The following is a 71,396-nucleotide window of genomic DNA, read 5'->3' as shown; positions in this document are numbered from 1 at the left end:
GCAGTGGTTAATACACCAATATGTAGAAGCTCTTTAACCCCAAATTATATTTTTAATGCTAAAATATAATTATTATTGTTATCCATGAATTTTCAAATTTACTGATTTACAAAAAAAAAAAAAACCTAAAAAAATAGTAAAGCACATTATTATTTCTTGATTAAAATGTCAAATTATAGTTATTTACTTGCATTCCTGAACAGAAAAATGAGTTTTAGTGGTTGAATGTTATGCTTGATTAATTTCTGACTTCTCGGAGAAGCCCAGTGAGCCGGCTGGAATTTGGGTATAAAAAGGTGAATTCAGTTTGAAATTCCTCATTCCTGTTCAAAATGATAAAACATGGAGAGCTCACTGAAAATGAAAGAGTCCACATTAAAGCATTTCATGATGCTGGATGGTCTCTGAGACAAATACGACAGATGGTCTACTAAATGTGGTAAGCACTGTATCTATTAGAAACTTTTTCTGCTAACCCCAAATTTTTAGCAATGAGTATGTTATGTTAACTAAATGGCAACATGGTGTATTAAGTTAGGTCCTTCAACTAAAAAAGCTGTGAAACTTGTTAGTTACCTATTTTATGTTGGGCCTTGTTATTACGTTTTACCATGTAGCTCACATGTAGCCATGTACCTCTTGACTTACTGCTTGAGGTACTATTCAAAATTCCAAAAGAAAAAAAAAATGCTCTGACAGTATACTTTTTAGGCTACTGTAAAACTTGCTGAAATAAAAGTTTGCATAGCCTTCATATTCAGAAAGCTGGTACAGCTGTGTAATCATTTGGAATTAAAAAATACACAGTAAACAATTCAGTTGGGTCTACACATTTTTAATCACAAAATACAAATTTGTCTCATAATTCTGTCATACCTTACACAATTTGCAGTTCTTTTCAGTCACGCAGTTGGAGGACAGGTTGAAAATAAATCAAACACAAAGAAACAAAACTTAAGCAAAAACTGATGCACTGTACCTGAGCTCGTAGTTCTACATTAAAGGAACAACTCGTAATTTCAAGTTGAAAACTGCAAAACTGGATTAGATTTAAGCAAAATATTACATTACTTCAACAAACAATCAAATTCATATATTAGAGTGCAGCCTCTGCTCATGGAGCTCAGACACAGTCACTCAGCTCCTGGTGCCCCAGAGTTAAGTATAATTATTTTAAAACAGACACATATACTGTTTCTATGGGAACTGGTAAAGGACTACAATACATTTCAGTTGCTCTGAAGTTTGGCCAAAGTTGAATTCCATATTGTAAAAGTTTTGACTAATTATTGACAAAGATGCGTAACCAGGTCATCAGTGACCTTAAGTCTGCCCTGAGAAAGAGACACATCGTGGCTGTGCATGTGATGACAATGAAAGAAGTAGGTCAGGCCAAAATGTTTACATTTGGCGCTGTCTTTTAAAGAATTCTACAACTTTATAACTTCCTTTGACTCCTCCTTTTTTGGACTGCTTATCGTCTTGTTCACGTGTTTGTTTGCCTTTAGTCGTCTTGACACTGATCACACCTCTTGTTGTTGAGATCAAGTGGCTAAAATCACAGTTCATTTTTGTTATTTAAAATCTGAATTTAAGTTACTATGTCTTCAAGGAAAGGAGCTGTTGGGCTTGATAATCTTGCGTTTGATGTAAGTATAATGATTTATTTTTGTCAGAAAATATTTAGGAAATTTTAAGTTTACAATCTGAAAACTGATAATTCAGAAAACCGATGCTTTTGATGATGTTTCTTATTAAATAGTGAGGAGTGCATTACACTCATTTTTGATTATTCTTCACATGGTGAGCAAGGTTATGGACAAGAAGCAGTATCTAAGGTTAGAGGTTATGTAACGTTGGTTAAAATTCTCTCAAAGATCACATAGTCTTTTCACAGAGCCCACACAATAATACCGTTTTATTTAGATTCACAAACACATTCGTTTTCAACCCACTTGGTTCACTACTCTACAAACATGCCGGTAACTCTTGTCATTTATGTTGTCCACCTACATGCCGAGTCTCTGTTTCAGTACCTTTGAAAAAAATGTTTAAAAGCATTAGTGTTGAGTATACATCAACTGAGCACATGTAAAGAAATCTCACGTGAACAGGGCTGGTTTTAGTAGCCAGAGACTAATATGTGGCCCTTCTCTATTTTGCTCAAAAGTATTTTGAAGCATTTCTTTTGAATTCCAGGCATAATTAGTGAAAAACTTCTATCCAGGTATACCCAAATTTAATTGAAAGCTGTGTTAAAACCATTTGGATTACAAGCACAAACAAGTAGTTTTTAGAAAGGTAACACTCCCCAAACTGTCAGACTCACTGTATCTAGTACTGGTGTTGAGTTATACATAAAATAGATGACTGTAGCTGGGAGGTATTTGCTGGAAAACTCAGTTGGGTTAAAGCATGAAGCCTTTACTAGTTCAGGTTCAAGATGATAATAATGGAGCAGAAAATGAGTATTTTACACCTTTTTTCAGAGGGAAGGTCAGGTGTTTTCAAACTGGAGACCCCAAATGATCAAAGTTGGAAGACAGTTTTCTATTCTACATTGATGATAATTGCCTGAAAAAACCCTTTAATCCAAGCAAATACAGTGGACTATTAGGAACAACAACCACAAATTTAAAATAAAAAAAAAACAGTTCCGTGGATCTTTAGAGATCATGTTTTTGGACAAAATATTTGACTGGATTTAGATTGTGGCATTCTTTCTGTTTTTGATGTACTCTTGAGATCATGAGAGTTCAGGAGAGCTTCTAATGGTGAGCTGTGTCGCTTCTATTATTGTTTGTCTGTATTCTGACAAATGCATTAATTGTTTCTGCTGTGGTGGTTCATCCTGAAATGGTTTACATGGTCAGAATCCTGAGAATCACAGCTTTGCACATTATGATCAATATCAGTTTTTCTTTAACAAATCATATTTTTAAGAACAATTTTGATGGCATTTTTATGACACAATTTTCTGCTATTTTATGGATTTGACATTTCAGAGTAGTCCTACTTTTCAGTAATTTGCTTGTTATGAAAACATGTGGGACTTTTGAGGGGCTTGAAATCAGTGGAGGGTCCAGAGGCCATTCTAAGTACATTGCTGGGCAATCACACTTTACTTTGATGCTTTTTAAAGCACTCTGGGACCTATATTTACATTCTTAGTATTCATTTCTGATGAATATTTTTATGGCATTGCAGATTGAGGAACAAGTCAATGATCAGCTGAAACAAAAGGAGGAAAAGATGCATGGCAGCAGCTGTGGAGCAGAGGAAAACAGAGATAAACCTATCTATTGTGTCACTGATGTTCCCCCTTGGCACCTCTGTATTCTTCTGGCCATTCAGGTGGGTGTGCTCCTACCTGTGTTGTATAATCCTTGGAATTTCCTTATTGCTGTTGCTGATTAATTTTTATTTTAACTGGAGCAATAAAGTTGATCTGGACTTTCATTTAGCTCCCTTATCATTGCAGCAATGCAGGGAGAGAAAATACTGTTTTGTGTTATAATCTTGCTTCATTGATGTAGTCATGATATTAATGCCATCACTGTTGCTCTCCAATGCAGCATTACCTGACAGCTTTTGGTGGGATCATCTCTATTCCTCTCATACTGTCGGAGGGATTGTGTCTGCAGCACGACAGCCTGACACAGAGTCGCCTCATTAACACCATTTTCTTCGTGTCTGGCCTGTGCACCCTGCTGCAGGTCACCTTCGGTGTTAGGTCAGATTGATGGTGCTGGTCCAGTACACCCCTCAACATCCTGCAAGGATAGAGTGAGAAGTAGTTGAGATACGTATGCATAAGTCAAATATTAAAAGCTGTAATTGTTTTATGTTTCACATGTAGGCTTCCCATCCTCCAGGGTGGTACATTTGCTTTGCTAACACCTGCAGTAGCCATGTTGTCCATGCCTGAGTGGAAGTGTCCTGCATGGACCCAGAATGCCACTCTGGTTAACACCTCCTCTCCTGCCTTCATAGAAGAGTGGCAGAGCCGCATGAGAACAGTGAGCCATCACAAACACGTGACATTTAAAGCTTCTGATTAAAGTATGTCAATTCACCGTGGTCACATGGCTGCCATTGTCCTCTGACATAACACCCAGGGTTGCAAAATGTTGTACCTCTTATTTCTTATTTTTTCAGGTAATTTAATCCTAAAAACAAACGAACAAATTGTTTTAACAAATTAAAAAGATAGGCCTTATTTCACAGTAGCTTATCAGCAGCTAACATATATTAGACCTGCTGTTTGATACTGTAGAACAAAAATGAGAGAAAAGTTTAAATCTGAGAGTAAAATATCTTAAGCATATCACATTGGCCCTTACGGGGTTGCAGGGCTTGTCTGCACTGAGGCTGTCAAAATTAGATTTGGATATATTAACTAAAATCATGATAAAGCACTGACTGAATTGTTTATACAAAGGTTAGAACAAGTGTGTTGGGACAATCTGTTTGGATTCTATCAATGAGAACAAATAACATTGATGTTAATTTTTGACAGCCATGCATCTCTGTTTTTTGCAAGGGTCATGAAGGGGCTCAGCTTTTCTTAGACAAACAGAAAAAAAGGTTGGGGAACTCTTGGTCTATCAGTCAGGCAGAAGAAAATTATTGGCATGAATGCTCTGCTGATGTGTCTCTCTCCACAGCTTCAGGGCTCCATCATGGTGGCCTCTCTCCTCCAGATCCTGGTGGGTTTCTCTGGTCTTATCGGCTTCCTCATGCGCTTCATTGGTCCCTTAACCATCGCCCCCACAGTCTCTCTCATAGGACTGTCTCTATACGACTCAGCTGGAAGCAAGCTCGGCAGCCACTGGGGCATCTCTGCTATGTACGTAACGTGACCCAGATCGTCCTACTTGAAGTGATGACTGCTGGCATGTTTCATGTATCTTATATATGTAGGTATAAGCCTCTTGTTTCACTTGATCATGCTAATGTTTTTCCCACACATACAGGACAACAGCACTGATCATCCTGTTTTCCCAGTACCTCCGTCGTGTACCCATTCCTGTTCCTGCATACAGCAAAACCAAGAAACTGCACACCTCTAAGTTCTACATCTTCCAGTCGATGCCTGTATGTTCTCTGTGATAGTTAACAGTAATGTTTTTTAGTGTCAGCAAGGAAGTGGATGTATGCTATCACAACATACTGTAGCTGTCACTGACTAAATGTATGAGAACTTCAAAACTGTAGAATCATATAAACAGCTACCTCACAATGGCTAACACCTAAGGGATGTACTACCATCTACCTTGCCTTTTAAGAACTACTAAAGGTAATGTTAGCTTAAGAGTGCCTGAATGCTAACAGGAGTCATCTTATTGTGGTGGCTGAGTGATTTGACCACTTATGTCAGCGGTGTCAAACTCAATCACAGCAGGGGCCGGATTCGGGATTAAGGTCTAACCTGAGGGCCTAACAGGGTCAACATTTAACCATAACTGTCAACCTCATTTTCACCAGCAATAAAATATGAAAAAAAAAAAAAAAAACAGCACTGATGATAAATCATTTGGAAATTCAAAAAAGTTAAAATGATAAGTTTAAAGGCTCAAATCTGAGATAAAAACTCCAATTTATTAGTCCAAAAGATCAGAACACGATATTAAAAACAGAAAAAAATGTTTTAAAGAGCAAATATATGAGGAGAAAGTTGAAATCACAAGCTTGAAAGGTGAAAATATGAGATCAATTTTGAAATCGTGAGTTTAAGAGTCAAATTATGACTTAAAATTTTAAATGGTGAGTCTGATAGTTCCAAATTTCAGATTAAAAAGCCAAAACTTAGGAGTTGAAAATGTCAAAATATGGGCTAGAGTTCAAAATGATGACTTAAAAAGTTAAAAATATGACTTAAATTCAAAATTGGGTGTGTATAAGGTCAAAATATGATATAAAAAGTAATAAATAGTCATTTAAAATGTCAAAATATGGGAAAAAAATTAGAATCATGTTTGTAAAAGTCAAAATATGGAATTTAAAAGCCAATGTAAGGAGTTGATAATGTCAAAATATGACTTAAAATTTGAAATTGGGAATCTAAACGATAAAAATGTGACAAAGTCCCAATTCTGAGTTGAAAAGGTCAAAGCATGAAATGAAAAGTCAAAATCACAAGACGCAATCTTGAGATGCAAAATTGAAAATATGAAACAAAAACACAAATTAATTTCTTTTCCCACATTATGGCTTAACAAGGATATTTTAAATAATCTGAAGTTTACATTATTATACTGGAGGAAATCTGTAGACCTCATACTGGAGGGCCAGTTATAGTACATGGTCCTTGAGTTTGACACCTGTGACTTATGTAATCAAGAACATCCACATTCTGATGCCAGCTCAGACTACGAGTGAGTCACAAATTGAATACTTGTGTATTTTTTAAAATAGTTGTTGTGTCGCATTTAACGACTAGTGGCCCTTGTACTAATATCCGATATTTACTAGATTCTGCTGGGCATTTTGGTGTCATGGTTGGTCTGCTACCTCCTCACCATCTATGATGTCCTACCATCTGATCCAGCCCAGTATGGCCACCTGGCCCGTACTGATGTGAAGGGGGATGTGGTGAACGAGGCTTCCTGGTTTAAAGTCCCTTATCCTGGTAAGTTCATGCTCCACATTACCTTTAACTGTTTTCTTTAATTCTTTTTGATACTGGTCCATATTGATGCAAACAACAGCAGATTTTTTCTATCTAAAAAACGAAAAAAAAAAAAAAAAGAAAATTTTGAGTTTATTGAGTTGTGAAGTTGCAGGAACCGAACTCAGAAGTTGTGATTAAAATGTTTTTACATTTATGTGAAAATACATGCAAATTTACACCCTGAATTTTGACTATGTAAACGCGGAATAATTTATTGTGATAAATTTAGGACATTACAAAGTGGTAAATTTATAAGTAATCACACTGAAAACAGTGCTTGGATCATTTACCTCCCAGATGCTGTCAGTGTGTTGTTTTATTCTGATGTGATTTTCTTTGAAAGAAAAGGTCAATTTTGACTTTACAATCCTAAAAAGTCAAAATTTTGATTCTTGTCAACTTCAGGAGTTTTTAATTCAAACTTTTGGATGTTTTTTCAACAGAATTAACTGATCTACTTAATCTTATAATTCTAAAGAGTTTTTTTATGGAGGTGTTCACAGTGGCTCAGTAGTAGAAGCAGTCATCTTTCATTGAAAGGTTTGGGGTCATTCCCCAGCCCCTGCAGTAATATGCCATTGTGCCATTGGGCAAGAAACTTAACTGGAAAGTGCTGCCTCTATTGCACCACTTGTGGTGAATTGGATTAATTCATACTGATTGACATTAGACTGAGTTTTATAAAAGCCCAAGTCCATTTATCATTCATCAATCATTAGGCTTCATTTCTGGACGAAAGGTTAGTTAAAGTAAATTTTGTTGGGTCAAATACCAGTAACCGTCGTTTTGACTTCTTACCTAGGTCAGTGGGGCCTTCCCACTGTGAGCCTTGCAGGTGTGATGGGCATTATGGCTGGAATAATATGCTCAATGGCAGAATCTGTGGGCGACTACCACACATGTGCCAAGCTATCAGGGGCCCCTCCTCCACCCAAACATGCCATCAACCGGGGCATTGGTGTTGAAGGGCTCGGCTGTTTGTTGGCGGGGGCGTTCGGGACAGGCAATGGTACCACTTCCTTCAGTGAGAATGTGGCTGCCCTGGGTATCACCAAGGTGGGACCATTGCTATTTTTCAACTTCCCATAGTTTGACAACCATGTTGCTTTGCTTTAAAAAGAGGTTATGCACACCTGCAAAACTTTTCTGATTTTGAACTGTTTGTGTGTCAGGTTGGTAGCCGGACGGTGATTTTTCTGAGTGGAGTGTTTCTGATTCTGATGGGGTTGCTGGGTAAAATTGGAGCCATCTTCACAACCATTCCTACGCCAGTGCTTGGAGGGATGTTCTTGATTATGTTTGGAGTCATTTCTGCAGCAGGAATTTCAAATCTGCAGGTAAGAAACAGCATAATACGAGGTGCCATCAAACAAAGACAGACGTAGGCTATAAATTATCATAATATGACAGACATGTCCACATTCATCCCTTCTTTTCAGTATCTTGAGAACTTGCTTTTAATTTTTGGTAAATTTAACAGTTGTGTAAGTACATGCATGCTGACTCAGCAACAAAATCAAACACTGACTTCCTTCCCCTTGAGCATAATATTTTTGCCCTCTGGAAGTAGAGCTATTTTAGTATGAGAATTCAGTGTTCAGTCCTAGTGTTGAGTAAAATTATCTTTCTTCAATCCTCATATAGGAACAAAATTAAGGTTAACCTCAAAGCATGCAGGTAAATCTTTGTGAAACATGCCCATTGTGTGATGCCTGCTATTCAGGATTTTGCTGACGTCATTCATGTTTCAGTCCACAGACATGAACTCCTCCAGGAACATATTTATTTTTGGTTTTTCTATCTTCACTGCACTTGTTCTTCCAAACTGGATAATGAAGAATCCTGACTTCTTTCAAACAGGTTTGTTTTATGATATTACTGTTCACTCTGTCTTGTAACTGGATTTGAAGCTGTTTACCAATTTAGGATATCTGTCTAAATATTTTCCCTCTTTGTTACCCCTACTTTGTTATTCAGGTGTAAACGAGTTAGACCAAGTGATCCACATATTATTGTCCACACATATGTTTGTTGGAGGGTTTCTTGGCTTCTTCCTAGATAACACAGTTCCAGGTAAGCTGAAGTGGGAGCTCACTAGTGAGTCATTTAAGCTGTGTGCATATTTGCAATGCATATTAATATATCAAAAAGCTTGGCATGCTGCTCTCTTTTGATTGTTTTTTAACACTGCTGTCATAGGAACCAAACGTGAGCGTGGTCTCTTAGCCTTGGATGAATGTCATCTTGAGGACTCGAGCGACGCTTCAGAAAGTGAAGATGTGTACGACCTCCCCTTAGGAATAACATCCTGCCTCTCATCTCAGTCTTGGGTTCGATACATCCCGTTCTGCCCGAGGAAGGGCAAAAGGACTCAGAACAAGTCTGCAGACAATCAGACCTCACAAAGTGAGCAGATACCAAATGGCACAGGGGTCACTGAGGAATTTGCTTTTTAGCATCTGAAATAAAGTTGGTATAATAAAATAAAAAGTAAGAATTGTATGGGCCTCTTTTTTGGGTCAGGCTGCTGTTTCTTATTAAAGGGGGTCAGACTAATATTGTCAGGTCTCTCAGCCATCTATACAGTTTTTGCTCACCGGTTATTCACTGTATATATTTTCTTCATATGAATTTATTAGATCAGACATGATAAAACAGCAGCATGTTGGACCAATCAGACTAAATAACACTTAAATTCCTCCAGTATGATACTTAAAACGTCATGCTGTTTATGCAGACACACAAAAGATTCAGCCATTTGTCAATTTAAGATAAACTTTTTATTAGCAACAAAAATAATAATAATGATAATAAGAATAGTAATATTACAATCTTCCGTAAGTTAAAGATCGGATGCAAGCAAATTTAGATAATTTGCTTTACAGATTTATTGAAGGAGCTGCAGGCTGTTGACACTTCGGCACTTCATGTCCCAAATTTGGCTCTTTTGAATAAAGTGCCCTTTATTGATGTTATTCCTCGTAATATAAAACTCCAGCAAGTTGATTTATACATACTTCATGTCCCACATATAAATATGTGTAAAAGACAACTTGGAAAAGCTATTTACAATCCAGAAATTGAACCAGAACCACAACAATACTAACTGCCAATTTTAACACTAAACTAAAAGTCAGCGTTCAAAAAGGAGTAGGATGAAGTTTGCACTTGTTCATTCCTACAGCTTGTTTGTTATTTTCTCTTTACAACTCAAAGATTCATCCTGATCCATCCTGCCTGTGTGAATCATAGATTCAGCTTCCTGTTCTTAGCTGACAGATGTGGTCGTCTGCTGCCGTAGTCCATCTGCTTCAAGGTTTGACATGTTGGGCGTTCACAGATGGTGTTCTGCATACCTTGGTTTTAATGAGTGGTTATTTGAGTTAATGTTGTCTTCGTAATATCTCAGACATATACTGTAAAAGAATTAGACAAAGTCTGTGTGACATCAGCCGTTTTATTACATTAGGTGGGCTCGATTAGCTTTTGAAGCCAATCCATGGCAGCTTCCATATTGAAATTGCTGTCTCAACCAAACATTGGATCAACCTAATGACAGACATGAGCCCGCCCACTGAGCTCAACTTCCTATCAGCTAGCGCTAAAACCAGCCTTCTGGGTGACAGATAGCTAGTGTCTACCTGTCAAGCTATCTCTCAATCAAATGAGACGTTCCTAAATACATTCGTAATGATTGTGGTGCAAAAAATATTCATCCCCTGCACAGTGTGTGCTCGTGAAGATATTAGCTAATGAGACACGTGACTTTTTTAACGTGTTGTGTACTTGACTTCTGGTGTTTCTGCAGCTAGCCTCAAGTGGACACTCACTGTATTGCAATTTTTTTTAACTTCCGCATTGGCTCCATTTTTCAGGACCAGAGGTTACAACTTGATCTTGAACCAGTCTGCCCTTTCTCCTCTGACCTCTCACGTCAACAAGACATGTTCATCCACACAACTTCCCTTTTTCCACCCATTCTCTGTAAACCCTATGGTTGTGCGTGAAAATCCCAGCAGATCAGCAGTTTCTGAATTACTCAGACCAGCCCATGCCTAAATGCACTGAGTTGCTCCCATGTGATTGGCCAATCAGCTATCTGTGTTAACAAGCAATTGAGCAGGTGTACCTAATAAAGTGGCCAGTGAGTGTATGTCATAAATTTTCCTCTTATTTATACTGGATTGGCGTCAGGTAAATCTCACAGGCACAGATGGCCTGGTAGTTAGATTAAGCCCCATGTACCAAGGCGGCCTCCTTACCACCATGTCTCTTCTCCACTCTCTCTTCCCTGCTTGTGACTCTATCTAATTGTCCTCCTCTGTCAATAAGGCATAAAAAGCCCAAAAATATATCTCAGAAAAAATAAAAATACAACATACTTTATGATTGGATGCATCCTTAATGATGTTCCTGGGATCATTTAGGGTTTAAATGTGACAAGTCCAAGGATGATGCCAAGCTCACTCTGGTGCAAGCTTCTGTTAACAACAGAAGGAAAAAATGTTCAGATCAGAAGCCCTCTCTGCTTCATGCATACTTGAACTCTCTCACCACATACTGATTAGTCCCTCTACCTTACAGGTTTGCATATGCACATTCATTACTTTGCATACTTACTCAATAACCAGCAATGAAAATCCACAATAACATGACAATGACACAAGTTTCCCTGACAAATTTGAACAAAAATACAACAAGTGCAAATGAATATATGTATGCCTGTTAAAGATTTTCCCCTCTGCTCTTTAAAATAATGAACTACGGAAAAAAAAACATCTCCTTAAATAATTAAAATAAGAGAAAACTCAGCTTTAAAGTTTGTTACTTACTTGTTAACATGCTCAGCTCATGAACCATTTTAAATTACTCTGAAAACACTTAAAATATTTAACCATTTTTAATACGGGTAATCCTTTGAACTTGTCTTTTGAAGACTTTTAAATCACTCAGAAATAATTATATGAAGTAAACATTTGACATAAGTGTTTTCAATAAAAGCTCAATAATTTGAACAATCTTCTGTTTTTATCAGTTTACAGAGCAATAAAAAGCATACAAATATTACAATGAGTAAGCTCTTATTTTGAAAAGCCAAACCCTTTCCTTTGAGTGTGCTCTGGGTAATTAACTTAAGTGACATTTCCAAGACAAGATAGTGAGTTAGTGAGCAAAACTGAGTTTATTCATTCAACTAACTTCATAGCTGGTGCCACAAAAGACTGGATTGGACTTTGGCAAGCAGGAATGCTAGTTTCTGGTAAAGCCAAGCTATGCTCATACAGTAGTTATCTTTAAGGTCTCTACACACTGTAAATACAGGCTGAAACCTTTAATAAGCTTCACTATTACTATTTAACTCTTTCATTATGATACAAGAATTATGTTCATGGTCAGCCTACCTGTTAACAACAGAAGAAAATACAGTTCAGATCAGAAGCACTCACATGGTCCACTGTAAAGCAATAACCAGATTTCATAATTAACCTGAATAATAACCACTCTTATTAAAGAAACAAAAAAGTAATGCCGTTTGTTTGCAGTAGTACAAATATAGCCTTTTTCAAAACATAAACCTGTTTGCTAAAACAGAGTTACCTTTGTGTGGTAATGTGACTATATTGTGGATGGGCACATTGAACTAAGCTATTTGGAAAGTCATGCCAGACTTCGTAGCTAAGTCATAATGTGCACCAAAGTCAGAATATCAGAACATAAAGTAGAAGAAACTGAAATAACTAAGGGATACAAACAAATCATCTCACAATAAAGGCAAAAACTGGCAAAAATGTGTTAGAAGTGGCAAACATTGTTGCCAACAAGAGGTGAAAAGTGGTTAAAGAGGGGAATTTTTTTTGAGATTCTAAAATGGGATAAGAGCTGCAAATATGGGTTAAGAAAAGCAAAAAGGGTATAAAAAATGTGGAAAGCGGTTAAAATGGGTTATCAATGGCAAAAATTTACAAAAAAAAAGGGGTAAAAGTGGATTAAGAGTGGCAGAAATGTTAAAAAAAAGCAAAGTGGGCTAAAAGTGGCCATTATAGGTTAAGAAAGGCAGAAATGGGTAAAAAAAAATGTGAAAATGGTTTAAAAAAGGGGGGTTGTACATTCTGGAAATTGGCTAAAAGTGGCACACATAGTTCAAAAGTGGCGAAAACGTAAAATAACCTGTCAAAAGTGGTGATAATGGGCAAACAGTGTTAAAAAAATGTGTTAAAAAGGAAAAAAATGTTTTTAAAGTGGAAAAATTTTTGAAAAACGGGCAAAACAGTAATGAAAATGAGTTAAACAGTGGTATGAATAAATAGGTTGAAAATATTATAGCTTGGCACACTTTTCAATCCAAAATGAAGTAACCATGAGCCAGAACTTGAGCCCCAACGCTACTTATCCAACACACATGCATATATCATCAATAAATCCCAACTGGGAGAGCCCATTCAGTGGGTTTTTCAGAGTCCTAGCCAGTTCTGTGGGCAGGTCTGTTTATCCATACACATTCACACACCACTGTGGGAGCAACACTGGGAGCCATCTGGGGTTAATTGTCTTGCTTAAGGACATGCTGACATGTGACTACAGGAGCTGGGTATTGGTCTCTCTGGTCTAGAAAAGACTGACTCTACCTACTGAGCCATGGATGCCCTTCAGCATCAGACCTCCCAGGCTAGGTGACCCAGCTGGGGCAGATCAAGTCCTGGCTTTCATTGCAGCACCAAGCTATGGATCTCCCCTCTTAATCTAAAGCCACCTTGTGGCTTTTTCTGTGGCTAAGGTGATGGAACGTATGGCTTCCTATTTAGCTGCTCCAGTCAACCCAGCACTGTTGGAGCCTTTCAGAGTTAGCAACCTCAAAAGCCTCAACAATCTAGTTCAAATTAAGAAATAAAAATACACACAAATCCTCTTTCTATGGCAATAACAAGTGGTAAATGTGGCAACAGCTGCTCTGGGGTTTTGCCAGAGGGGAATTCCATACTGCAAAAGTAGTGAGTAATAATTGACATGCATATGTAACCAGGTCAAAAGTGACTATAACTGTACTGAGAAAACATTCTGTCCATATGATGACAGTGAATAAGGTAGGTTATGTCACGGCGTTGTCCCTATACTTCTAAGACTTTATAACTTTTACAAAACCTCCTCCTCCTTCACTTATCTCCTAGTTCACGTGTTTTTCTTCAGTGGTCTTGACTCTGAACACACCTGTTGTTCAACAGATCCAGCAGCTAAAGTCACAAAAAGTTTTATTTTCATTATTTTTAGTCTGAACTTGAGCTACTATGGCTTCAAGGAAAAGAGCTGTTGAAATTGATAATCTTGCATTTGATGTAAGTATGGTGATTTATTCTTGTCAAATAATTATTGAATGATATTTTAAGTTTATGATCTGAAATGTTATGATTATGAGCAATGGTTTGGATTGTGTGTCTGTCTTAAACAGTAAGGCGTGCATTGCACCAATTTCTGATTATTCTTTACATAATGTGTAAGGTTTTGGACATGAAGAGGAAAATTGAATCAAAGTTTGATTAATGAGTATAATTTGGGCTAAAGTTCCCTTAAGGATCACATGGTCTTTTCACAGAGTGCATTGCTACTTTTTGTAGATTCATAAGTGTGTTATTTTCCTATCTACTTAGTTCATTACTTTCCCCATTCCAATGACACTTAAACACAACAACAGATATTTCTATCGGTCTTTTATGATATCTACCTTTGCATTCACGATTTTATGGCGTTTCAGATTGGGGAAGAAGTCAATGATCAGCCCAGACAAAAGGAGGGAAAAACATATGGCAGCAGCAGTGCAGAAGAGGAAAACAGAAATAAACCCACCTATTGTGTTACTGATGTTCCCCCCTGGCACCTCTGTATTCTTCTGGCCATTCAGGTGGGTGTGCTCCTCCTACCTGTGTTGTTTAGTCTTTTAAATGTCTTTATTGCTGTTGATTGACGAATAATTAAAAACTTAATCGTAGCAATAAAATTTGTCAGTTGGAACAGCTTTGCTATCTCTTTTGATATTGAAGCAGTAAAGAGAGAAAACGAGAACTTTGTTAAATACATTTGGTTGGCATGTCATTGGTTAATCACCCTCTTCAATACTGTTCTCCAATACAGCATTACCTGATAGCTTTTGGTGGGATCCTCTCTGTCCCTCTCATTCTGTCAGAGGGATTGTGTCTGCAACACGACAGCCTGACACAGAGTCGCCTCATTAACACCATTTTCTTCGTGTCTGGTCTGTGCACCCTGCTGCAGGTCACCTTTGGTGTCAGGTCAGATTGATACTGCTTGTTCAGTACATCACTCAACAGCCTGCAAGGACAGCTTGACAAAAGCAGTAGTTGAGTTAAATACACACAAGTAAGAAATTAAACACTAAAAAGTGGTCATATTATAAGCAATATTCAAAATGCTGTTGTTAATGATGATCTCATTTATTAGGGAAAAAAAACAATCCACACCTACTTATGTGAAAAGGTAACTGCCCCTTAAATCTCATAAATGATTGTCCCGCCCTTTGTGGTAACAACTGCAAGCAAGTGTTTGCAATAACTGACAATAAGTCTTTCACATTACTGTGGAGGAATGTTTTTGTGCATGAACACCCTGTTTAAAGTCATACCACAGCATCCCACTCAGATTTAAGTCCAGATTTGGAAAAGGCCACTCCAAAAAAAAAACAGTAATTATTTTTGAGCCATTCAGAGGTGGACTTGCTGTTGTGTTTGGGACCATTGTCCTGCTACATAACACAAGTGCACTTGAGCTTGAGGTCACAAACTGATGGCTGGACATTCTCCTTAAGGATTTTCTAGTAGAGTGCAAAAGTGGTCGTGGTCCAGGTCCAGGTAGTGGACCACACTTTCACCACCATGTTTGACTGTTGGCATGATGTTCTTTTGATGAAATGTGGAGTTTTACTCCAGATTTGACAGGGGTTTGGTTTGTTTTTTCCCTTTAATAAATTAAATCGTAATCTAAAAATTGCATTTTTAGGTTATCTTTGTCTAATATTAACATTTGTTTTGATGATCTGAAACATTTAAGTGTGACTTATGTGCAAAAAAAATATGTGAAATCAGTACAGGGATAAATACTTTTTTCACTCTGAAGTTCAAATACTGATGTGCTTGTAATGAAACAATGTTCTATTTGTCACCTTGTGTATATAAAAACATATCTACATTTTTGACCTTGACTTATTTGAATACTAACTTTAAACATTTTTTCTGTCCAGTCTTTCATGAAATGATTCATCTCATTCTGTTGTTGTGTTGATATCTCACATGTAGGCTTCCCATCCTCCAGGGTGGTACATTTGCTTTGCTAACACCTGCAGTAGCCATGTTGTCCATGCCTGAGTGGAAGTGTCCTGCATGGACCCAGAATGCCACTCTGGTTAACACCTCCTCTCCTGCCTTCATAGAAGAGTGGCAGAGCCGCATGAGAACAGTGAGCCTTGATAAAAGCCACACTCGCCATGGTCATATGGTGGCCATTTCCTATTACACTCTCAGTGACAACTTCAAATTTTGTTTAAACATCAAACCTCTCTTGTTGTGTCTCTCTCCACAGCTTCAGGGCTCCATCATGGTGGCCTCTCTCCTCCAGATCCTGGTGGGTTTCTCTGGTCTCATCGGCCTCCTCATGCGCTTCATTGGTCCTTTAACCATCGCCCCCACTATTTCTCTCATAGGACTGTCTCTGTACGACTCAGCTGGAAGCAAGCTCGGCAGCCACTGGGGCATCTCTGCTATGTACGTAACGTGACCCAGATTTCCATAGCCTCAAATGATGGCAATGCTGACATGCTTCATGTATTTTACATCTATATAAGCCTCTTATTTCACTCGATCATGCTAATGACAGGTTTTCTCACACATACAGGACAACAGCACTGATCATCCTGTTTTCTCAGTACCTCTGCCGTGTACCCATCCCCATTCCTGCATACAGCAAAGCCAAGAAACTGCACATCTCTAAGTTCTACATCTTCCAGTCGATGCCTGTATGTTTCTTTACAACTGTGATAGTTAATGGTAATTTAAGGATTTGGTTGTATTCTGACTTTAAGAGCAACTTGAGGTTTGAGATTCTGGTGAATCAATTTCTGTAAAAATGAATAGAAAGAATATTATCAACAAAATGTATGTATTAGGATATTCAGTTAAAAGTCCATATTAGGACTAAAAACTATTGATAGTGACTGAGATTGATGGTGTGTCCTAAAGGGACTGCACGTCAGTCTCATACAGTCCTGAACTCCATTTTATTATATGGTTGTAGAAGTTTAGTGCCTCCCTGTTGTTTAAGTTGCTATGTTGAAACCCCCCAAATCCCTCTAGGTCGATTCATAATAAAAGTCTTTTGACAAAATAACAAATGGGGACTTAACTGTGAAGAATTTCTATGACATAAAATGTCTCTATCATGTAATTGGCTATAATAAGTCTTTAACTAGCAGCGTTCATTGATAACATGGGGAGTTACAGTATTTATAGCTGCTCCTTTGACTACGAGTCACAGCTACAGCATACTTCTGAGCAGAGCTGCCAGCTTACATTAGATGTTATGCCTCTAAATGTGTGCCTTTCTTCACCAGCCATCATCTTACGAGGGTTAGAATCAATTTCAAAAATCCTCCTACAAGTTTCTCTTTAAGATGTCACAAATTAGCCTTCAGTGGTTAAACTTATCAAAAGTACATATTTGTAGTCTATTTTACACAGCAAAGCCCCAACACCTAACATTAGCATTCAAGCATTTTCATAGCTCGTGTAACTCTTAGCTTGCAAACCTGAGAAATTACTCCTTCTGACATCTCTTTTAAAACGATTAAAGGTGATGCTAGCTTGAGGGTGGTTGAATGTTAACATTAAATGTTCTCCTTCTGCAGCTGCTGTTTTTTTATCACTTCATGTAAAAAAACACATTGACATACCCAGCTAATATATACTCAGATATTCTGTGATACCAGTGGTTAAATGCTGTATCTTTTGAAAATGTTTTGTATTTTATGGCTGTTGACCATTGTAATAATATCAGATATTTACTAGATTCTCCTGGGCATTTTGGTGTCGTGGTTGGTCTGCTACCTCCTTACCATCTATGATGTCCTACCGTCTGATCCAGCCCAATATGGCCACCTGGCCCGTACTGATGTGAAGGGGAATGTGGTGAACGAGGCTTCCTGGTTCACAGCTCCTTATCCTGGTAAGTTCATGAATGTAAAATCTACACACCTTCACTGTTTGCTGTAGTGAAGATCATTTGGTGGCAATAGCTCATTTTGGGGGCAGCAGCGGGTTTTGAAGCGATATAGTTCACTCTGTTGGCTTGTGGTCTGGAGCCAGAGGATCACCAGTTAACATTGCTGTCCTTACAAACTGAGTGACTGTTAGAGATTGGAGGGACACTGCATACAACAATTGTTGCACGGGTTATTCACCAGTCAAAGCTTTATGAGAGAGAGGCAAAGAGAAAACCACCGTTGAGGAAAACTCTGATCAGATCTCGACTAGAGTTAACCAAAAGCAATGTGGGAGACTCCATGGTCAAGTATACAGTTCTTAGGTATGATGAGACCAAAACTGTGCTTTTTGGCCATCAGACAAGACACTACACTCCCCTCCAAAAGTACTGAAACAGTGAGCCCAACTCCTTTATTTTTGCTGTAGACTGAATATGTTTGAGTTCGACATCAAAAGATGAAAATGAGACAGGAGATCAACATTTCACCTTTTTTCAGGTTGGAAGAAAGCACTAACTTAGAAGAAAACATTATTTGTAATGGAACAACAAATTTTTAGGTGAGCAAAAGTATTGGAATATATAGACTTAAAAGAGATTAAACTAAATAAGACTTAATATTTAGTTGCAGATCTTTTGCTTGTAACAACTGCATCAAGCCTGTGACCCACTGACATCACAAAACTTTTGCATCCTTGTTTTGTGATGCTTTTCCAGGCCAGTCTGTTGTTTTGGCTGTGTGTTTTTGGTCATTATCTCACAGCATGATGAAGGATCTTCCAATCAGTTTGGGTGCTGCTGCCACTATATAAATGCAGTCTGCACAGGCAAAACCCAGTTCGGAAACTGAGAGCACACATGGAAAATGGGTGGCATCAAACAAAAGGTGCTATCTTCTAAGTTGTGTATCAGATCCAGATGTAAATACCTGGAAATAAAATAAAAGCTGAAATATTGATTTCTTGTCTTATATACATCTTTTTTATGTCAAACCAAAATGTTTTCAGTCTACAGCAAAAAAAAATGAGGGAGTGTATGTTTGGCAGACACCAAACACTGCACATCCCTGCAAACACACTGCCCCCATTGTGAAGCAGTAGGGGCAGCATCATGATCTAGGGATGCTTCTCAGCAGTGGGCCTTGGAAGGCTTGTAAAGGTAGAGGGTAAAATGAATGCAGCAAAATGTAAGATAATTTTGGTGGACAATCTTATTCAGTCTGCAAGAGAACAACAGCTTGGGAGAATATTAATTCTCTAGCAAGACAATGACTGAAGCATACAGTAAGAGCTACACAGAAATGATTTAAAGACATCAGGGTGAATGTTTGGAGTTACCTGGGGGCGTTATTCATTTTAGTTTGTTCCTTCCTTTTTTGGCCGAATAAAAACCTTCAACTTTTATAAAAGTCATACAACTATAATATCAGCCGGCAGGATAACACATAATGTACTTATCAGTCTTTTCTTGACTAAAGCTGCAATTTTTTTGCATCAACATTCTGCTTCCTGCTCTTTGAGACTGCAAATTTTCTTGCCTGACAATCAAAACTAAAGACTTTTTTCTGCATTAGTTTGTCACCAATCACAACACAGTATACTACTGTTAAACTCAGTGATAGAAAACATGACAGCTGCAGAAATATGTAGACAAAATATCTCATTAGCCTTGTGGTTGGCTGCAGTATATGTGATAGAGATGGTTCTCACACGTTATAAGTATAAACATTTAAACATGTTTTTGAAAGTCTGACAAGGAAGAAGTAGGCTACAAATGTAGCTGATGACCTGGGGGAAATGTGTAGTTGTTTTGTTGTGGGGTCAGATACTAGTAACCGTCATTTTGACTTCTCACCTAGGTCAGTGGGGCCTTCCCACTGTGAGCCTTGCAGGTGTGATGGGCCTTATGGCTGGTATAATATGCTCCACGGCAGAATCTGTGGGCAACTACTATGCATGTGCCAAGCTATCAGGCGCCCCTCCTCCACCCAAGCATGCCATCAACCGGGCCATCGGCATTGAAGGGTTCGGCTGTTTGTTGGCGGGGGCATTCGGGACAGGCAATGGTACCACTTCCTTCAGTGAGAATGTGGCTGCCCTGGGTATCACCAAGGTGGGACTATTACTATAATTCGACTTTTAATTGTTTGACAATCATGTTGCATTATTTAGAGAAGAGGTTATGCAAATCTGCGAAAGCTTTCTGATTCTGAAGTGTTTGTCTCAGGTTGGTAGCAGGATGGTCATTTGTCTGAGTGGAGTTTTTATGGTTTTGATGGGGATGCTGGGTAAAATTGGAGCCATCTTCACAACCATCCCCACCCCTGTTATTGGGGGCATGTTCCTGATTATGTTTGGAGTCATCTCTGCAGCAGGAATCTCTAATCTACAGGTAAGGGGGCAACTTCACAAAGATTAACATATTAAGATGCAAATTACTGCCACATTTATGGTGATGTCTACATGAATCAATTTGCTGAAGCTGGCTAGTTCTTGGTTCTCTTAATGGCAACTTGTTTTCCCTGGATTGAAAGTGATTTTGGCTTTTTAAAAGAACAATGCATGGCTGAGCAGGCAGCATTATCAAATGTTCAAGCACCTTCCCTTTGACAGAAAAATATGTGCTTTTTGGATGTAGTTCTTTACAGGGGATTTCAGTGTTCTGTCTCCAATGTTTTGAGTTATTTTTCTTGCACATTAATCTAAAGCCCAGTTCAGAACAAATATTCATGGCAAAATGAGTTCAAACATGCAACCACTTGCAACAGGCTGCTCTGCAACCTGTCAGTTCACACTGCTGCTACTGGGAGTTTTCATAGCAATGACTCTGTACTTTAGGTTCCACTTCTACTTTTTATGCCTGTCTATTGCTGCAGCTTATAGAGTATGATATGAGTTAGGGCAATAGTAGCACTATGGTTATTCCGGCAGTGCACATGATGCCTATATACCAATTTATGATGTTAGCTTGGTGCTGGAGATACCACTTTTTTTGTCAAATTCTCCCAGTTCTAGCAGTTGTTTTTTTTTGTTTTGTTTTGTTTTGTTTTGTTTTTAAAAAGACAAAGCAACCACTAACTACTGAGACCAGCTGACTTCCTCTCTGGGCTACCAGGTGCTGACTGGCTATAGAAACTCATACATTGCATTTTAAAACCAGCTGTTGCCAACCTGACAAAGTGAAACACATGCAACATTGTCAACTAGAAAAGCACTCAGAGAGCGCAGACCTCCGCCATGAGCCATATCTCCCAATAGTGAAGAATCCTTTAAAAATATTCCTGGATCCAGACGGTGATCCGGATCACTCCCAAAATCTAAATCGCCGATTACTCCCTCCCCAGTGGGGTGGAGACACGGTGAGGCAAAGCATTGGCTTCGCTACATGTGGAAGTCATGGCAGAGAGTGAATATTCCTCTATTCCTCCCAGCATTGTGACTTTTCTCGCTATAATTCACTGTCCTTTTCTCTGTTATGCTCCGACTCATCTCCTCAACTGGGCGTGTGTCTTTCAAACTCTATAAACTCCAAAACTTTGAATAAGCTGAACCAGTTGGGGTTTAATAGCACAGACCCATACGCTGGGGCTTTGCCCCAGCGTACGGGGCTATGCTAATGTGTCATAAACACAACGTTGTAGTCATGCTAACAACAGCTAGGTCATGCTAACAACAGCTAACACGCTGCACGCCTTAGCGTAGGCTTGGGCAATGACGTCACGCCCCAACGAAGAGGTTTCGCCTCAGCGTAGAGGTTTCGCCCCAGCGTAGAGGTCTCCAACCGAACGCCCCAGCGTAGAGTTTTGCTCGAGGGCTGCAGCCAGACCCTCTTGGAAAATTTCATGAAAATCCGTCCATGACTTTTTGAGTTATGTTGCTAACAAACAAACAAACAAACAAATAAACAAACAAACCCACCCAATCACATAACTTCCTTGGCGGAGGTAACAAGCCTAATCTGAGCTGCAACGGTTCAATTCACACAGCTGAAACTATTCCCTGCAACTTTTTAAGATGTTCTAGTTGAATCCTTGATCTGAACTGGACTCTAGAGCAGTGGTTCTCAACTGGTGGGTTGGGACCCAAAGGTGGGTCACGGAGCAGTTTTCAGTGGGTTGTGACTAGGCATCTGAAAAAAATATGATGGCAAAAGTCCTGAAGTCCGTATTGGACATTCATCCATACCTTTAATTTTATCCGTTTTACTGTGAAATTTGGTAAATTTAAATGTTTGATTAATATTCCAACTTATTTATTTCCTCTTCTTGCAATAAAAATGAGTATGACAATGAAGTAATTTCACAAGTCCTCCAGAAAATTGGCAAAAATTGACACATAATGATGGGGAAAGCGGATATAAAATTTGTACGTTTTGTCCCTTTTCTTTTTTTATTTCAGGTGTTTTGGTCCAATCATGCTCCAAACTGCAACATATTCAATTAACTAAACATGTGTTGTTGAAAATTCTTTGGAAACTTGGGGCGTGATCTGTCATAAGACAGACTGGTGGGTCCTGAGGCTGGACCACTTAAGAACCACTGCTCTAGAGTAACAATCCAGATTTTGCTGACATGATTCATGTTTCAGTCCACAGACATGAACTCCTCCAGGAACATATTTATTTTTGGGTTTTCCATCTTCACTGCACTTGTTCTTCCAAACTGGATAATGAAGAATCCTGACTTCTTTAAAACAGGTTTGTTGACCTATATTACTCTTCAGTCTGTCTTTTAACTGGATTTGAAGCTATGTTTACTAGTTTTAGGATACACTGTATGGACAAGAGTATTTGGTCTCCCCCTGGTAATTATTGAATTCAGGTGTTAGAAACTGACCATGCAGTCTCCATTTGTAAAGATTTTTGATATACACTGGGTCCTAAGCAAGGTTATAGTAGTTTTGGAATGTTCTTTAGTTTTAACTTTTATTTAGTTTTTACCTTTTATCCTAAATTTCAGTTTAGTTTTGATTAGTTTTTACTGCTGTGTCTAGTTTTTATTTTGCAAAAATGTGTCATTTTAGTTTAGTTTCTATTAGTTTTAGTTTTGACAGCAATGTGGAATAGCTGCCAGGGACAAGACACAAAAGGGCTCTTCACTTTTCACTGTAATTATTCAATTTTGATGTTTGTATACAACTCAAGACCTAAAATTACCATTGTGTAAAATTGTCTCCAATCAAATCAGGCAGTTTTACTCTCCCCAGGCTTGGGTGTTCATCTCAGTCAGTATGCTAGTGTTAAAGACTAAAACTAAGGAGATTTTGATCCTAATTCTATTTCATTTTAGTTTGTTCTGCAAGCACACAACACAGTTAGTTTAGTTTTCGATTGTTTGTAAAGCTTAGTTTTTATTTAGTTTCAGTTAACTAAATGATTTTTACATTTTAGTTTTAGTTATTTAGTTTGTTTTGGCTAACTATAATAACCTTGGTCCACAGTCAACTGTAAGTGATGTTACTAGAAAGTGGAAGCATTTAGGAACAACAGCAACTCAGCCATGAAGCAGAGGACCATATAAAATCACAGTGGGCTCAATGACTGCTATTGCACACGAAAAGTTGCCAAAACTCTGCTGATTCCATATTTGAAGAGTTCCACTGGCATTACTGTAAGCAAAAAATATTTGCAACAGGAGCTTCATGAATGGGTTTCCATGGCAGAGCAGCTGCATGCAAAGCCTCACATCACCAAGTCCAGTGTGGGTGGAGTGGTGTAAAGCACACGGACACTGGACTGTGGAGCAGTGGAAACCTGTTACCTGCCTGACTGCACTGTGTTTCCAACTTTGTGGCAACAGTTTGGGGGAGGCCTTTTTCTTTTTAAATATGACTGTGCCCCAGCGCGCAAATCAAGGACTATAAAGGCATGGTTTGATGAGGTTGGTTTGGAAGAACTTGACAAACCCTAACCTTAACCCTACCCCACCTTTGGGATGACCTGGAATGGAGATTGTGAGCCAGGCCTTCTCATCCAACATCAGTGTCTGACCTCATAAATGCTCTAGCATGCAGAAAAACTTCAAAATATTGTGGAAAGCCTGCCAAGAAGTGTGGAAGCTGTTATAGCAGCAACTCCTTATTTAAGTACATGTATTAGAATATGTCATTACAGTCCCCGTCGGTGTAATTGGAAGGTGGCTGAATACTTTTGTCCATATAGTTGGTCTAAATAGTTTGTCTTTCTGTTGCCCTTGCTTCTCTATTCAGGTATTAATGAGTTGGACCAGGTGATCCACATATTATTGTCCACTCATATGTTTGTTGGAGGGTTTCTTGGCTTCTTCCTAGACAACACAATTCCAGGTAAGCCGAAGAGGGAGACAGTCCATGAATCATCACAGCTTTCCTGTTTATTGATTTGTTTGTTCATAAAAAAGAAACTTAGCATTTACTTTCTTCTAATAGTCTTTTTTAACACTGCTGCCTTAGGTACCAAACGTGAGCGTGGTCTCTTAGCTTTGGATGAATTTCACGTGGAGGACTTGGGCAACACCTCAGATGCTGAGGATGTATACGACCTCCCCTTTGGTATAACATCCTGCCTTTCATCTCAGTCTTGGGTTCAATACATCCCGTTCTGTCCATGGAAGGGCAAAAGGACTCAGAACAAGTCTGAAGACAATCAGATGTCCCAAAGTGAGCCTCAGCAAAATGGCACAGGGGTCACTGAGGAATTTGCTTTTTAATATCTGAACTAGAGTTGGTGTGGTAAAGTAAGACTGGTATGTACCCTCTTTCCTCTTTTGGGTCAGGCTGCTGTTTTTTTTTAAATCAAGAGAGTCAGAATAATAGTTTCAGGTCCTTCAACCATCTTTGACATGCTGTGTGTTTTTGTTTTTGATTAATATGATAATGTCTATAATGAATGGAGCCTCCAAAGGGACACCACCATGAGCTCAGCACTGCAGTATTTAGTTCTGTTACAGTGGCGAGGAAAACCCTCCCTTTAACAGAGATTTTGACACATGCTGACAGCCATTTGCCGAAGCTGTACTGTGGTTTAAAAGGGCTAGAAGGATGGTAGGGGGTGGGGGAAAGCAGGAAGAGAGAAGAAGGGGATGACCTACCTCTGTGCTTGTGTGCATATACCACCATGTGGTAGTTCTAGTTTACATTTTACAACACATCCCAACATTTTTTGAAATAGACTTGTAAAAGAACTCCCAACAGTGGATTTATTCTTGTGTAAATCTTTTTTTCACTATCTGAGAGTAATAAAAATACCTGCTGGTGAACTTTTGCTCACAATATCTGTCAACACTCATTAGACGAGATCCTCTGAGCGATCAAAGCGCTGCGATGTCCCACTGTTTCTCAGAACTCCTCCAATAACTGCGCACCGAGGTCACACATACAGAGAAAAACAGGAATAATGTGTTCTCCATTCTCCTCTTTCAAAGGAAATTAAATTTAGCCTGTGGATAAATTTGTTATCACACTCTGTCTTCACACTGATGGAAGCAGCTGCTTAAAAAACCTGCAGAGACCCTCGAGCTGTTATTGTGTTTCTTCCTGTGAGAAGCAAACAGAGATAACACGTCTGCTCAATCTTTCTCTGTGGCTTCATCTTCTTCTTCATCTGTATTCATTTCCTCTGTCTCACACATGCTGACGGGCAGGTGGTGTAAAGCTTTGATCTGTTGAGTCATCACTTTTCCCCTGGGCCCATTTAGACTACTGGTCAATAGTCGGCTGACACTCTAATGTTGTTTTAGATGGGTACAATAACACAAGTATAATCTGCTCTCTTTTCCTGCAGGATATCTTCTTTTGCACCTCACTCAGCTCACATAACCGAATATTAAAGGTTGCATGATAGTCTTCTGGGATGGGAATTTTTGCGCAGTTATTCTCAAAAGGGGTTTATGTAACACTGAGCAAGAAATCTGCATTTCAATGGGAAACAATCATCACTGAGAGAAGGCTTCAGATGCACTCAAACCACATATAGAGACATTTTTCTGTCTCAGGCTTAAACTCGAAGAAACTGTTTTATTTTCTCCCTTTTTGATCCACAGTATATCGTCTCTCCTCTCAGCTTTCAGGCAATTTATGACATTATTGTGCACATTTGAAGGCTTTGAATTGCTAAATGTATCTTTATTTCTGCCAAGACTAGTATTGCAATCAGAGTGAGGATAAGAAGGTGAGAGAGAGAGGAAAAAATGAGAAGGAAACCAACAGGGTTTTATTTTGACCAGTAGACGGGGGTCATACTGGTGCTAAATGCAAGAGAGTCCAGGTCAATAAATAATAATAATCCAGTGACTGAAGACATGGTTGAATGTTATTCCTCTGACATCACTTTATGACACCCACATTTATTCATGTGACTGATATTTTAAATTGAAATCTTATCTGCCGTAATTTGCTCTGGAGTGGTTTCATATTTCTGCTCTGTCTTGTGAGTTGGATTCAAGTCTTACAGGCTATGTTTCTTTTTTTGGCAAATGTATTAAAGCATCATGGGAGAAAAATAAGCTTTTGCTTTTAACTCAAGGCTAGAGCCTTAAAGGATTCCCTCAGGGCAATTGCTACCCACATATTCATGGCAGTGCAATCTTTCCCCTTGCCAAGAGATAAGTGATGTTTTCTTAACCGCTTCCAAGTAACATTCTGATTCATTTTTGATCAATTAAATGGCTTTTAAATGATTTATCCGGGGTTTTATGACTATATTGACAGATAGGTCAGTGGATAGAGGCAGAGAGAGAGTGTGGGGAATTACATACAGGAAAGGAGCCACAGACTGGATTTGAATCCAGGCCACCCCCTTTAAGGACGATAGCCCCACATGGGACATGTGGACATAACACACACCCAAGGCGGTCCCTCAGGGGGGATAAAGGGGAGAGCTTTTTGGGGCCCAGCCAAACTGGGGGCCCATGGAGGTCAGCAAAATCAGGGTCCATTGTAAAGTTAAGATGTGTCATCCATTTTAATTTTCTTAACCTGACTATTAATCACTCTTATCAAAGCAAAAAAAAAAAAAAAGACTTTTTATCTATTGATGCTGTATTACAATATAGCCTTTTTCAAAATGCAAACCCCACTTAAACCAAAAATCCTTTTTTTTTTTTGTAAAGTTAATGTGGATGGGCATATTTGGCGAGTAATGTCAGATTTAAAGGCTAAGCCATAATAACAAAGTCAGGATGCTAGAAAATAAAGTAGAAAAAACTGAGAAAACTTTAATGCTTAAAAGTGGCAAAAATGGGCAGAAAAAGTGGTGAAAATGGGTCAGGTGGTGAAGAACTGGTGCAGATTGGCAGATTTTTATTTTTTTTTTTTAATTGACGAAATATAAGAGGCACAATGGACAGAGAAAAGTGGCAAAAATAGGTTCAAAGAGGCAAAATAATGGATTAAAAGTGGCAGATTTGGGCAGAAAGGGGGATGGCAAGTGAGGAAATGGTTTCAACTGGGGTCCAAAATGGGTTAAGAGGCAAAAAGGGCAGAAAAGAGGTGAAAACGGGTAAAAAAAAAAAAAAAAAAGTCTGAAATAGGTTGAAAGTGAAAAAAATTGGTTAAAAGAGGAAAAATAGGCAAAATAGAAAAGTAATGGGCAAGAAAAAATGTTGAACAGGGGTTGAAAAGTGGCAAAATGGGTTAAGAGAGTAAAAGATCGCAGGAAAAGTGGTAAAAAGCAGTCAAAAGTGGCAGAAATTGATGTAAATTGTCAGGAATTAATTGAAAGGGACAAAGGGTTAAATGAGTCAAAAATGGGCAGGTAAAAAATGGGTTTGAAGTGGCAGATATGGGCAGGAAAAAGTGGTTAAAAGGGATAAAAAGTGGTGAAATAGTTTCAAACAGTGTCGAAGTTGGTCAAAAGAGGCAAAAATGGGGAAAAAACTGGTGAAAAGGTTAGAAAACGGGTGAAAATTGGTCAGAAAAAGGTCAGAAATGGGTTGAAAGTGTCAAAAATTGGTTAAAAGATGCTAGATTTGCTAAAGGTGAAACAATGGACAAGAAAATGTGTTAAAAAATGGGTGAAAAGTGTCAAAAATTAGTGAAAAAAATAAGAAAGGGGTAGATGTGGTGACAAGGTGTCAAAAAGCGTCAAAAATTGGTTCAAAGTGTCAAACAAAAATGATTAAATAAGGTAAAAATTTGTGAAAATTTGCAAAATTTGCCCTGAAAAGGTAGTAAAAGGGGTTAAAAATAATCATATATAAATATTTTCATCATTCGAACCCGATTAAAGCTTGACACACTTTTCAGCTCCATATGAGCAAACTCTAAGAAAGGATGCCAGCACCACTGCGATTGATCCAACACCTTTATTAATATCATATCACACTGGGGCAGGACCATTCATTGAGGCTTTAGGAGTCCAGCAAATTCTGTGGCCAGGCATAATAGTAACCCATTAAATGGCAAAACACAATACAATTCTGCACATGTTTTATGGTGCTAATAATAATAATAATAATAATAATAATAATAATGGACCTTTCCTATTCTTTGAGGGGTTGTGGGAAACTTGATGTTACACACAGAACATCATAATGTACCATTTGTAGACTATTAAAAGCAGGTTAAGCCTCAGGTTCTGTTGGTGGGCAATGAGAAGTGGCTCTTTTCATTTCACTGAGCTCAGTGGTAGATGTATCTGACACTTCATTGCTCGTAAATCCTGCATGAATCATCTCAGGCTGAGGCTAATCTGACTCATGAAGCCCTCCTGACAGGGGAAGCTCAGACACAGACTTCACATGAATACAAACTTTAGATATCAGGTTCATACTGAAGTTTTTGGTTTATTATTAGGGAGGGATTCTGGAGGTTTTGTTTTCTTGTTTTTTATGTATTTTCAAATATGCCTTCTTGCAAGAACATCTATCCAGCTTTCCACTGTTATTAGGCAACATGACAAGCACATAGGCCTGAAATAAACACACATTCTCAAACAAAAACCATGGAAATGCGTTTATAAGAGATGTCAGTGAGAGATGGATGCACACAGGGGGCGGCCAAAGCAGGAAGAGCTTCAGTGCCTTGCTCAAAGCACATCATCAGTGCATGGGAAGTGGACTGGCAACTCTCCAACAAGCCATTTCTGGATATTTTGTGTATTGCTAGTATTTAATTCTACAGCCACTACAAAACATGATCACATCAATGTCATGCCTCAAATCCTATCAAAGCACACCCTTAAGTATAATATATCTTAATCACTGTTTATAGGAGCTAAAACTGAGAACACATTTATTGACACATTTATGGGCTTCAGAATCAAAAACATGCGTGCTAGTCCACAACCAGGGGAAGTTTTCCATCTTAAACAGTTTAGCACAGTAGGCTAATGTTTCATTATTAAGGTGGCAAAGGCATGAATCATGCATGAAAAACACAAAGTAGAACACTCTGTTGGCATTTTAAATGCCAGCAGATAAGGCCAAACTCCACAAATAGACTGACCTACTGCATTAAATAACTGATGATTTTATCTCTGTCGTCCTCTCCTCTTGTTTTATCATAATCTTAATGTCTTACTGACGTGTATATGTGACTGATACAAAGTGAGGTAGTATATTGTACATAAAGTCTGTGTTTTTGCTTTTAATAGTTGTACAAAAATTCTTTTTGGCACTAAATTTAATTTAGAGTTGAACTAATGCAAACATTTTAAATAACCCATCATGAGTCTGCGATTTGATTTGAAACTGTTCTCATCTTGAAATATTAGTTAGTTTGAAATGCAGTGACTATTCCATAAATGCCATGTGTACAGTTTAACAGTGCATGCATCATGCATATGTTATGCATAAGGCTAGAGCTTTCTGGGGCCCAGCCTAATGGGGGACCCAAGGTGGTAAGAAAAGTCATTGTGAAGTTAAGCTGTGGTGACAATATTGAATATTTACCCTGAATAATAACCACTCTTATCAAAGCAACAACAAAAAAGAGAATTTTATTTGTTGATGCTGTGGTACAATATAACTTTTTTTTTTAGAAATTTAGACCCTTTTCTTAAAACAATGATCTTTTCTTGTTTGATGTTAACAATGTGGATGGGCAGCATGACTTAAACATCTAGAAGTAATGTCAGACTTAATAGCTAAGCCATGATGTGCACAAATATCATATCTGAGAATTAAGTAGAAGGAACTGAAATAACTTTAGGGCAAAATAATTAATAAATAGGGCCAAAAATGGCAAAATGGATTGAAACTGGCAGAAATGGACAGAGTTAATGGGGGGAAATGGTTAAAGAGTAGCAAAAATATGGATTGGAATTGGAATGGATTTTCTGTTTAGTAGTTCATCTGGTTACCTTTTAACTAGCTATTGAGTGTAATTGCCATTTTTGTATGCAGTTGTATAGTTACTGTTTTTATATTGTCTCAGTACCTCCTTAGACTGGTATTTTGAGTGTAATTCATCTGCCATAAAAGAGAACACAACATAAATAAAGTTAAAGATAAATTTGATTGATTGTCCCATTATTATTTAAATTTTTATTGATATTGTGATAATATTGTTATTGTGACATTTTTTGACCACGATAATCGTGAAGTGAAAATCTGATATCGTGACAGCCCTAGTGCAAAGCAGTTTAAAGTGGGAAAATGGTTGTCACTGACAAAAGGTGGCAGAAAAGTGGTTCAAAAGTCGAAAAGAAAGGTTAAAAGTGCCAAAAATGGTGGCAGAAACAGTGGTAAAAAGGGGTTGAAAAGGGGACAAGGGCACAAGTTAGGCAGCAGCAGCAGTCAGAATTCTCTTTACACTACGATTGTCTAGCTTTTTTTTTTTTTATAAACCATCAGAAAAATGCAGGCATTTTGCTTGGACAATTGACCTTTTTACCCATCAACACCACTTCCCACACTTTGATTTATTCATGTTATATAGTTTTTTGTTGTTGTTGTTGTTGTTGTTTTTTTGTTTTGTTTTTTTGCCATGTGATGTTATCTTAATTCTAATTCATGTCATTGGTCCGGCCTCTGAGCTCATCTCCTCCATACTGAAGTATCACATACTCAGACACATGTACTCAGAGAGCTACACGTGTAAATGACTGAGCTGAGTTGTGACTGGTAGAAGTGATCTGTAATAAAATCTCTGCTGAGTGTTGAGAAATGGCCTGAAATATTCATAAAGCTGCAGTCCCTCCTCACTCATCAGGATTTCTCTTTGTTTCCCTCTCTGCTTTCATCAAGTCCTCACCCAGCCCACTCTCTTTCTCCCTCCTTCATGCTTTTCTAATCTCAGACCACTTTTTCAACATTGATCCATTCAGAGCATTCAGAGCTGAGATCTTCAGTCAGATAATCCTCCATCCCACCTGAGACCTTCTCCTGACGTAAAACTGGCTCCCGCTGGTGTTCATTAACAAAAAAGACAAGAAAAAGGACAGTTAAAGGAACAGTTCACTCAAAATGAAAACATTCAGCAGAACTACAGCTATAAGAGCAGTAATTTAAATCATCATATAGCTACTGTTGTGTTTTGTAGGCTTTGCAAGTTTGTGATTTCCATATTTTTGTTCATCTTTTATCATTGTTTTACTTGTTGTGTTTGTGTATTAATTGTGTATTAACCTTTATTGCTGTGTCTTTTGTTCCTTGCCTTTCCTTATTCGTATCATCCATATTTTATCTTACTGATGTTTCACTGAGTTCATACTGGTGTTCATTAGCTTAAATGCTCCAACTTTTTTCTTTCCCTCATCAGGCCCTTTGAACCAGGCCTGATATCACAATTTACTGGCCCCTGAAACACTCAGTAAACGGGCCCAGTGTGATTTATTGATATCATTATTAGCGTTGGATCAATGGTGCTGGCATCTTTCTAACAGTAACTTCGTTTAGAGCTGAAAAGTGTTTCAAACTTTAATTGCATTCAACGGTTGAACCCGATAAACCAAGTCATGGTTATTTAAACTATTTTATAAACTTTTGTCCCCACAAACTTTCTACCCCGTTTCACTACTTTTTCAGTCCATTTTTCCTCCTTTAACCACTTTTTGAAACATTTTGAACCCTTTTACCACTTTTCCTGCCTCCTTTTTAACCCCTTTTAACTGCTTTTCAGTTCCTTATTTTCTATTTTGCCAATTTTTTGTTTTTAACCTGTTTTTGCCCCCCAACCTTTTTTCACCATTGCTGCCTCTTTTGCCTCTTTAAACCCATATTTGACACTTTTTGACAGCAATGTCAACAGTTTTTAACCCATTTTCGCCACTGTGTCTGCCCATTTTTTCCTCTTTTAACCCAATTTTGTCCCCTTTAATCTATTTTCTGCTGCATTTAACCAATTTTGCCACATTCTTACCCCTTCTCAACACTTTTTCTTGCCCATTTTTGTATGCACCTAAAAATCAATTACTGCCACTTTATGACCCATTGTCTTTTTAAACCCTTTTCACCACTCTTTTAACCCTCTTTCAACACTTTTTGACACTATTTGACCACTTTGGACCCTTTACCCCACTTTCACTACCTGTATCTGCCATTTAACCCTCTTTCTTTTTGTTGCCATTTTTGGACCCAAACTCACCACCTTTTCTGCCACTTTTAATCAATTGCTTCCACATTTCTTCTCAACACATTTTCTTGCCTATAATCCTCCTTTATGTCCTTTCTAATCTATTTCTTCCATTTCCTGACCCCTTTCCCCCTTTTTTAACCCTTTCCCCACCTTTCTTGCCCATTTTGGCCTCTTGTAACCCATTTTTGATACCATATCACCACTTTTGAAAACCTTTTCATTACTTTAATTGGTCATATCTGCCACTTTGAACCATTTTTGTCACTTCGGCCCATTTAGCCTCTTTTAACACTGTTTTCATTTTTAACTGATGTAATTTTTTAAAACCCATTTTCATCCCTTTATATGCATATTTGCCCCTTTAACCCATTTTGGCCCTATTTTTTCAGTTTTTAATCATGTTTCCCTTTTAAGTTATCTCAGTTTCTTCTACATTCTACATTTTTTCTTGCATCCTTACATTAGTGCCCATTATGGCTTAGCTACAAAGTCTGACTTTACTTTACAAAAAGTGAGTTTAATGCACATCCACAATGTCAACATTACCAAAAAAGGCATTTCTGTTTTAAGAAAAGGGGTTTACATTTTGAAAAAAGGCTGTGCGGGACAAATAAATAGTTAATCTAACTGTTTCTTGCTTTTATAAGAGTGCATAATTCAGGTCAAAAAATAGAATGTGGTTATTTCAGCTTAACTTTAGAGTGGATCGTGATTTGGCTGACCTCCCCGGCCCCCCGTTGGGCTACTTAATAATCAAGTTTAACTGACTGTTCTGTGTTATTGTACACAGTCCCTTTACAAATAACATAAATAAATATAAGCTAGTATGCAGTTTATTCAGTAGTGATATTTGATTAACAGTATCAGTGCACCTTTAACATTTCCTCCTTTCTCTATAACAAAAGAACTGAGATATACTTTTAAATGTATCACAGTGATGGAGAATTGCACTGTGAAAGTATTTGTAAGTATTTACTGGAAATTTTACTTTGCACAGTTGTAATGGTCTCCCTTCCTCTTGCTGTCTTTCAGCATGTTGTAGTGCTTTCATTTAAACACTAGAGGGGGATACAAGCTCTAAAACTTGACTGTGTCGGGTCAGGTGACACATTTTCCAGGATTTATCATTTTCAGTGAATATCATCTGGTATGACAGGAACAAATCATGCTCAACACTAATATTCCATCTGCGGCAGCCTGGTCTGAAGTCTATGGCTATAACAATAAACTCTTACATGCTTATAAATGATGAAAAAGACTGATTGCAGACGGATTTAAATAAACCTACAGATATACTCCACTTATTTTCTTTTAATTTCAAGTCTGTTACAACAATGGTTCAGGTATACTTAATTTGATTTTCTTCCTTCAAAATAAAAGTAAAACTGGGCTTTGTAAAATAAAGCGCTGATGAAAGTACTTTACTGGAGATAAGAAAGCAGTAATGACAGCAATAACTGCTAAGGCATGGCTTCTCTCATGCATCAGACTAGGGTTAACTGAAAGTAAACATTTCCATGTTAGGATCTACTGTTAGCACTGGCCTGAGTACCAGAGCACCATCAGCTGCAGTCTGAGACCACCAGAACACTGCTGGTGGTCTTTTCTACCTGTGGCCATCATCTTAAAAGTCCTCCACCTTCTGCTGAGGAAGAAAAAAAGCATAACCTCCATATCATGTGCAGCATTGCTTTCCATATCATGAGAAACAGTTATCAATATAATGTGAAGTACTGCATTTTCTTTATGATCATGTATTATCAGAGAGCTCACTATCTGGAGCTTGCATAAACAGAGCCTAGTCTGTTTCAGAACTGTCTGACCTGTCAATACTGATGTCAAAAATGCCATTACTGACTTATCTTTCTCTGTTACTTAACCTATTCCTAAGCCGCTCCATAAGGGGGGATAACAGGGAGAACTTTCTGGGGCCCAGCCAAACTGGAGGCCCATAGAGGTCAATAAAATCATGGTCCATTGTAATGTAAAGCTGTGATATTTATATTTTGTTCTTGGTCTGAATAATAACCACTGTTTTTGAAAAGTGGGGGAGGCTGGTGAGTGAATCCGGGAAGAGAGTGAGGCAGCATGGCAGAGATTGAGCTAAGCACTGGCGGCTTGTGGAGGCACTGCAGGAGACAGAGGGAGAACAAGATTAGTCACAGGTAACACACACGTAGGAGAAATCTCAAAAATGACTCAAAGTTTGCAACAAAGCACTAGGAGTTGGCCGATATCACATGAGATGCGGGAATATTCTGGCACTGGTGAGAACTTTGAGCAGAGCTTAAGAGCTGGTGGTGATTGCTGCGATGAGGATCAGGTGTGCAGGTGACAGGAGAGCCAGTGCAGAGGGAGACGCCCAGTCTCTGTGTAGAGGAGAACAGAACTCCATGCAGGAAATAGTCAAATGGGAAATTATCAAAATAAATGCAGAATGCTGCAATCACCACATAAAGGGGAGTAAGAGTGGCATAAATGTGTAGAAAATGGTGAAAGGTGGTTAAAAAGTGCAACAAATGGGTTCAAAGTAAAAATGGGTCGAAAAAGTGGCATGATGGATAAATAAAGTGGCAAAAATGTGCAGAAAAGTGGTGAAAATGAGTAAAAAGGAGGCAAAAAGCATTTAAAGTGGCAAATATGGGCAGACAAAGTGGTGAAAGGAGTTAAAAATAGGCTAAATGTATTTAAAATGGCAAATATGGGCAGAAGACGAAAAATGCATTTATTGGCAAATATGGGCAGAAAAAGTGGTGAAAAGGAGTTAAAAATAGGCAAACCGCGTTAAAACTGGGAAATGTGGGCAGAAAAGTTTGGTGAAAAGGGGTTAATAAAGTGTTGGAAAAAAGATTAAAGGTGTGCACAAATAAATATTTTTAACATTAGAACCCAATTTAAACTTGACACACTTTTCAGCTCAAAAATGAGGAAACTGGTTTGCCAGCACCATTGCTTTATTGATCCAACACTTATATTGGTATCATCAGTCACACTGGAGGGGGGCCATTTTCTGAGTTTTTCAGGGGTCCAGCAAATTCTGGGGGCAGGCCTGACTTATTCTACCACTATTTATTTTTCTTTTAAACACAGTTTCTATGAATTTCCCCCCAAAGACTTCTTAATACACTTTAGTTTTTATGTTTTTTTTTGTTATGATCTTACCTTTAATGTTCTTTTGGGATTTTTCTTTCTAGGTTATAGCTATTTCTTCAAAGCAGCTTAATGTATATTTAATTTATCATTGCCACAGTAAAATGTAGCATGTTTCAAAATGCAAACCCTTCTGCAAGATTGAGCCTTTTTGGCAATATCAACAATGTGGTTGGACCTGTTGAGCTAAACCCTTTGGCTAGTAATGACTTCATAGGTGTGAAGTCCGCACAAAACTCAAGATGTAAGGGAAAAAAAGAAGAAATCGAGTCAGCTTTGGAGAAGACATTTGAACCTTCCAGTAATGTGTTACAGTGCTGTGCAGCTCCAAAAGGCAGAGGTAAATATTAGCCAGTAGGCCACTGATCCAACATACAGTTGATATTAGTAGATCACATCTGTGGAGGCCTAATTCACTAGGATTTTCAAAGGCACAGCCATGTCTGTGAGCAGGTCTGGCCTCAGCTATCTAGACAGTGTATCTGTCACATAAATAAGTAAAGAAAACTAACATAATCCTGGCCCAAAGTTCACTACATGAGTCAGCCTCCAGTCTAGAAAGCCTATAAATAAACAATGCTCACAGACTGTAGCCTTCGTGGAGGTCAGCGAAAATACCATTAATTGCTCTAAGGCACTACCCTGAACTTTTCAGTGAAACTAGCTACTGCAGCTTTTGTTGCTGAAAATAAAATATGTACCTGAAAGTAGAAGTGGTGCTGGACTAAACCCTCTTTTGCTCGATAACCTGGAGACATGCGATCCACAGAGGTTAAAGACACGTGACCCCATGTCTGTGTCAAACAGGCAGCCTGACAGTGAAAACATAGACTATCATGTGTTTGACTCCAGCCTCTCTGCTGTCGAGTATTTACATTTCAGAAAGGCACACAGCTCCCTGCTTTCGTGGAAAACCAAAGTTTTATCTAGAATGACCGTCCCTGTTAGTGACTAGACTGTTCCTGCTACTCCTGTAGTACATTAACAGCTGATCAAGGATATAGTAATGACGTAACAGTAACGGGAACACCCATGTATATTTAAGGGTCTGCTGCAGCCACATGTTCAAAACAAGTCAGAATATCGAGGAAATGTTTGAAGTTATCGGGTTCTGCTAATGGTATGTCCCTATTTGTTACTACCTTGTAACCTCACAGTACTATTTTATCGGTTATCGTTTTCTTGTGTATACTTGATACGTATATTGTCTTATGTAAACATAGCCGACGCATGCACGCTGATGCAGCATTTTTGACACATCGGAAAATCCCTCGCCCTGTTCGTAAAAATATTAAGCAGCTTGTTATTTTTTAAATGGTTTTATAAATGTCCTATTATGTGCAACTACAATTGATAAAAAAAAAACCGCGAGAAACGATAAAAGTCTGTTTGATTTTTTTAAATTTTTTTTTAACTGCAGGAATCTGCATAGTGCAAAACGCGCTTTAGAAACTGTTTTTTAATGGTTTCGTAAGTGGTGTTTGAGGCATTCAAGGTTACCAAATGCTAAAACGGACTAGTTTTGCCGTTTATGTTCCTTCGACATCTTCCTATAAGGAAATCCGAAGAAAGTGGGCGACTTCCCTGTTTGTGTACAATTTTCACGTGCACTCAGCGCATGGCTGCGGTCTTTCCTATGGTACGTGAAAGCAGCATAGCGACAGACCGCAGATCCGGAGCAGGGCGGTATGAACCAGCCTTGTCAAGTAGCCATCATAAACCGGAACAAAACAAGCACTGTTGATCCGGTCCTTTCAAAATAAAAGAGGCTAAAAATGTTGGCCAGGCAGAAAAACTCTACATTAGATTACATTTTGATTCTTTTAATTATGCAGTGGTAGAATAGTATTTAGTAGTATGCATACTACCTAAACACCAAACTGGGATGGAGTTCAAACTGTCCAGCTAACACAATAGATCCAAAGGGGTTGGGAGAATCATAGACTCGCCTTTTAAGAAGTATGGGATCTTTAAAGATAACGTATTCATCCTGCCTATGTGTGATAGAGAAAGGTTTGGGGAAATGTTCCCAGAAGTTAAAGGATCAGTGATAACACCACGATTTGAGAGTCTTGATTTTATTGAAATGGAAGGCTCTGTAAAACTGAATCATTAAAACTGGGCCTTACTCTGTAAAAAATATGTAGTTAAGGAACAAAAGGCAACATTGATAAACAAAATGTAGGAAAGAATAACTGTAAAATGGAGTAAAATGTAAAAAAGAACTAATGTAAAGTACAATCTGCAAGTGTTCTTTCAGCTGGTGTTGACCATGCAAGGTACAGTCAATTGTCAAGAAAAGGGTAAGTGCTCATGATACAGGAGTGGACTGATGTTGTAAATGGTACTCATGTTACGGAAATTATCTCTTTTTGTTCGAAAGATGTTTTTGTCAAACTTTGGACCAACTGGGTGAAATATGTCAAACTCATTCAAACAGAATTTGTGGAGGTGACCATCCAAGGAACTTGTGCTATTTAATCTTAGCACCTGCATTGTTATTGCGATTTTGATATCTAATTTTTCTCCTCTCAAATTTAATTGTGATATGTTTTTGGTTGAAGTTGTGCGGACACTTTACCTCTCCCATGTTGTACTTCATTCTTTTAACCTGAAAAAAGGAAAAGGCTGAATTGCAGCAAAAACTCAGTTACTTTTTCAACTACATGCTGTGTATTGATGTCTGCCTTTCAGGATTTAAAATAAAGAATAACAAAAAGAGGCTAAGGCTAAGTGAAACATTTAATCTGTGCTTAAAGAAATAAGAGCTTTTAACAATTGGTATGTGAGATTTCCTCCACCCAAAGGACACTCTGGCTGCAGACCATTCATCTCTGACAGCCACTTTCACAAACCGTTCATTTCAGAACAGAAATGCATGCTAAAACTTTACAAATAAATCAAACGTATTTTATATTTATATCTTATATATATTATATTTTGCTTTTTGCATACTGCCAGCTTTATGCTGCTAATGCCGATTGAATTAAAAAAAGGGATCTTGCCACCTCGTATTGTCATGAACGTTATATTCTGAAAGAGTATACCGGAAGTCGTTTTCCTCTTCTTGGTAAACTTTATTTCGTGGTTGTTGTTGGCTAACGCTAACTGAGAGAAGTAGCTTTCCTTTGTTAAAAATCATCATTCACGACTAGGTTTTTTACAGTAAGATAAACTCTAAAGCCGTGTTCAAATCAGCGTTACTTCGTCAGCTCAGGCGTTACTTTGATATTCCTGGTAAATTTTCAGTGAGGGTGAATCTTAACACCGTTACTCTGGATGATAACATTGCAGAGATGGGTGGCGGCAGACCGGCTGGTTGCTCGAGTTTAGTGACGCTTGGACAGATGTCTCTCCGCAGGATGAGCAAAGCAGGTCCACTTTGAGATCTCCATCCGCGAGGCTGTCGAGAGCGGAAACTCTGCTGCCAAATTCAGAAAGGTAACATCAGCTGTCGTGACTGTGGTTTACAGAAGACTTTGGTGCATTGAGCCACTTTTCATTATAATGGCACAGTAGGGTATCGAAACAAACTATGCCCACACTTTACGCATGATTATTTTTGAAATGTTACAGTATTTATCTGGTGTCATCTTTGGTTGGATAACCTTTTTGTGTTGATTTACGACTTTCTTTGCTAATTTCAGCTTGTTTGTGCGTCAGTTTTGTGCCCATGTCAACTATGGAGAGCTGTCAGGTTACTTTTGCCGTGAGAGGAGAAACATCCCCAGGTATTTATTAAACTTTAAATGTTTACTATAGACACCTCTTTAGATTCAAACCCCCCACAGGGTATAACGTGACCCTTAACCTGCTTTTAAAGGGTGCAGTTTTGTTTTTACATGGATGATTTACTTGTACTGTAGCACTTCTTTAAGATCTGCTATCTGCTGCTGAAATCATACATTGTAGTCACACATTCCAGTCTAGTCTCTTGTAAGTCTGCATGTTTTTATCTGATCCAGCATGGTGCCATGTAAAATGCTTTTCAGCCTGTGTGACTGTGGTATAAGACTTTTCAAAGAACTCAAAGCTGTGAAGATGATTTGTTGAGATTTTTTTGATATTTAAAAATGTTCATTAACATTTCCAGGTGAGGTGATTGCAGTTGTTGGTAGCTGTGAAGCCCTGGGAAGCTGGAGCCACCAAAAAGCTGTGAAGTTGCATCCCAGTGGGAATGATGGGTAGGTTACGCTTTAAGTGTAATATCTTACACATTAGAAACAAGCTGTTAAAATACAACAGCCTTAAGTGTTACTTTAACACAAGGTTTGCTTTTTGTACTGCTTTGTCCTGATAAAATATTAACGTCTATATTTGGGTTTCCTGACAGAAACACGTGGACTACTACAATCACAGTTCCTAAAGGAGTTGTCTCCAAGTACCGCTATTTTAAGGGCTTTTTTCTGGAGTCAAAGGTGAGCAGAGCCTCATTTATAAACATTGCTAAAGCCCTTTAAAGTTTATAGATGTTAAAAGTAATATTTGAAGTCATTTAATAAGATGCATATTAGTTAATGCAAACCATTGTCTTATTATGTTTGCTTGTTGTGTTTTGTGATATGCTGACATCAGGTTTTCTGTCAGTTGACACCTTTTTATTTCAGTTTGTCAGGAGGGAAAAAACAACTCTGTCACTTTGTTGAGTGCTCCTCTGACCTTAAAAAGCATTTAAAGCTTTAACTACCAGGATCAAGCCTAAGATTTGTGCATTACTGTCTTAAAATCTTGTGTTTATGCTGTTACAAACAGCAACAAGTCAGTGTTAATGCCAAGGTTGACTGAGCAAAAAACTGTCAGCTGGTTGGCTCTAATCTCAGCGTGTGAGCCTCTGCTAAGCTTGTCTGTTAATAGATGTCATACCAGGGATCACATTCCCCTTAAAAAGAAAAGGCCAGAAAACAGGGTCAGACATTTCACTCTTGTTATTCATTCCTTTAGGTGTGGGTTTCAGGTTGAAGGTGGGGCAAATAGCGTGTGTGTACCTGTCCTGACCTGATTTCTTCTTGATGTTTGTGCTTCTTAAGAAATGAACTGCCCCACCTTAGTTTTAGCAGTGACTTTCAGCACACATTAAAAAGTCTAAGAAGTTACCGTAGACCTGTGTGGTAGCTTGTTTATAGTGTGTTTCAGGCTTGAAATGCAATATGAAGGTTGCAGCCAAGAGGAATGCATACAGTCTTTGAAACTATGACCTTTCCTTTCATAATTTTGGACTCTAGAGCCTGACAGATGCAGGTTTTCTGCTACTAGTGTAGATTTTAGGCTGATTTCTATAGCGATATATTGGTTATAAATATCACAGGGGTGTGACGAGAGCTTGTACCATGACCTGTCATTAGATTGAAACATCATAAGATTCTCGTCAAGGTGAAAACTGTCTTGTGAGATGAAAATGCATAGACACTAGAAGCAGCCGCTGTCATGACAGAAAACATTACTAAACTGGAAATTACAAAGACTACAAAGATGCTCCTGACACTTAAAAGTTGTGTCATTCTCATGTCTTTGTGTGTGTGAGTAACTCAGCTATCAGCTGTTGGCAACATAACATCAATTGGAAACTTCACTAATGTAGCGTAACAGGCTGTCATGTAATGCAGTGGTAAACTTAGCATTGTTTTCTCCCAAAAACTGAAGTTGTAGCCTCTAATAAACACTCCCTGTTTGTTGTTAGGCAGAGCAAAGATGCACACACTGTCGTCCTTGTGTCGTGTCCAACACTGTCAAAGCTCATATGAGAAGAAAAAAACCACAAGGGATAAAGTCATCTTTGTCTGTAATTTACAGCAAACGTGTTCCTGACAGAAAGATTTCTTTTAAGTGTTTTAGATGTGATTGTAGCATTTTATATTTCAGTCTATTGTAAACAGTTTTAAAAGTAGTTCTGAAATAATCTTAATGCTTCTTATTATTATTGTCATTCTAGCAGTGGTTGCATGGTGTAGTAAATCACAAATATGTTAGACGGTTAAAATGCTTGGAGATCTGATTTGAGATGATGTTAAAATGCACAGGTTTAGCCAGAGTTACACAGGGTCAACCGTATGTTGGGACTTATGTAAACATTTCTGAATTGACCGCAATTGCTTTGCATTTATGAGATGCAATTGTATAAAAGATACATTTTCCACTCACGTATTTTGTTCCAGATTGAAAAAAAAAAAAAAAAAAAAAGTAAACTCTCGATTCGTGGATCCAAATCTCATCTTGTCTTGTGAGATAAGTGTCTCATCACACCCCTAAAATAGCAGTACAATTCTTATATCTGCCAATATGAAAACTGACCTTTTATTCTAATAATTGCCAGTACTGATATGCCGATAATATTGTGCATCCCTTTGTCGGCTGGCATGGACGATTTACAAGGAAAAGGGAAGATGACAAGGAACCCGGAGTGTCTGACAGGACTTTAACTTGATTTTCTTTCACTTTTCTCACTTAACTGAGCTTTTTGGCCTGTGTTTTATAGTACAGGTTGTTGTGCATTAATATTTAGTTCTGTGATTGAAAAGTGTTGTGGGTTGACTTGTGCAATGTGGAGGCAAAACTATATTGCTTACAGCTGCCAAAGAATCATCAATACAAAGCACCATACTTCCATTTCTCAGCATGCAAAATGAAAGTGCCAGATGTCATGTAACACAGGTAAACTGAAGTACACAGAGCAGACAGTTACATTTTAATGGATGCAATGAACAGCGATCCTGCACATGTCATGCAATATGTGATGCTTACCTGTAGTTAGGACACCTGTAGATAAGGACATTTTTAGATTCTTGATTGCTTTTGAAACCATTTTTAAGGAACACTTAAAAATATGCTAGCAAAAATGCTTTATAAGTAGCTCATGTAACAGGAAGACCAATATTAAATAACCTTTTCTACCTCATTATGTGCAATTCATTCATGAAACAAAAATAGTGATTTGCTTTGTAGTAAATTCCTATAATGGAGTGCAGTTTTAGAGAGAAGAATCTTCAGTAAATAAAAATAAATAAGCAAGCCAAAATTTGCAAGTTGTGACATTTCTTGAGTCTTTTTTGCATCTCATAAAGATGCAGATATTATGTTCACATCTCTTGGAGACAGGAAGAGAGCAGATATTAGAATACAATGGCAATATTTCAGTATATCTGCTTGAAATTTTATGTAATAAAACAAAAAATACTCGGAGTCAAAACTGGTATGGATAATGTTTGATATTTACTAGTATCATGTTGAGGCTTAAATACATTTGTTAGTAGTTTTAGTGTAATTGTTTATTTTTCCTATTTGTAAGTATTAAAAGCCACAGAGGTCAAAATGTCAAGTTAGGCATATTGTTGCCTTAACAAACGGGGTCTTTATGACTGCTAAAAAATGCACTTTTATGTTACTGAAAAATTGCTATTTTGTTCATTCACTAACAATTCCACTTTTCAGATTTCAACCCATGCTGGCTGACAGCCCCACATGGGAATTGGTGACTATACCAGCTCTAATTTCTCTCTCTCACACTCCAAAGCCCTAAAGACGGCTGTGAGGCCTGACTGAAAACAGTGGTGCACTGTATCTCATGTGAAACCCCTAACATTGTACCAAACATTGGAATTGCAGAGTGCAGGTGGTCCCTGTCAAGTGATAGTCAATTTGTGGGAGACCCATCAGCAGCCTCGCACGATGAGCCCCACAGGTATAGAACAACAATAAAACAGTGTCATGGTGTGGGTGGGTTTGGTAAAGTGTGTCATACTCAAACCCCCCTGTAGGACCTCCTTGTCCCCTGGCCTTGCACTTTATGTAACATTTGCCTCTGATCAGAAACGTGGAACTAGAAAAGACAGATAGTGTGTTAGCTGTAGTTGAATCTGACCTTTGATTTGTTGTTTTCTGCAACAGAAATATCAAAATTAATACACAGCCACCTGACTGCAGTGTTTCCTCATTAAACACTCTAAAATTTGTTTTTTTTTTTTCTCTGGGGCTTTTTGCTTGTTTTGCATTGTGTATGCTTTTGTAAATATAAGGGATAGCACTCTCTGGAATATTATACAGCGGAACAGGAAACACTGCAGTGCAGCTTATGTAATGATCTTTTATTGTAGACCTTTCTAGTTGAAACACCATCACAGTGGCCTAACAAACAAAGCTCATTCAGAATGAGCTGTAGAGGACGAATTGTGCCACCCATATCTGCATCCTGCTTCATGCCCTCTTTAACCCCAGCCTGCCACCCCATTCTGGTTTTTGTTTTTCTTTTGCAAATCCTACCTTTATGCTTTTCTCACTAAAGTAAGAAATTCTGACAAACATTTTATTTACTATATTTTATTTATAAATTAATTTATATCCGTTTTGTATAGAAAATACTCATTATAATCTTTAAATTAACCGTAATGACACGCACAGGATGAGATGCTTTAGAATTAAAGCTTTAGTTAACTTGTGAAGTTGAGGCAGATCAAATTCAGAGCAAGCAAGCCAAATGCTAACCCATCAAGCAGGGCTTGAATTTTACGGCTTTTTTTCAAGATGAGATTTTAGACTTTTCTCTTGCTCTGGTTTGATCTGAACTCAACCTTTGTACTGCTTAGATTCTTCTGTCTTGTTACTAATTCACTGTTCTTTTATTGCAGCATCACATCAGAATATCGACGATGGACAATTTGGAATTCACAGTAAGTCTTTGACCTGCATGGCATGTTTGCAATAGCCTTGTTGAATATTAAGATAACAGCATGACATTTGGTAAATATTTTAATGCACATTAGCTATAAATCTCAATTTCTATGTCTATCTGCTGCTCTGCATGTTTTCAAAAGTGCCTTTTCTTAAATGAAAGATAATTAGAAATTGAAAAATGAAGTAAACCCTTGAAACTACTTCATTGTTAAAAAAAAAAAAAAAATAGAAACTTTAATTTCAGACACCTAATTTTTTGCTGTTTATCAATATGTAATAGCCAAATTAAAGTCCTATGGCTGTCTGCTCTTTCTCATATTTTACACACTACCTTTGGTTGCAAAATCTTCCCTATTACAAAATGCTTTATCTGACTACATTAAAGTTTTGTAAAGCATTGTCACCACATGTGGGTCTCCTTTATCTACTTAAAATGGAGAAAAGCATTGTTTGTCACCTCCGCCAAGGAGGTTATGTGATTGGGTGGATTTGGTCATTTGTTAGTTATTTTGTTAGTTTGTTAGCAACATAACTCAAAAAGTTGAGGACAGATTTTGAAGAAATTTTCAGAAATGTCAGAAATTGCATAAAGAAGAACTGATTAGATTTTGGGACTGATCTGGATCACCGTCTGGATCCAGGAATTTTTTTAAAGGATTTTTTAGTATTGGGAGATAGGGCTAATGGCAGAAGTCTGCGCTGTTACCACTTTACACCAGGAGATGGCGGACATGAGTAACTTCAATCCCAGCAGCCTTTGTGGGTGTGTTTCTATCCAAAGTTTTGGAGTTTATAGAGTTTGAAAGATGCACTCCCGGTCGAGGAGACGAGTTGGAGCGAACGCGAATTGTTGCGAGAATACTCACAATGCTGAGAGGAATAGAGGAATATTCACCCTCTGCCATGCCTTCCAGTCATCCGGTGAGACCATGGGTGCATCTGTTGGCACCCGTCGCAAAGCCAATGCTTTGCCTCACCGTGTTTCCATCCCTCTGGGGAGGGAGTAATCAGCAAATGCCGTGGTGGGGGGCACGTGGGGACGGATCTAGGAATGCCAAAGATCCATAAGATAGAGGTGCTGTAAGACTGAATTGCTTGCTCATTCATGGGAATTACTTGTACTCTGGACCTTACTGTGGTGACTTCCTTTTTTCTTCCCCTTCCCCTTCTCTTTTACTCTCTGCCCCTGTCACTGCCTGTGGTTTCTAGCCTGCTGTTCAAGGAGACAAATAAGATTTATATTGCCATCTAATGCTTCCTGTTTTTCTGCAGATGGGCTGAATTGTGTCGACTCTGGGTGGCTGACATGCCAGACAGAGATCCGCCTGCGTCTGCACTATTCTAAGGTTTCTCCTGTGTCCATTACCAAGAAGAAATTCAAGAAGTCTCGCTTCAGGTAAGGATGACACAGAGAAGGAACTCAACACGGCCCAGGGAAAGTTCTCCTTAACAGAAACATGAGGCAGAGCAGAGGATCACTACACAGCTACTGTTACCTCTCTTGACCTGTAACCTCAGTGTAATAAAACCCATGTACAGTATCGTATCAAGAGATGTAACCTTTTATTCACACAGAATCAAGCTGACTTTAGAGGGCATTGAAGAAGAGGAAGATGAGGATGATGAGGATGAAGATGAGCTCAGTCCAACATCATGGCACAAGATGACCACCACTCTGGAGATCAGTATGATCAGTGCCAGCGGCTACAAGTCCCGCCACTCACAGCCAGAGTGTGGCTATGCTTTGGAGCCCTCCCAGTGGACCGAGTACAGCATCCACACCATGGACCCTGACAACCTGGAGCTCACCTTTGAGTTCTTTGAGGTAATACTCATAAATATTGTAAAAATGGAGAGGTATAATAGTTCCTTACCCATATAAATTAAATCATGACTATTTATCAGCTGTAGGCCATTCTAAAGATTTATTTTTTGGGGCATTTTTGTGCCTTTATTAGATAGAGGAGGACAGTGGATAGAGTCGGAAACAGGGTCAAGAGTGGGGAAGTGACATGCGGTAAAGGGCCTCGGGCCGGATTCGAACCCAGGCCGTACATGGGGAGCGCCTCTAACCACTAGGCCACCTGCTCCCCAGCTGTAGGCCATTCTACTGAGAACATTGAAACAAGGTGAGCCTGTAACAGCAGCCAAGGCCGCCCATAAGGGGGGATGAAAGGGAGAGCTTATGGGGCCCACAGAGGTCAGCAAAATCATGGTCCACTGTAAAGTTAAGCTGAGATAACCATATTTAATTTTTAACCTGAATAATAATCACTCTTATGAAAGCAACAAAACATGAATTTTATTGAGTTCAGCATCTACAGTACTCCAATGTTACTGAACCCTATTAAGCTGCTTTGTTTTGTATTTATAGCGTTTCTCATTGTCTAAACTTTAAAACTCCTGTGATGGGATTTTAAATGGTTATGAAACTGCCTGAAACAAAAACAGATGCCTTTATGTGACCTACAAAAGAAAACTAGACCATTTGCCTGATGACTGATAAGTTGTTTAGCTTTTTAATGCCTGTAAACACTTTCCTCAAGTAGTTACAAAGTTATGCTTCATTTACATATGAAAATAAATACATAATAGAACCTTCCTTGGGATGGACATAAAAATATCACCCATCAGAAGGTGTGATCTTACACAGACCTCCAGTCCAACTGACAATCAGTTCCTGTCTAAATTTCCGCCCAGCTAATTTGTTGTAATCTCTGTCTCTGTGGACAGACATGGTGACATAATTTATCTGTTTATAGTTCGTAGCAAACTTGCACTTTCTTTCTTAAAAGCTCAGCTACTTTCCAAAATATTCTAGTATGTCTTCAGTCCAGAGAATGTTGTTTCTCTGGTCAGGTGATTTTTTTTGCAAACTCCAAGCAGGCAGCATCATGCTGTGGGGACTGGGAGACTGGTCAGGGCTGAAGGAAAGCTGAATGAAGTTAGTTAGTTTGTTCATATTTTCTCTGATTTCATGTATATGTGTTCACAGGAGGATCTGAGTGAGCATGTGGTCCAGGGGGATGCTCATCCAGGACATGTGGGCACAGCTTGCCTTCTTTCATCTTCTTTCCTGGAGAGCGGTAAAGACAACGGAGTTGCCACACTTCCTATAATGAGTCGAAATTCCCGGCAGACCATCGGAAAAGTCAGAGGTGAGATTTTTTCACAGCAGAAGGCGACAACCTCAGAATAGTTCAAGGCTGTCTTTGCTTTTACGTCCTCACCTTGCACATAACAAACTTTGTATTGTTTTCTAGTTGATTATCTGGTGATCCGGCCTATCCAGGGACTGCAGTGTGACATGAGCTCCTCCTTCACCAAATACTGGAAGAAAAGAGGCGCTCTGAATGTGGGTCACAGGGGAGCTGGCAGCACACATGCAGCTAAGTGAGTCTTACAAGCAGTCCTGGACCAGCTTGAGTCAGAGTGCCTTGCATGCTGTGCATACCAAGAATAAATCCTTAATAGTTTAACATTGTGTGCCAGTTAGGGTAAATACCTTTGAGTATGCTGCACTGGTTCCCTGTAGACAAATCCTCTTTCATCCTGTGCTCTGCAGGCACCACAGAGTTAGGGAGAACACAATCGCCTCATTCAAAAGTGCTGCCAAGCATGTAAGTAAAACACATGACTACAGCATGATTTAATATTATCTACCTTTAACTTCCAGCTTCGTTATATAGAGTGATTATTTCACTTTCAGGGTGCGGCCTATGTGGAGTTTGATGTTCACCTTTCTAAGGATGCTGTGCCTATTGTATACCATGACCTGACATGCTGCATATCCACCAAGAAGGTAAAATTAAGGCATGCTATACGACAGGTGAACATATGGGTTTTACATTCAGTGTTTAAGTGTGACGTTTTTTTGTTTTGTTTGTTTTTTCAGAAAAATGACAAGACTTTGGAGCTCATTGAAGTGCCTGTCAAAGACTTGACCTTTGATCAGTTGCAGCTTCTGAAGGTAAATACCTGATTAAGATAGGCTAAAAATATTCAAGTTGGGAAAATGCATGTGGAAGACTGAATTTTGAACGCATCATGTACAGTGCCTATAAAAAGTATTCACACCTCCTTGGATATTTTACCCTTTCATAATTTTAAAAAAACAATCATTGTTAATATCAATAGGCTTTTTTTGACCAAAAAAACCCAAATAACCTCTTTGATGTCAAAGTGAAAACAGATTTCTAAAAAGTAATTACAGGTGAATAAAAATAAGTAATGTAAGATAATTGACTACATGAATATCAACCCTTCAAAGTGACTGATCTTATTCAATAGTGGTCCAAACAATAAGTGCTAGTAGTCTCACATTTAGTGGAATGGGGATCACCTGAATGCAGTGAATGTAGCTGTTGTATAATTAAGACACCTGCCTGGAAGGTCCAGTCACTGGTTAATCAGTATTCATGGCTTCTTTTACACCATAGAGACAAAGGGACACTCAAAGCAACTCAGAAAAAAAGGTTATCGAAAGTTTAAGTCAGGGGATGGATAAAAAAGAAATCCAAGGCACTGAACATCCCCCGGAGTTCAGTTAAATCCATAATTGAGAAATAGAGGGGAAAATGGCACATGTGTAAATCTGCCTGGATGAGGATGTCCTCACAAAATGAGTGACTGTGCAAGAGGGAGACTAGTGAGAGAGGCCACCAAGACACCTTTGACTACTTTGAAGGAGTTATAAGCTTCAGCAGCTGAGATGGGAGAGACTGCATACAACAACTGTTGACCAGGTTCTTTACCAGGCAAAGCTTTATGGGAGAATGGCAGAGAGAAAGCCACTGTTGAGGAAACTCAGATTCAGTCTGGACTATTGTTCACCAAAAGGCATGTGGGAGTTCCCATGGCCAAGTGGATGAAAGTTCTTTGACCTGATGTGAGACCAAGATGGTGGTTTTGGGCCATCAGATAAGATGCTATGTTTGGCAGTTACCAAACACCACACATCACCACTAACACACCATCCTTATTGTGAAGCATGGTGGTGGCGGCGGGATGCTTCTCGGCAGCCAGCCCTGGAAGGCATGTAGGGTAAAATATAGGAAAATCCTGGAGGACTTACTCGGTCTGCAAGAGAACTACGGCTTAGGAGAAGTTTTTTTTCCATAAAGACAATGGCCTGAAGCATACAGTGAAAGCTACACAGAAAGTGTGAAGAAAGTTTCTGCAAGACAAACATAATAAAAAATAGTCAGAACTGAGGCGAGTAGTAGAGGAATATGAAGCTGCAAACTTTGCGGTCATCCTGCCTACTTGCACTGAATTTTTAAGACTACCTCCTGCTGCGTTTGTGCACGGTTTCATCCTGATATCCTGCAGATATTTTAATAGAAGGCTGGTAAGAAAGCATGTGGATGAAATCAAGCTGAACATCGTCACCAGTTTCACACAAGCAGCTCTCTCACAGAGTGTCAGGAAAATTTCAGGAATGCTAACTTTTTCAAGCAGTGTATAAAGGATTGAACTTAAATGATGTTAACAGAAGTTCAGAATGAGAAGAATGATGAAAATAATCATCAACAAAAAGTAAAATCATTAAAATGTACACTTGCAAGTACTGTAAGCTTATCATGACCACCTTAAATTTTCAAGAAACAAAACTGGATAAAGAGCGCATTATTAAACTGCTTTGAATGTAAGCCGTATTCACATTAAGTGACTGGATGAGCTACAGAATGTGTTTTACAGTGGTTGCTGTAGAGATAATGAATGCTTTGTGTTTCTTTACACAGCTGGCTCATGTCACTGCGATGAAAGAAAACAATGACAAAGGTATTCATCCATTGTTTGTTTTTTCAGGTCACCACTCTTCAGGATCAGACACAAAGTAACATGTCATGTTGAAAGCTGTGTGCTTTAATTTCTGTATGTTGCATAAAGTTAATCATTCTTTAGTGTGAAGTGTGTGGTATGGATTCATTGTTGATCAAAGATTGTTTTGTGTAACTCAGCTTACATCCCAACAAAGTGATGAATGACAGTACAAGTGGGTCAGAGGGTAATTGTATGTGATGATGATTAAAGAGGAGTCTGTTTTGTTTGTTGTTCAGATCTGATGGATGATGAAGATGAAATCGATGAGCATCAGCCATTCCCCTCCCTCTCTCAGGTAAATAAATCACTTTATGGGAACTAATGATATTAGTTTGTTTACTCTGCATGTGCTATTGAGTTTGCCTTCAAAGCAATATAAAGATAAACGTGTTTAGTTACACTGTTCAGTGGTAGTGTCTGTTAATTTCCTATCAAGTCATTAATAAATAATAAGCTATCTATCAACATTGTCAGTTTCTCTAGAGTTAATCTTTAGTTTTTATACCCATAAATGTCAGACCAAGTCTGGAAACTGGTGTGGTAGCTCAAGAGGGGCCAGTTCACCTGCTGAGTGATTCTGTGGTGCTCTTGAGCAAGGCACTGAAACTCCAGCTGCTAAGGCAGAGCCTCTTTGTGGGCAGTACCTCGTATGATGACATTTCTCGACTAGTGCAGGGGTTGCCAAACTTTTCAGCGCTTGACCCCCAAAATAGCTGTGCCAGAGACCGGGGACCCCCACTGTTCCTTAGGGTGGTTGAGGCATTTTTGAACACAGCCATGAACATTCAAGACTAGTCATGTGCAAACTTACATTTGTAAGAATTTTCAAACATTGCTTTGATTTCAGCATAAATCTCACCAAGAGACCATGTTTTGTTTTAAATTTAACTAATTTTATGCAAATATATATTTTTTAAATTTTCTATTAATTAATTACAGGGGCAAAATATGCAATTAAAAATGTATGCTGATTAATGACAATCTGATGCCATTGCTCATCTGTCTTAATCAGTGGTTCTCAGATAGCCGAGAATCACCACCACTTCATTAATCACAACCCATATTTCAGATTTTTTTAACCATACTCAAATGTTTTTCATAAAAAATGTGGTAGTGTGGACTTGAAAATGTACACAAGGTGTGACTAAACAAAGCGATAGAGACTTTACCTTCAAAATTAAGCATATGACAGAGTTTTTGCCATGTGTTTTTTCCAGGGATACATTTTAATTGTACATCTTAGTTGTTACAATTAAAATCCATACTCTACAGATCAACACCATCCTAGATGGACTAGTAAGTGGACAGTCTGTCCTTGGTTTCCATTTTTCTGTTTTAAAAGCTATTAGAAACTTTTGATGCCACTCATCCACTAATCACAGCCACTTAATACGATTAATTGCGATTATTTAAACAAAGCACTTAATTAAAGAGATGTTTTTTTAAGCAACTGACAGCAGTCATTATTACAAATTTGGGTAAAACATACAATTTTAATCCATTTAAAAATAGTCTTTGTTTTTTGAAAGGCATCTCACGACCCCCTCTCAGTTTCAACACCCACTCTGGGAACTGCACTAGTACACGTCCATGGGATCCTGTTTGTGGATGTGCATGTATTTCAGTATAAATATTTGTGTAGCATGTTTAGCAACAGAGTGTAAAAACTGACTTTCCCTTTAGGGGGACAAATACATTCAACTTTTCTTCCTCTTCTATAGATTTTCCAAACTATTCCTGAGCATGTGGGCTTCAACATTGAGCTCAAGTGGATATGTCAGATGAAGGTGGGTAATCGCGATCTACAGAACCGTCATTTGTCAAAAAATTGGGCTTGTATGGTCTCCAATAGAATCAAGAATTGCACTTTCTTTACTCTGACTCAATCAGACAGTGGACTTTGATGAATATTTTGACAGCAGAATGCAAAATAAGTTCTTTTTATGAACAGGACGGGTCGTGGGACGGAAATCTGTCATCCTACTTCAACATGAACACTTTCCTTGACATCGTCCTGTCCTGTGTGTTGCAAAAAGGCGGGAAAAGACGCATTGTCTTCTCCTGCTTTGACCCAGATGTCTGCACCATGTAAGCCCTTCTATCCTCTATAAAGAAAATTCACCTGATTTGATTTGCCTGTGGTAACAGCAACCTAACCAAAACACAGTAATGCTCATTGGCAGAAGAACTGCTTGCTTGAAGATCTTTTCAGTCAAAATAAAGTGCTTCAAAATTCTTTAATTAGCATTTTTAGTTTGAAGGAAAATGCAGACTGTTCTCTACAACATCCTTTCATGTGTTTCCCCCTAGGGTGCGTCAGAAGCAGAACAAGTACCCCATCCTCTTCCTGACTCAGGGGATTTCAGAGAAGTATCCTGAGCTGATGGACATTCGCTGCCAGACCACTCAGATTGCCATAAGTTTCGCCCAGAGTGAGAATATTCTGGTGAGCATATGTGACTGAAAATCAAATATTTATCACAAAGCATCTACTGAGTTTTCAAAACTTTGTGTAACTTTTTCCAGTAAGTTTTTTAGAGGGAGTTTTTACCTTCTATTCAAGAAGAGAGCAACATAGAGCTCAAAATCCTCAATGTGATTTATGTCCTGCTACCACTCAAGAGACCCATAGGCAAACCTGTATGACAGGTTTCAGGAGGGATATGCATACATATACTCAGTCTAAAAATAAAGGTAGCAGCAGCACAGAGCACACTTTAGAGCTATAAGTGCAATCATTTACGACTATTTTCACTGACTATAATAGTATTCTAATAATTTCCAAAGTGAAATAGCAGCATTTGTACTTTAAACAACCTTGTCCTTATTTTACAGTCAACAGAGAGTATTACAGTGTCCTTTGGCAGACTTGCAGAAGTGGGCCACTTTTTTCGCTTCAGTCAAAACAAACAAGTCTGCTTACGTAGTACTGTGTCAGCTGTCTCTAAGAACGACAGCCGTCATGGTTTTAACAAATGCAGGAACTCAGCACAGATTGCTAATGCAGCATAACAGGAATATTTTACATGTTTTTGTTGAGTACACAGAAGAAGCAGAATTTTTGTGTTTTATGAGGCCATACATACTCAACCCTTATGTTGCAAACAGCATGCAAGTGGTTAGGTACTGTAGGAAGGTAAAACCAAGACTGATTTTGTTCATACTATACTTTTTTAAAATGTTTTTTTTTAGGGGATCAGTGCCCACACCGAGGAGCTGCTAAAGAACCTCTCCTTCATTGGGGAAGCCCAGTCTAAAGGCCTGGTGGTGTTCAGCTGGGGAGACGACAACAACGACCACGAAAACAGGAGGAGGCTAAGAGAACAGGGAATCGATGGGCTCATCTATGACAGGTGGGTTAAAATGCAACCAAGTTATCTATTCTTACCATGCGAGTCCTAAGACTTGAACTTCTTTGAGTAGAGGTCAACGTCCATTTCTGATAATATTAAAGTCAGCTTAAAGTGAAGTCATGGTAGGGGCTTATGGCTATTACAATGTTGTTTACTTTGACTCTTTGAAATACCATGTGTTTTAAAAACATTCAATCTCCATTATTCTAGTTATAGTATCGAAAGGTTTATTTGAAACTAAAAGCATCTTTTCAGGAAATGTTCCCAGAGTTTTTGGGCAATTTAAACAGTACAGCGCAGTTTGATTGCAGTTTTTGTCAGTCACAAAACAAGTCATTTGCCAATATTGCGTGCCTAGAATTTCTATTTTTTATAACTGTTCTATAGAATCAAATATTGATACTGTTCTATTTTTTCCACTAGAACAGGAACAAAGCTCAAAATTCTGGTATCATGACAGCTCTAGCAAAGGTTGCTGTAAGACGTAGAACATAACTTGTCCCAGTATATAAACTGCAGTCTGTTTTTAGTAGTCTTCCAGGGAGAAAGAAGGTTTGAATTGACTTTATGTGTGGTGGTTTCCATTTTGATCAGCAAAGTGCACAACATGCAGATTCTGCTCCGTAGTTTTGCCCTTGTGGTACCCTCTGTTTTTACCATATGGAGATCACACATTAACAGTGGGTGTAATGATCCATTGATGTGTACTGATAGATCAATATGTTGATTTATAATCCAATTAGACTGATAGAAAGTCAAAATGTAGATCTACATTGTCAAGTTCACTGAGCTACGCTTTTGTTTTGAAATTCCTCCCGCACGCTGGTTGACATTTTCCACCCTGCAGCAGTCCTCAACAAGCTAACGGTAGTCAGCAGTAGCTATCACTTAGTTGCTGAGATTAAGAGGATGTCCACTCCTCTCTCTCCTCTGTGGATATATTTCAGACAGAGACTACATCAGGGCGGGCCTATTGCCTTATTTTGCCGACTAGGTCTGCATATTTTATCTGCATACAAGTGACATATGAGAGTGTTAACAGATACCGCTCTCCTCTTGTTTGGCTGTAGCACAAGCGATTTCTGATAAAGACTACAGATAAACAGAGAGGGAAAAGTCTGCTTCTCTGTGCCTCCACTGAAACTGATTTCAGTCTGCTGTCTCAGATTTATGATGAAAGTATAAGCTGTCTGAACTCAGTGTGGTTCTAGCAGGACAGCTGCGTATAATCCCCCCTCTTTCTGCTGCTCATAACAACAGAGATTGTCTTTTGAAATAAAACTTTGCCCTAAGCCCTCCATTTATCAAAATTAAGATTGTAATTAAAGAAAAAAAATAAAGATTGATCTAATTAACATCACATGCCACAGACTTTATTTCATTAGAATATCATAAAGTATTGCAAAATTAGAAATGCCCCATGTTAAGTATGAAGTGCTGGAAAAGAGCAGAAATAGATATTTAAATCCCTGTTTGTAAATGAGTTTAAAAATCTACAATAGAAAAACAGAGGCCAACAAAGAATCACGACTATGAAACTTGCAGGAAAAGTACATATTGGACCCTGGAGTGATCAGAGTTCATGAAAGGAAAAAAAATGTTTGGTACTGCAATTGTTTTCTGTTGTTAAACCGTATGTTTAGCTCAAACATCCATGTTATGTTTCCTAATTAAAGGAGTCATCTATTTAATGTCATTAAAAACATTTGCAACATTAAAAATGGTCCTTTACTGTAAAACAAAGGTATCTTTTCTTTCTGTTAAAAGATACATACATACATTTATTGAATACAGAAACCTTTCAGTAATTGAACTGCCTGAAACCCCTTTTTTATATAACTGTGAAATTTGTGCATAAAATTATCTGATATCGATTGTGGGCTCCTTTATTGAATCTAATCAAAATTGTATCATGTCAGATTTTGCAGTATTGGAAAATATTGACAATGTCCAAAATATTGACATCGTAGCAAATTGTGATGCGACAGATGATTTACAAACCCAACATTTACTAGCTTTAGTATGGTAGTTGAGCTCTCCGCCTGTGGTGATTGTTAAGAGAAAGACTCACGGTCTAGGAGTAGTGCGGCGTCTGTAGTTGGATCTCTCTGCAGTGTACAGCTGCACACATTCATGGTCATGGCAGCGCGTGTCACAGCATTTTATACTGGTAGATTGGTCACAGCAAAACAGAGGTATTAAAAGTATGTCTTTAACACCTGTTTTTACAGTCATATTTCCTTTAATCCACAGTTCCTCCTGTTACAATAATACAAATGAAAATAGAAACTCCTGCTAATTCTCTTCTGATTCTCCTGGCTGCGTTTGCAGCTGTGATCTCTGCCTGTTGCCAAATAATCCCACAATGAAATCTGTCCAGTCTGACCTGTCCTGTCAAGTTTAACTTGTAGCCACACCACTGTTAATAAGCAAGGCTCTGGGTTTCATTCATTGAATGATTTCTTGTCCTCATTATAGCTCTGACTGGTTATGAGGCAGTTTTTATGTGCCTCATTGTCAGTGCTCAGAGTTATGTAATAAAACCTTTGGCAGACATGTTAATCACTTGGAACCTGATTAAATGTTTGATTATTCATCGAACATGTGAGGGGCCAAAGCTGTTACATAAAACTTCAGTTTAAGCTGAATGAAAGATTTTCCTCTTGTGTCTGCAAAGCAGCGTAGTCAGCAGGGCCTGTTTGTTCAGCCGTTTCACTTCTCTGTTTCACTATTCAATGACATTTGCTCCACATATGTATGTCCCACTTTGCCTCTGACCTTCACTGACCCCTGCTGACCATACATTTTGAACCCAACCCAGCAGTACCCTATAACAACTGAATTTAACATCTTGAGCCAAACCATTTCACATCTGCAGGTTGTTGTTATAATTGTGCCTCTTTCTTCCAGAATTTGTGAATGCTTGGTGCCATATTTAGACCCAAGTTCTTCAGATTCGCGTAATGTCTCTCTGGTTCCTGGCTGTGTTTTGTTTATTTACTCACTTTATACCCCCTGGCTGGTTTTTGGTTTCTCCCCTGGAGTACTGCTTGAAAGCTCACATCTTACACATTAACCTGCTGCAGGAACAGATGAATGTTCCTCCACAATGATACAAGACGGTTGACTTCTCATTCTAAACATAAATGTGTGATTGGTCAACTGCCATGTTTATCATTTTTAAAGGCTAGCTCCCCTTGTTTTTAAAGCCTGTGTATTGTTTGTAAGATTTGTAAAGGCTTCTTTGTCTAACGCTCTGTCTGGGTTATTTTTTTAAGCAAAAAAGCATCATAAAATGAATGGCTTGTACTGTCTTGAATGCATGAGGAAGTGTTACTCTACACTATTTTTTAATATTTCTAAGTGTTAAATTCAAACCTCACCTTCAGCACTTAACACCAAACCACATCACCATCCACATCTAGTGTTAGTTTGGAAACGCAGAAACAGTTAATGGAATGGATTTTCAACGTTAATGTTCAAGCAAATTGAACTTTAATCATCTAAATTTTTAATTTTCTGTCCTCTGAGCCACAGCAGTTTTCTTTTATTTTGTGGGCACTCTGCTTGTCTTATTGTTTGGTGTCTTTACAAACGGTGTGATTGCACTGGATGCTCTTACTAACAAATATTAGTCACACTGCTATAAGTCTTCAGCGGCTGCCTCATAAAACACATGATCAGCATTTCTTGCTTGAAAAAATCTTGTATTTACCATCTCGGATTCCTCATTTCATCAGTCTTTATTTGTACAGGGACATTTTTTAGCTAAGGTAATCTTGTGACAGTTTACTAGATGGGCTGGCCTAGACCCTACTATTATTATTCTATTATTATTTCTGAAGACCCAACATTTATCCACCATGAGCTCAGTACTAAGACACAGGAGATGAAGAAAAAAGGAAGGGAGGGGATGTAGTATAAAAGAGAAAAGTAAGATTCAGAAAGAAAGAAGAGGAATAGAAAAGAGAAGATTGAATGCACTAAAGAAAAAAGAGGGAGATCCCAAATAAAACAAAAGAGGAATATTTGGAGAAAAGTGAGATACAGAAAGAGTGCAGAGGGAGATCAGGAATAAAAAAGAAAATATGGTGATGTAAAAAAAAAGTAGAGGTAAACAAGGAAGAGAGAAGGAGGTATGTTGAACAAGAGAAGAGCGAGATCAAGAATTAAAAACAGAGGGAGATGCAGGAAGAGTGACAAGGGAGAAGAAAAAGGAGGAATGGAGCATGCAAAAAAGACAAGATGGAGATGCAGAAATAAGGAAGAGAAGTAGCAGGACAAAAGAAGGAGGGATGCAGAAAGAACGAGAATGGGACGATGAAGGAGGAGAGAAGAGAGAGGTGCAAAAGAATGGAAGAGGTAGATTCAGAAAGAGTGAAGAGGTACATGCATAAGAAAGAAGAGGGGGTGCAGAAAAGGAGAAGAGTTGGTTATGCAGAGAAGAGGGAGATCCAGAATGAAAGAGAAGAGGGAGACGTGGAGAAAAGAGGAAAGTAGGATGCAGAAAGAGTGCAGAGGGAGATCAGGAATAAAAAAGAGGAGGGAGATGCAGACAGAGAGAAAACAAGCAGAGCAACAACAGTCAAGATAGATTTATTGCTTACCTGGTCATAAAACCTACTTTAAACTCATTATCTTGGATATGGCTATAATGCCAGCAATATAGGTATCAATATGTGCAGAATTAGCTGTAGTCGTCATGACTGGTAAGAGACTGAGCATGCTAATATTAGCTTTAGAAGCTAAGAAGATAATGAAATGGAGAAGTCTGATATTGGTATTTATAGCATTTGTCCCTGAGCAGCTCTTAAAATCACTTTAATATTCCAAATGAAGCAAACAGATGTTAGGCTGATGTTGTTTTTTGGTTTTTGAAGCTGGGTTATGGTTGCACTGCTTACACGTTTGTATCCTGAATTAACCCAGACAGATGCTCCTCTTAATCTGTGCAAAGGATGTACTGCCTTTGTTAATATGCTTTGCATTAGAATCCTATCTGCTGCTTGACTCCAGACTGTTACCACCCATAGTCTCCTGTGAGCATCGATCGATAGAGGTCACTGTTAGGACTATATGTCTGAATAAATAAATAGTTAATGGGTATTTTCCTTTCAATTCAAAATCCATTTATTCTTTTAAAGAATTTTTAAAGCTGCATCTCATTTTCTCAGTAGCAACCAGCACAATCATACCCTAAGTTAAAATTAGCTTGAGTGAAGCTACTGTTTGATAACCTTTTCACTAGTTTATGAAATGCACATCTTTCTATTGCAGTGTTTTTTGCATCATGCCAACTGTATATTTTCACTCATTGTTTTGTTTGAGTATTTAAGATGTCGAAATGAATGCATTAATCTGAATTATAGTGTTTTTTTAATTGAACTAACTTTATATTTTATCCTTCATACTAATAGTGCTTGATGATGGTCAAACCATTACACACAGATCATTTGATTGTATTGTAGTAATATAACAATGGTAATATTCCATTGTTATATTCTTTCATGTGTTTTTGTTGCCGTATCAATGGATTCCAAACAAATAGTGAATAAAGGTGGAAATGAAAACATTTTCTCTTTGTGTTACCAGATCCATGAAGTGGTTTTATGAAATGTGAATATCATAATTGGCATAATGTAGATTGTAAAAATAATCTCTCCTTTGCTGTAATTGCTGCATTAATTTTGCCTGAATTCCTAAGTGCTGCTACAGCAAAATATTTTTGGATCAATGAAGCGCTACTCTTGCTTGGAAGTTAAAAGAACGATAGCATTTAAGGAGCTTGTTTTGTGCCAGTAAATATTATTAATTCCATATTTTAACAGAAGGATGTCTCCTCTTTTCTCTCCAGTATCTGTGAAGACCAAGGAGAACAGCAAAATATCTTCCAGGTAGAAGAGCAACACTCCCTGCAGGAGGTGATCACAGAGGAGACTCTAAAGAGCTCCACCTGCTCCTGCTACTCCATCCCCTGCTCCATGGCCCCCTGCATTGCCTCCAAGGCCCGGGCAGGCAGCGCTGAGTCCGACTCTGGTCTCAGCTCCTCGTAAACACTCCAACCTTTAAATGGACCTCACTGCACATAGACTCTGAAGAGGACCAAGGTGGCAAAGGGGACATCATAAATAACCATGTACTGGGAGACCAGTTTGTGTAAAAAATCAAACATGAATAGGAAATTTCTTTTCATTCAGATGTGATCACGAGCTCTAAAAGCAGCTCCACTCCACTGTACTTGGATTATATGTCTTTTCTATTCACAAAGGGTTTGTTATCTATGCACATTATTGAAATAGGTGAATGTTTTGCCAAAACATTAAAGCAGCCATACATGTTCATATTTTCTTTATCTGGTGGATATAGGGAAGTTTAGATGGTAGATTAGACCCTAAAGAGTGATGCAGAAAAGTGTCAAAATTGGAAATAATATTCATATTTATTTAGCCAACTTGTCTCTGAACACTATTACACTTAAATTACACTTTATATTACACTTTACAAATGAAACTGCTGCAAGTTGTGTGTCATGAAGTTTATGATGATGTAGATTTATGCTGTTTTATCTTTTCTGTGCATGTAGCCATTACCTTAAGTTTTTAGAAAACTACTCATTCATCTTTTGAGTCATGAGAATCAAAGGGTTAAGTGAATAAAATTTGCATGCTTCTTATGCCGTAGTTAAAGAAGACATGCATTTGAGTGTGAGTGAGAGATCACCTTTAGGAGATAGAACATCATTGATGAATTTCTTTTTTGAATGGACCTCCAGCTCCTGCTTATAGACTTAAAAAGTTGTTTGTTAATTCCATCCTGCACACCAGGTATAATATCTTTTCATTTAATCAACTTGACTTCAGGAAAAGCCGAAGAATGTTTTATCTGTAAAGTGCACATATATTCTACCGCCTTAAAAGGTTTAAAAATCTTTAGTCCTTTTTTCAATTTTACTTTATTGTTGCTGTTTTCAAAAATCACCAATACCTCACCTGTCATGTGTAAAAATAGCCTTGACTAGAGGTGTTTGCACAGAATGAGCAATTGCACTTATTCCCCATAAATCCTGTGAGACCGCACAACCCCGTCGCATCAGGCAACATCTGGGAAACGGCAAACCAAATCTACTCATAGTATTCTCTCTGTATATTTTTTGTGTTTCACTTGAAAAACAGAGGCATGCATGATCTGTAACTCTGAAAGAATATCAGGGTTTTGACTTAATCTAGTGTAAAATATTAATCACCGCTTCAGGAAACAAGAGTGTACATGGTCATGTAAATAAATCCACACCTATATTTGTCTTTTTCGTCCATGACTGTTTAATCAAACACGTGACTTTGAGTGGTTTATCTGTCTGATATATTTGTTGTCTCAGTGCCTGTGAAGCATTTTTTCTTGTGGTATAACTTGATTTTTATGAAGCAAACCAGTTTTAATGTAAAAACCATGAAGTTTCCCCATGGCTTATAAAGAATTTGATAAAAGTTGCCACAAGACATTAATACCGGCAGGACTATTTCTCTGTGAGAAAAACCACAACACTTTTCAGTTATTTTAACTTTGTAGAATAAATATTTTCATTGATTTCAGTCCTGATGAAAACTACCAAATGTATCAACATTTTCAGGACTCCAAAAGTAGGCAATTGCCTGGGGCCTCATGCTCCAGGAGGCCTCAAGATGTAGTCATTTTAGGTGTGCTTTAAATACTATGAGGTGAACTTCTACAATGACTCACTGGCTAAGAAATGTATTTTGAATATAGAAAGTGTGCATTAAAAAGCATCAAAAACATCCCTTGAGGATGTCCCTGGCCCCACCAGCAGGGTCCAAGCCTCTCTAAATCTCCAAAAAGATGTGTTGAAATATTTTTTTCACTTGCTAATTGATTTTGGCAAAACAGAGAAGTGCAAAATAAGGCAAAAAAAGGAGCACACTCGAACAATCAAGTTTTTTATGATCCACAACCAAGAAAGGCTTTCAAAAAAACTGACAGGTCAGCACTCGACTGACCTTTTCCTCTCGTTTGAAGACTGCTTGTCGAAACATGCTCATTGTGTCTTATATAAAGCCTTACTCAGAATTAAAGAATTTAAAAGGACAGTATTGAGTGCTGACCTGTCAAGTGCCTCATATTGATCTTTACCTGGGGCCTTCAAACTATTAAAATCTTTCCTAGGCGCAGTTAAAGATGAACTCTTGATTTGTGGTACAAAGACACTAATTTGCTTGACTATTTGTAAGTTTTAGGGTATTATATGGTGGAAAAGCATTATTTGACAGTACCAGAGTCAGTGGATTTAATTCCATTACAGGCCCACAGTCCATTTACTGCTGTGTAATGATTCAGGACTGGAGTTTAGCCATTATATAATGATAAATAAAACATGCATACTCAGAAGTAGTAGCACATAAAGTGATAGGCGATGGTCTTTATCTTATACTCATTGTCTAAGGTAGCAGATTGAACCTCGAAACTGATAAGGAGGAAAACTTCACCATATTTAGCATGCAGGCTACAGGGTTCATTCTTCATGTTTTGAACTTTGAACTTTATCTTTGTACATTGTTTATATCTTTAACAATGACAAAAGTGAAACCCAGGTTTATTAGATAGCCTACAGATAGTTGCTGCTCTCCCTAGACTATGGTAGAGGTACTCAAATGATGTGCTTTGAGGCGAATCTAGGTGTGCAGTGATATTTTGTTCGAGATTACAAGATTATTAGAACTATAGATAAGATACCATGAGTTATTAAAGAGGCTGTTTTGTGTGGATAAAATATGGTGCTCCTTAAGATTTTGGAATGATCTCAGATGTGCCTTGGAAAAAAAAATGAAAACCACTGGCTTCAAGCACACAAGCTATTATCCTCTTCATCTAAAATTGGCCTAAAAATAACCATGGTTTGAAAAGGAGTGATTTTTGTTTCTCCCTGCTCTTGATTATGATTAATCAAACTGCACAGATGAGTTCACTCTGAAGTGAACAGTGTCTATTTGTCCCCTCCCTACAGTTCAAGTTAAAAGCCAACAAAAAGTCTTCACTGCCCTCTAGTGGCTGAAAAATATAACAACCATGCAGCTCTGTTTTCATGGGATCTCACTCTGAAAACGCCACATGAGGATGTCTGCTATATAGAGCAGATTTGAAAAGAAAGGAAGAGTGTGCAGAAAGAAGGATGTAGGCAGACATTAACACTGGCTTTTCCGTGCTTTACCTGACAGATTTAGATGCAATCGTGTTTTGGCGCTACGACAGGTTTGCAGAGGCGACAGGTTTGCAGAGATTTTAACTTCTTGGATCAGACTGAGGAGGAAGAGGCCTCCTTATGCCCTGTGGTATCACAGAGGGTGATGTATATGGGCCTCTTGTCACAGAAAATGATCCTTGCAGGAAAAAAAATGAAGAGAACATGAAAATATTCAAAACACTTTAATGATTGCAGGTATAGTAACTCCATTATATCACTTTTGAAGACATCTGTATCATAAATGATGCCTTTTTAATTTAAAATGACTGTTTTGGTCAACCATTTTTTAGACTAGTATATTTTATGTTTTTCTCTTGTTTTATAAAGATTAATGTACATGTGCAGGCATTTTCCCTCCAGAAATCTCTCAGCAGCATCCACAACAATGTCATTAATGCCACAAAAGAGTCTTCGCCATTTTTCTGACTGTCTTTTGCCATAAACATCACAGGGGGTGCAACATTTATTTCTGCTGGGTCCTCCTACTCCCCTCACTTTCTTCTTCCCTTTATACCTTTCTTTACTTCCACAGCCTTTACATACTGCTCACACCCCCTAAAGAAAGACATGTGACATCCACAATTACAGCATTTGAATTCCTCAGCCTCACACTGTTAAAAATCATATTTTCCTCCATACTTATCACATCATCATTATCCTCTACAGATCACTGCTACCTGGCTCTTGTTATTCTGTTTAAATAGATATTACCTGACACCTTGAATCTGTTCACAGCTTCCATCTTGGCACCTTTAAGATCCTGTATTGTTATTGTAAATATTTCCTTTAGCTGTTTCAGCTTGACCAGGTATAGCAGGGGTGAGCACACACTGACTGAACTTTTCCTCTGAATACTTGTTTTTCAGTTACTGAAAGACACCGCATCCAAAAATATAACAGGATTTACCTAATCCAACCTTACATCACCTTAATAACCATCTTATCATCTAAAACATAGCACTGATTTGAAACATGTAACTACCTCATAGCCATTGTTACATAGGCTAAATAAAACCTTAAGACCTGGATTTGTTGTTACACATTATAAAGCTGATTCTTGATATCAGAGACAAAACATCTTTCAAATTTGACGTTGTACTTTTGTTTTACTTCAGTGATTTAAAGTGGATATTTTTGTAGGCTGAGGTCTAAATTAGTATTTATGTAAAGGAGTAGATTGCTTATTCAGCATTTTTCCCCAAAATGTGCCTTTTTGCTTTCCCTTTCTAGATATTTGCAGCCATTTCAAACACATTTAAATGTATTTAATTTTTGTTTATTAATTCAGCATAAATGACATTTTTTTCAGTTATCTTATACTGGTATTTAGTAATGATATTTGATAATAATTTGCATTGTGGCATTATTATTGCAGTAGGCTCGCTGCATGGTCTGATTAATGTTTTACTTTAGTAGCTATTGTATTCTTTAACATTATGAGCATTCTCACTCATATTTATAGACAATATGAATAAAAGTCTAGGCTGTGAGAGGTGTTGGAGGTCATCAGAGGGCAGATGTCAGCCCCAGAGAGAGCCCCTAAGCTGTGTAAGGTGACATTCACTGTGCAGGATAAGTGACGAAATTTTATTTTAAATTTATTTTAAGTGACTCATATCTTTTTTTTTTTTTTTTGACAGTGCAAACAGCACAAGCCACATTAAATCGACCATCTTCATACCAGATTTAGGCCCCTGTCATTCAGTGTATGTAAAAATATTCACCCCCTTGCAGGTTTTGCCCTTTTATTTATTTTATAAATCAATCATGGTCAGTATAATTTGACTTTATAGACAACAAAAACAACAACAAAAAAAAAAACAAACAAAAAAAAAACCCAACAACAATGGCTCTTTAATATCAAAGGGAAAACAGATTTCCACAATGTAATGCCAGCTAAATAAAGATATGTAATGAGCTATGCAATATGTAGTGTGAGCTTTAATAATCAAGATTAAAACAAGAAAGTCTTGAAATATTTCACTTTGTATGAGATGAATCTAAAATATTCACTTCTTGAATTAAATCACCGAATTTTTTTTAAAATTATATTCAATCTTTTTAGATGCTCTTTAAAATTTTAAGCGATAAAATCACATTTTCTGTAGATATGATAAATCAGACTAACGCGGAGAAAGCGGTCCTCTAATCTGGGAACGATGAGGATGCAGTTTAAATCACTGTGTGAGCGCCCTCTGCTGTAAAATTTAACAAAAGGCATCGTATAAATCTCCTAGATTGATTTTTAAACATCATTGTGTTTAATATTTAAGGGAAAATTGAAATAGAAATAAATACGAGTAGAGGTAAAATGCAATAAAAGTTGATGAAATAAAGTTAAACATTTTAGAAAATTGCCATTTCACGTTACACACACGGTTTCACACGGGGAATAAAAATAGCTTTCTGTTTCACCGGGAATTGTAGTTTTTATGCTTTGACGTCTCTTGCGCTTTCGGAGAGTAGGACTCGATTTCCCGTGATGCTCCTGTACTCGCTTAAGCCAGTCGCAGGTGCACGCCCACGCTGAATAAACCCATCGACTGTAATCCTCACTGTACACAGCGGGATTCTCTGCGGGTATTTTCTGCCTCACTATAAGTTTGTACCTAAGAAAGCGATAAAAATGGACAACTCCGGTAAAGAGAAGGAAGCGATTCAGCTAATGGCCGACGCAGACAAAAAAGTCAAGTCCTCTGGCTCCTTTTTGGGAGGGATGTTTGGAGGGTAAGACAGCACTGCACCAAAGAACAACAGCTAGCAAACGTGAACTGTCAGCAGCAAAGTTGGCACGCAGCCTATTTCTCTTAAGATAGATATTCAACAAGTCATATGTTTGCCAGTTATACATTGTAGAAATGGTGTCGGGTAAACAACAATGGGAGACATCATAGAGCATTTTATGACAGACGTTTAGCTAATGGCTTTTACTGTCATAAACAAATCAGTAAATCACTGTTTCCTCTGCAGACTACGCAGCAGCTGACAAAAAGGCCAATATCTTCCTTTTCTATAGAGTAACCCAGCCCTGCAGTGGTAAAGGCGACACGTGTCAACATAGATTGGTTTATTTTATGACCAGTTGCTTGTCTTGGCTTTATTTTTATCAATGCTCTGTAATTCATCTCTACCCAAGTAAAGACAAATCAGTTTACAATGTCATCCTGATGGAAGAGACCCTGAACATGATGCTTTTCTTTCTTTTAAATCCCCTTTGCAGTAACTGTAAAGCTGTGCCTTTTAATACATCTATGAATGGTTCAATACGGATAATTATTTCAGAAACCACACCCATAAACACCTGGGTTAATCCTCTAAACATATTAACCCAGTAATTCTTATCAGGGGCTGTTATTAGAGTCATAGTCAGCAGGATCACAAAACCTCACTGTGTCTCACTTTTAAATTATAAGAGATATCTACAAGGGCTGGAATTTAACTTTTTTTGTCCACCTGCCTTTGTGGCTGGTAGATTAAAAAAAATCTACCACATTTTTTACCAACCACTCTATTTTAACCAACAGTATTATTTGATAAGGCATAATAACACAATCAAGGCTTACAGTGTTCAGGTTTTAGGCTGCTTAATAGGAGAGATGGTGCATAAATGACCTAAACTGTCGCTCATGTTTGTCGGTCAGTTTGTCCTGTGTTTAACCATGCAAATGTTGGCTGTGCTTCCTACAGGGGCACTGTAAATTCATATTCTCAAATGGATTTCATTGATTTAAAATCACTTTTAATAGATGAGCCACCTGCAGCGGAGAACTATTCTCATGTGTTACTGAGTCAGACCATCCCAGTACACATCGGCCTGTTAACGCTTAACAGCAGCTCTGAAACAGCGTCCAGCTTTCATAAAGTCAATAGGAACAAGCAGGAAAAAGGAGTTTGATTTATGCTGTTTACTGTAACAAAATTAGTCTGTTAGGTAAGGCCAGTGGTTCTCAACATGGGAGTTCAGACCCCCCTGGGCATCACCAGATGCCTGCCAAAAAAATTCCAAAGATTATTTTACCTAAAAGTAGTTAAATGCAAATCAAAACCTGATGATTTGGTGAGATTTATGCTGAAATCAAAGAACTCCTCGTTAGGCTAATCATTTATCTGCCCCTGTGGCCAATAGGTGGAGCAAATTCACCTGACACTGCTCAAAAGTACCCGTATTTGGCTGCTGGTGGGTGCTAATTTCCCACCCATCAGCCCACATTCTAAGTTAAAAAAAAAATTGCAATATGGAGATAACAGTAAAACCAGGCAGGGAGTAACAAGAAATGAAAGAGTTGGCAAGCCGTCTCCAAATTTTTTCTTGTGTCTACATTCTTGCACACAAAGTGACCATCCTTGATAGATTTTTTAAGACCTCAGTTATACAGATTAAGTGATCCAGTAGTTCATTAAGCCTCATGTTTCTTCTACAGCACATTCTTAAAGAACATGTTCTGCTATTTCTCCAAGCATTACACAGGATTCCTGAAGATCCTTGAAGAATCTTAAACAGTCTTAAAATGCACATTTGAAATTTAAGGCTATGGAAATTCTAAAGAAGTTTTTTTTAATTATTATTATTATTATTTTTTTTTTTTTACCAGTGAGGGGTCATCAATTTTTGAGTTTTTTTTTATAAGATCTTTGTTCTCTAGCCAACCTTATACAATTTTAAACATCTTCTGCCACAATTTTTTGCATAAATATTCTCCAGAATTCAGGGAATTCAGGATATTCTACATTTCCTGGAGGAAGGAACCCTGGACACCTCTCAAAATTTTTGTTTGGCTCACAGTGATTTAATAAACTCCATACTGTAAAACACTAGTCCAGTTCATCTGGCCCAATAGGTTGCCCACTTAAAATTTTGAGCAGCCCAACCTCATTTTAACAGGTCCTTCTGGACAACTGGCAATATTCTGGTTTTTAATAGGTAAATTGTTTAAAAAGCTTAGTACAACTGCTTTGTGCTATGACATACATCACCATTCAGTATATTAATGAACGAAGCATTGAATGTGCCAGAAATCAACAAATTTGACTTTTCCCTATACATTTTGACATTTTATAAACAGTACATTAAATCAAAATTTCAGCCCTGTTCTGGTGTACTGAGAAATCTCATATGTCTTTCATTTTTGACCATTTACTGTTCAAACAGTGGTGTTAATTTTTCTCAGGTCTTAAAAAGTCTTTGATTTGATTTTTTAAAAGCATGCAGGAACCCTTATTACAGATCAAATCTGCTTCAAATACGATCCCTCTTGTAAAGCATAACTCAAGCTTTTAAACTACCCTGACTCAGATCATTCAACTGACCTTGGGGAATTGAGATATGTGTTTTTATATTTGAAGGTAAATGTCATTCGATATTACAAGATTTTATCATTAATTAGAGCAAGAAAAAACATAGAAAGCTTTGTTAGTGTGGGACAATAGCCTCAAAACACAAAAAACCCCTCTGTGCCTCTGTTTCTTCTCCAAAGCTCGGTCCTTTCTGACCCCCCAGATGTTTCTGCCCAGCAGTTGTCGAGCGTGATAACCTTTGGCAGGCTTTAAACTGGTAATTCTATGTCTGACCAAGCTGAGGAGTAATCCTCTGCTGTGATTGAATGGCTAGAGAATTATTACAACTACAGGGAGCTCCCAGGGGTTCACTTCTTGTCACAGAGGAAGGGAGATCTATAGGGCCTGTGATGAGGGATTTACGTAAGCCTGTCTGCCTATCTGGGCAGTGCATCTCATTAAGAAATGTAACAGCTTGGCAGGTTATACACTTCATCACCTCATGAGGCTCTTTAAACATAATTTATTGGATATAACAAAAATGTGTTGATTGTTTTTTCACCTTTATAACCTTGGTCAGCTTATAGGAATTTTAAGCACAAATATGATTCTTTTCCTGTCTTTGTGTAGAGGACATCACAAAGTTGAGGAAGCATGTGAGATGTACTGCAGAGCAGCCAACATGTTCAAGATGGCCAAGAACTGGAGCGGTACGCCAAGCTTTCGTCTGTAATGTCAAACAAAATGTGTAATGCACAGCCCTTGTCAAGGTGCTACAAGTACGCGGGTGTCAGCCTGTGCAGAAATTTAAAGACTTTGTGAGTGAAATGTTTTGACCCTTTCTGTCTTCAGCTGCTGGAGGAGCGTTTTGCAAGGCGGCACGGCTCCATATGCAGCTGCAGAACAAACATGACTGTGCCACCAGTTTCATCGATGCAGGAAATGCTTACAAGAAGTCTGACCCCAACGGTGAGAATGCTACCATAAATTACACTTTAACGCCTAAATATTCAAATATTTGCACTGTTTGAGTAATGAGACGTTGGCTCTACACTTGTATTTATTTCTTTTGTTTGTCACATTCCTGAGTGGAGTAAACGAAGTATTGTAATGAATGGTGTTTGCAGTGAATATGCTTGATGATTCACACTTTGCAGTTTGGAAACGAGGCTGTACAAGTGGGACATGCTTCTGTTGCATCAATTAAGCAAGTCTCTAGAGATAATTATAATGGATTGAGTATTTTTTAATGTAAGACCAAAATATTTGCGTCTTTAGGCTTAATTCCCTTTCCTGACAGAGAATAGAGGGCAGTTTATGAATGAGCTCTAGCTGCTACTGAACATTAGATGGATTATAACAAGGGTAAGTTATTGCCCTTGCAGTGCATGACATCTAATTTAGCTTATTAATGTAGTTTGATAGTTAAAGAAGGAACTTTGGTTGTGATTTTGTTTTGCTGTAACCTTACTGCATGCACATAGCTTGAAACTATCTTACCTTACCCCTTAATCTCTCTGTTACAATAAAGAATGGCACAGGATTGAGTGCTGTGTCAGGGTCTTTTGGATTTTAACAATACTAACCTTATTGTCTATGTGTACCTTCCTCTTTCTTTTGTGCTTTCAAAAGAGGCTATCAAGTGTTTAAATGCTGCCATCGATATATACACAGACATGGTAAGATGCACATAGAGAGAGTTTGTGTGTGTAATGATTTATAACAGTATATTTTTCCTCATAGTTTTATTGTTCAGCTCAGTTTTTCACTTTCCTTTGACTCCCAGTATTGTTTCTGTTTTTCACATAAAAAAAGACTGAAAATCTTTATTCACTTTCATAAAGCAGACTCCCTGCCTTCCTCAGTCTCCCAGATTTTATTATTTTTTTGCCTTATATTGTCATATATTAATAGAAACCTTGCTTGTTTACTCAGCACTGACGCCTCGATGTTGTTATTATTGGATTAATTTCAGAAGCTCAGACCTTGTAGACGTACAGCTACTACTTAACCTGCCTCTCTGCACTGTCTTGTAACACAAAGCTTTCATTGACTTAAGAGGCATCTGTGCAGTGATCTGGTTAGTAATGATTTCTCTCCCTCCTCCTTCAACTCTTCCAGGGAAGATTCACCATCGCAGCCAAACACCACATCAGTATCGCAGAGATCTACGAGTCTGAGCTGGTGGATATTGAAAAGGTAATATTTCATAACCAGAAGCTTCTACTCATTATTTGTCCCACAACAGTCCCACAATCTACCTATTTGTTGTTTTTCTTTCATAAAGGCTATTGCACATTATGAACAAGCCGCAGATTACTACAAAGGAGAAGAATCCAACAGGTACTGTGCTATTTCATTTACATAGATTAATAAATTTACTTTTTTTGTCATTCCTTTTCAGCTTTTTTTGGTTAGAGATTAAAGATATCCCTTTGAAATTTTTTTAGGGTTGTAATCTGCCACTCCCTTTAACACCAAATTAGTAAGTCTTTTACCAGTATAGTCAAAGAAAGGGGCCCAGATTTCAAAGAAGTCCTCAACTTTGCACGTGAATCTGTGTGTAAGATACTAAGACAACTTTAGTTGAAGAGAACCATAAATACATACAGGAATTCAAAGGTAGAGTCAGTCTAAAAGTATCATTTCTACCCGTCAGCTTTGAGCCTATTGATTCATGTTAAGCACTTAATACTAGTTCCCAAACTGTTCATTACAGCCTGTTTAAATGAAATGGCCAAGGCTAAGAAACACGGAGACCAGCAACATATAAGGACACCACTCAAACATCATTTGAATAAAGAAAAACATTTATTTAAGACCATTAACAACACACATGAAGAAAACTAAACTCAAAATACCAAAATAGGTTGCAGGTGCTGGCTAAACAGACTAAAAGGAGGGAAGATGGGAAAAGCCAACCCATCAGTGGGCTGGAGGGTGCACCAAGTTGTTACAAAAGACTGGTCATGTCCATGCAAATGTAGTCAGTGTTGTGCATTACATTTATGATTTGCAGATTTTTTCTTATCATTTCAAAAGTCATCAGCTCTTCTCATCTTACAGAGATGAAAAGCCTCTGTTCTAATTGGCACATACAGAACTTGCAGTTCTGTTTTTCACTGAAGCTTTTTTCCACGTTTTGACTTGTCATAGCAGACATAGCACAGCTGTCAGTCATTAACAAGCAGATGATATTATAACACCTGGGAAAACCCTGGACCTGAGACTAACTACACATATTGCACTCATTAGTGACATTAATCGCATATAGGTATAGGTACATATAGGTATATTATGAGTGTTAAAAAAGTCTGAACACACATTTGATTTATTTGAATTAAGCCTCCTGTACACCTTTCTGGATTGTGCTTTTAACTGCAACACCTGATTAACCATGAGAACGTCTGTCTTTTCTGTCCTAGTTTTTTGTTCCTTAAAAGATATTTTAA

The 71,396-nt window shown here is 38.1% G+C and overlaps 4 protein-coding genes across 9 annotated transcripts in view; all 4 read left to right on the top strand.

The window, feature by feature from the left end:
• The window catches only part of LOC121521518 (solute carrier family 23 member 1-like), a 17,167-nt gene extending 8,027 nt beyond the window's left edge, over positions 1–9,140 (top strand). The window contains exons 1-12 of one of the 2 annotated variants that reach the window (XM_041805569.1): positions 1,442–1,649; positions 3,208–3,354; positions 3,576–3,733; positions 3,860–4,019; positions 4,668–4,849; positions 4,977–5,097; positions 6,475–6,631; positions 7,476–7,729; positions 7,846–8,010; positions 8,425–8,533; positions 8,651–8,746; positions 8,873–9,140. In XM_041805569.1, coding sequence (XP_041661503.1) covers positions 1,602–1,649; positions 3,208–3,354; positions 3,576–3,733; positions 3,860–4,019; positions 4,668–4,849; positions 4,977–5,097; positions 6,475–6,631; positions 7,476–7,729; positions 7,846–8,010; positions 8,425–8,533; positions 8,651–8,746; positions 8,873–9,129 — 1,854 coding nt within the window. In that variant the 5' untranslated portion in view covers positions 1,442–1,601 and the 3' untranslated portion in view covers positions 9,130–9,140. Of the gene's footprint in view, positions 1–1,441; positions 1,650–3,207; positions 3,355–3,575; positions 3,734–3,859; positions 4,020–4,667; positions 4,850–4,976; positions 5,098–6,474; positions 6,632–7,475; positions 7,730–7,845; positions 8,011–8,424; positions 8,534–8,650; positions 8,747–8,872 lie in introns of those variants that run through there. The other variant, XM_041805568.1, reaches the window with a different exon arrangement.
• A 4,816-nt stretch (positions 9,141–13,956) lies between these two features.
• LOC121521137 (solute carrier family 23 member 1-like) lies at positions 13,957–24,617 on the top strand. Its single transcript, XM_041804891.1, has 12 exons — positions 13,957–14,004; positions 14,421–14,567; positions 14,798–14,955; positions 15,976–16,135; positions 16,259–16,440; positions 16,571–16,691; positions 17,740–17,896; positions 19,791–20,044; positions 20,159–20,323; positions 22,519–22,627; positions 24,139–24,234; positions 24,361–24,617. The coding sequence occupies exons 1-12, from the start codon at positions 13,957–13,959 to the stop codon at positions 24,615–24,617; spliced, it is 1,854 nt and encodes a 617-aa protein (XP_041660825.1).
• Positions 24,618–36,597: 11,980 nt separating this feature from the next.
• Positions 36,598–60,718, top strand: gpcpd1 (glycerophosphocholine phosphodiesterase 1). 5 transcript variants are annotated; one of them, XM_041804972.1, is made up of 21 exons: positions 36,598–36,694; positions 38,869–39,015; positions 39,222–39,305; positions 39,668–39,758; positions 39,908–39,992; positions 43,174–43,249; positions 44,193–44,234; positions 45,511–45,634; positions 45,814–46,063; positions 47,234–47,396; positions 47,502–47,631; positions 47,804–47,858; positions 47,948–48,040; positions 48,134–48,208; positions 49,983–50,022; positions 50,301–50,359; positions 51,786–51,851; positions 52,016–52,152; positions 52,375–52,510; positions 53,257–53,417; positions 59,272–60,718. In XM_041804972.1, the coding sequence occupies exons 3-21, from the start codon at positions 39,248–39,250 to the stop codon at positions 59,468–59,470; spliced, it is 2,040 nt and encodes a 679-aa protein (XP_041660906.1). In that variant the 5' UTR covers positions 36,598–36,694; positions 38,869–39,015; positions 39,222–39,247; the 3' UTR covers positions 59,471–60,718. The 5 variants fall into 5 exon arrangements, with proteins under 5 accessions (XP_041660906.1, XP_041660904.1, XP_041660907.1 ...); XM_041804973.1 differs by lacking the exon at positions 36,598–36,694 and adding an exon at positions 38,724–38,739; XM_041804970.1 differs by lacking the exon at positions 36,598–36,694 and having other exon boundaries at positions 38,642–39,015.
• Positions 60,719–65,200: 4,482 nt separating this feature from the next.
• The window catches only part of napbb (N-ethylmaleimide-sensitive factor attachment protein, beta b), a 13,821-nt gene continuing 7,625 nt past the window's right edge, over positions 65,201–71,396 (top strand). The window contains exons 1-6 of the mRNA XM_041804660.1: positions 65,201–65,397; positions 68,575–68,654; positions 68,797–68,913; positions 69,577–69,623; positions 70,066–70,143; positions 70,232–70,287. Of these exons, the coding sequence (XP_041660594.1) occupies positions 65,297–65,397; positions 68,575–68,654; positions 68,797–68,913; positions 69,577–69,623; positions 70,066–70,143; positions 70,232–70,287 (479 nt within the window). The 5' untranslated portion in view covers positions 65,201–65,296. The remainder of the gene's footprint in view (positions 65,398–68,574; positions 68,655–68,796; positions 68,914–69,576; positions 69,624–70,065; positions 70,144–70,231; positions 70,288–71,396) is intronic.

The sequence above is a fragment of the Cheilinus undulatus genome, linkage group 14, assembly GCF_018320785.1.
Source record: "Cheilinus undulatus linkage group 14, ASM1832078v1, whole genome shotgun sequence".
NCBI lineage: Eukaryota > Metazoa > Chordata > Actinopteri > Labriformes > Labridae > Cheilinus > Cheilinus undulatus.
Note: the sequence above shows the minus strand (reverse complement) of the source record. Positions and strands in the feature narration are given on the sequence as shown.

Excerpts from the sequence above, each read along its gene's own strand:
- LOC121521137 (XM_041804891.1), top strand. The coding sequence starts at position 13,957 with ATGGCTTCAAGGAAAAGAGCTGTTGAAATTGATAATCTTGCATTTGAT. Across the intron at positions 20,324-22,518 it reads CAGGAATCTCTAATCTACAG|TCCACAGACATGAACTCCTC; the intron begins GTAAGGGGGCAA and ends TTCATGTTTCAG. Across the intron at positions 22,628-24,138 it reads TCCTGACTTCTTTAAAACAG|GTATTAATGAGTTGGACCAG; the intron begins GTTTGTTGACCT and ends TTCTCTATTCAG.
- gpcpd1 (XM_041804972.1), top strand. The coding sequence starts at position 39,248 with ATGTCAACTATGGAGAGCTGTCAGGTTACTTTTGCCGTGAGAGGAGAA. Across the intron at positions 46,064-47,233 it reads TCACCTTTGAGTTCTTTGAG|GAGGATCTGAGTGAGCATGT; the intron begins GTAATACTCATA and ends ATGTGTTCACAG. Across the intron at positions 47,632-47,803 it reads GGCAGCACACATGCAGCTAA|GCACCACAGAGTTAGGGAGA; the intron begins GTGAGTCTTACA and ends TGTGCTCTGCAG.